The following is a 71839-nucleotide window of genomic DNA, read 5'->3' as shown; positions in this document are numbered from 1 at the left end:
TTAGATGATTCAGCAAATTGTTTCCCCGTTGGGCAAGGTGGAAGGATGCTTCCTCTGCCATCTGCCCAGTCGCCGGCCGTCCAAACCTGCTGTGAGCAGCCAGCAGGAAGCATGGCTGCCTTTGACCTCCGCTGGCCTTTCTCTGGCCTTCCGCTGCCCTTTGCACTTTCTGGTGAGGTCCTGGTGCAATCAGGCTGCAGGACAGCGATGTAACTGCCAGCATCTTCCACCTGGTCTAGTGGGAGGTGTCCCTGCCTACAGCAGAGGGATTGGAACTGGATGGTCTTTAAGGTCCCTTCCAACCCAAACCATTCTATGATTCTGTGTCATGTGAAACTGGAATTTGGTTCATATCAGTTCTATTCTTGCTAATTTTATTTTGTTAAGCACATTCATATAGAATATAAAAGTCCAAATCCCATTTTAAGATTAGATTTGACATCCTTGAACAGATCAAGGAGAAAAATAAATTGTTACCCTGAAGAAAGCTATGAAGAGAAATACCGGAGTGATAGCTTCTTTGCTTTTAAGTTGTGCTGATCAGAAATCAGAGGCTGAGTTTTGGATCAAACATCCGTAGCGGTTCCGCAATCAAACACTCTCAGCTTGTGAAGATGCAAGCGGCAGCTCCTCCAGCTTGCTCTAATGAACCGGCAGCTCTTTGTTGGTGCTGGCAGAGCAATTAGGCTCCCCGCTAGAAGAGCGGTGTTTGTTACGCAGTTGCATCCAAGTGATTGGGTTGTTTTACTCAAGCAGACCTTACTGATCCACAATTAAAATGGCATTTTCATCTCATGCTTAGCGGTTGAGAAAAAGCTTTTGAAGATCTTAGTTGCTCTGATGATGAGCTTGCTAGAGGAACGAAATCAAACAAGGGTCTTTTGTTGCAGCAGTTGGGTCGTGACTGAGACAGTTGGCTCTTTCATTATAGCAAACATGTAGGTGGCCTTTCTCATGTTTGGAGATCCAAGAGAGGAGCTGTGACTTTGCCAACACCTTTGAGGGGAGAGGAGTCGATCCTTCGCAGGAGCGGGGTCGCGGCAGCTGCGCTGTACACGCAGCACGCACCGACGGCAAGCCCTGTCCTCTCCCCTGCTTTGAAGTCACAGGCTCCGTCTTTCCGGCAGGATCAGATCCGAGCGGTGAGATCGCCCTTGGTTCGGGCAACTTAAAATCTATCTGTAATTTTTTTGCACCTGTTTGATGGTGGTATTTATAGCTCGTTTTAACACCTGCTTTCTCTTTGGGGTAATAGTTACCAGCAGCCTTCCTTTCTGGTCCCGGTTCAGCTCTGGGGGAATCGCTGGGTGTAATTTGGAGGATGAATGGGGTGAGATCAGGTCTTGAAACCTGAGTCAAGTTAATGATGAAACTTGAGTTTTGTTAATAATACATTGTAATTATTACTGCCAGGGGGGCAGATATCTCGTATTTCCCATCTTTTAGCTTGAGGATCCTAGTTACAGTGGTCTGCTCGCCTTCTCGGCCCTTCTGCCCCTTGCTCGGGGCTGTGAAAGGAAGATGTCCCGTCTTCTCCACCAGATTTCCCCTCGAGCTTTCCCGGGTAGAGCAGATGTCGGTGCGTTGCGCAAGCCGGGGCGCGGAGGGGCCGGGAGGAGGATACGCGATCAACAGATGAAGGAGCGGAGCGTTAATAATACAAGACACCTAATTGGACCTGCCCTTTCACCCAGCAGCGAGGACATATGTCAGCCCGCAGCGGGCGCCGGCCGGTGGCAACCTGCTCCCACCTCCTACGGGTCTTCGCGAGGGAAAAAAACTGCGTGACGAGCTGAGGTGCTTGCCTGCGGTAATTGCCAATAAAGCCTTAATCCTGACCTTCTGTAGACTGACTGCATCTATCGCTCACACCGCGGCGATGCCGGGCCAGGCTGGAGAGGTGACATAAATCATGGCGTGCGTTAGAGGTTGGTGAGTGGGAGGGAGGGAGGGAGGGAGGGAAGGAGGGGAGAAGACGCTGGTGAAAGTGACACCGCGCTGGGGCGGGAGGGGGAAAGGCTGCGGCAGGAAAAGCCACCTGCGGCAGGATGTAGGAAGATGTGAGATAGCACAGCCCTTCGTCACTTATCGCCCCATCTCTTCTTACCGCCTCCCGTGGCTCCCCTTGCAGCCTCCCGCCCCTGCTGTCCTCGGCTGTCCTGGCGCCCCCCACCTCCCTGGGCCCACCGTGGGGTGACCCAAGCCAGGGGGTGAAAGCGGTGGTGCCGTCACCGAGTGTCGACTGTCGTTTTGTGGGAATCGCCATTGTGGAAGTGCTGTACCCCCTGAATCACAGAATCACAGATTGGTAGGGGTTGGAAGGGACCTCTGGAGATCATCTAGTCCAACCCCCCCCTGCCAAAGCAGGGTCACCCAGAGCAGGTTGGACAGGAACACATCCAGGTAGATTTTGAATATCTCCAGAGAAGGAGACTCCACCACCTCTCTGGGCAGCCTGTTCCAGTGCTCTGGCACCCTCAAAGTAAAGAAGTTTTTCCTCATGTTGAGATGGACTTTCCTGTGTTCCAGTTTGTGTCCGTTGCCCCTTGTGCTGTCACTGGGCACCACTGAGAAGAGTCTGACCCCATCCTCTCAACACCCACCCTTTAGATATTGATAAGCATTGATGAGGTCCCATCTCAGTCTTCTCTTTTCCAGCTAAACAGACCCAGGTCTCTCAGCCTTCCTTCATCAGAGAGAAGGCTGATCCTTCATCCATTCCCTTGAGGTGCAGGCACCATCGAGTCCTGACTCCCACCCTACACATGCTTGTGGTGGCACAAGCTAGGGGGTGATTTACACTCAGGAAAATAACTTTGCAGCACTCACAGTTTAATTATTGGCCAATGGAGAAAGCCCATAGCAGGAACTTACCAAAAAGAAGAGCTACCGCCTCGTTTTGTTTTACTTCTGCTCATTATCTTGCCTGTGCCGTGACTGCGTGTGGTGTGTGACACCGAAAACAGAAAGTTTTCATACCCTTGAACCCCTCATGGGCTTTGCACTGGTCCAGCAGATGCTCATCACGGTTTGGGCAGCAGAGAAGGAGAAAGCGCGCGGGCAGCCCTGGAGCCCTCGGGGAAGGAGGGAGGTGGCATTGAACAGGGCTGGGTTGGATGTGGTGACGCAGCCCCGTGCCCTGCTCCAAGATGATCTGTGGCTGCCCCTTCCCACCCCATCTGCTGGTGGTGCCACTGCACACCCCCACAGCAACACCCCCCACCAGGGGATGGATCTGACTGAGAAGTTGCCATTTCTTTCCTCACATTATTTTCCAGTCAGCCCCTTTCTTTGTTCCAAACTGAATTTGTGCACCGTTAAAGCTGTGTCTTGTGGGGGCATTGAAAGCCCAAGGCCCATCTGGGTGCAGAGGGGCTGCGGTGCCACCTTGCCATAGCAGCCCCCCTGGGCCAGCGCAGCGGCGCTGCCGGTGCCCCCAGCCCCGTCGAGCTGGGGGGCAACTGCCAGGTTCTGCTGCCCAACCCAAGGAACAAAGCTTTGGGGAAAAGGCATCAGTCTATTCTACACGATTTTGGAAAATACCATGCAATAACAAATACTTTCTTAAATGTACAGTGAAGATATATTTTCATTTTTCTAATAAGCTTTCCAGCTGTTTTTTAAATTTCATCTTCTCCTTTGTACATTTTTCTTTAAATAGGAGAAGTCTTAAAAAGATAGGTAATATATAACTGTTACTTAAAATTTCTGCTCCAAATCTGAGTGGGGAGAAAGGCTGCAGTTCTGATCACTATGCTTTTAGCTTTGTAACTTAAGAGTGGTTTGGGGTATGTGGTCCTGTCTCCTATTAACTTTATGTAAATGTAATGCCAGAGTATGGCCTTCAGTATTTAAACCTACTAATAATTATTTTTATGTTCATATTTCCTCTAATGTAATAACATTTACTCTTCATTTCAGATGAAAATTAAATTGTCTGAAGAGTAATATCATCAGCTGATTTGTCTTGCATCACAATGTTTATCTATTCTAGTAAAGAAATCAGTGACAATTAAATTTACTGCTAAGGCATTGGATGAAAAGCCAAAACTATGATGCTGAACAAAGAATAGTTGTATCAATGGGAATTAATCACAGCATATCAAGAGCACACTCTCAATTTACAAGTGGATATAATGTTAAAAATACAATCTTATTAACTTAATAACTTTCTTTTTTTAAATTTTAAAATAAGAACAAAATAAAAATTTTAGTGTCAGAATAATCATTTTGATTGAATCTTGAGCCTGAAGTTGGCAATGTCTTACAGTGGGCTTTTTTTCCTTTTGTAAATGAGAGAAAAGGTCTGGTATAAACCTGTGCGTTTTTGTTTAACCCTGGCCCCAGAACAACTGATGTGAGGTATTTGGAGCCACACAGGAAGGCTGCATAATAATGAAACAAAACCCTCATGCAAGCATCAGCCAAAGGAGTCACAATATTAAATAGAAAAACCATAATTGCAGAAAAGACCATTTCCTTGCACAGCTGTCACGGAGCACAAGAAAGTTGGCATGCGTATTAGTAGTAATATTGTAGTAACATACTTTAAACAGTCGCAGACACTCTTAAGAGACTTCTTGGAACTGGGCTTGCCTTCCCTTTGCGTCACAGAATCACAGGATGATATGGGGTTGGAAGGAACCTCTGGAGATCATCTAGTCCAACCCCCCCGGCCAAAGCAGGTCCACCCAGAGCAGGTTGCACAGGAACGTGTCCAGGCGGGTTTTGAACATCTCCAGTGATGGAGACTCCACCACCTCTCTGGGCAGTCTATTCCAGTGCTCTGCCACCCTTAAAGTAAAGAAGTTCCTCCTCATGTTTGGATGGAAATTCCTATGTTCAAATTTGTGCCCATTACCTCTTGTCCTGTCACTGGGCACCACTGAAAAAAGACTGGCCCCATCCTCTTGCAACACTCAGGCCATGCAGAAGCACAAAGTCTCTCTGGAAAGTGAGGTTGATGAACATCTCTGAGCATCTTTGATGAGCGTAGCTGTGGCTCATCCCATTGCAATTAAACCTGTAAAAGTCTCAGGACTCCTGGCACAGTGAGATGGGGTGAGCAGTGGCCTCAGTGTGTGGCCAGCCTGGCACTGTGAGCATGGCTAGCAAGTGCTGGTGGTGCGAGCCCTCCTGTTCCTGGGTGTGAGGCAACCCCTGGGCTGCAGCTGAGGGGAGCAGGTAGATGGATGGTGTGTGGTGTTGGAGTGGGGACCTCTGCTCACTGCGGCGTGTGTGCCAGCCGACATACACAGGTACCACGCCAGCACTTTAAGGGCACGTTCATTTGCACAGCACAGGAAGGATATGGACCTGTTGGAATGGGTCCAGAAGAAGGCCACAAAGATGATCAGAGGGCTGGAGCACCTCTCCTGTAAAGACAGGCTGAGAGAGTTGGGGTTGTTCAGCCTGGAGAAGAGAAGGCTCCGGGGAGACCTCATAGCCCCTTCCAGTACCTAAAGGGGCTACAGGAGAGATGGGGAGGGACTCTTGGTCAGGGAGAGGAGCGATAGTATGAGGGGTAACAGTTGTAAACTGAAAGAGGGGAGATTTAGATTAGATTTCAGGAAGAAATTCTTTCCTGTGAGCGTGGTGAGACACTGGAACTGGTTGCCCAGAGAAGCTGTGGATGCCCCATCCCTGGAGGTGTTCAAGGCCAGGCTGGATGGGGCTTTGAGCAACCTGCTCTAGTGGGAGGTGTTGGAACTCGATGATCTTTGAGGTCCCTTCCAACCCAAACCATTCTGTGATTCTGTGATATGATTCTATGATTCATTAATTCCTTTAAGCACAGGTATTTGGGAATCAGAGGTTCAAATGTGCGGTTGGAAGCACTTCTCGATATTGCTCATATTAAGCACATGGTCGTTTATACTGGTGCCACTTTATTAGGCAGCATAGGAGTACCTTCAATGGGAGTATGTTATATTTACACCCTTCCTAAAAGCTCCTTTCTGCTGTTAAGCTGATGTAAACTACCCTCAGAGTAGACGGGACTTGCAGAACAGGCTGTAAAAGTGCAACTGCGTCTGGTCAGTCTTTTGGGCTCTGTGTCTGCTTCTGGTAGGGCACAGCCTTCTCTCGAGGGCAGAGCTGGCTCAGGCGGCAGAGCTGGCATAGGACGTGTCCCCTTTCCTTCAGCTCTCACAGTTCTCAGAGGAGTTTGCTGGTAAAGCTCTGATTTTGCTTCTGAATCTATTTCCTAGTCCAATCCGTATTAGGATGCCTTAATTGCAAACTCTCGTCTATTCGTTACGGGATGTCAGGGTGCAAAAGCCATGTGGAAGATCTACGTGGAAGATCTACCTGATCTTTTCACATTTAATCTTTCGCTAATCTCAGTGAAAAAAGGGACAATTTCCAAATCTGAATTTTCCCCCTTTGTGTTCTCAAGTTTCTCAAGTTATGTTTAGAAACAGGAAACTCTTTAAAGGTAAGATTGTGTTTTTAACAAGAAAAGTTGGTGTTACACCAGCTAAATATACCCACACAGTCATACTCAGTGGGTAGTCCTGGCTATTTTTAGGCTTTATTTTTGCCTCTCTTTATTTTTATTTTTTTTTTTTGGTGACACCTCCACTGTACCTTCAGCTGGTAGTGAGGCACGGCTTCCTGCGCCAGTATGAAACTTGCAATTACAGGAGGAGTCAACCTTGTCAGGTGTCATTTATCACCCGTTGCAGAGGGCTGGTTTCAGTGAAGGAAGAACAAAGCTTAATAAAAAGAGAGAGAGAGAGAGAGAGGGAGAGAAGAGAGGGAGAAGCGTTCTCTTAATAATTTGCCCTTTGCAACAACAGACCCTTATCTGATCACCCACGCTCATCTGGCTGCTGACGCTGTACTTGCTTCATTAGTATGAGCTATTTTTACACCTTTTGTGTCTTTTGAGGAACCGAGTGAGCCTGCTGGCTTGGAGTGATTCACCATCTCCAGGCGAACAGGGTGTCCTCAAAATCCTGCGAGGGGGGTAGGAAGAGAGAAGTAGGGGGGAAAGTTCAGTTGAATAAGCAAGTCGTTTAATTGTCATAGGGGGTCTCGGTGCTAAAACGTGGCGCTTTAGTCTTAAGGAAAATAGCCTGTCTGCTTTTGGTTTATGAGGCAGTTTTTCAGATTGTTAGGGGCTATCCCAAGGAACCTTTAGTAATTAATTAGTTTAAGTGTAGCTTAGCAAACATGAAGCCCTATGTGCTTGTGTGTTCACTCTATGTGTTCATTTTCCTGTCTGCAGAGGGGATGTTGGGAATTGGACTAAGGAATGTTTGGGAGTTGAAGTAGATGATCTTTGTGTAGTTTGGTCCCTTCCAACCCAAAACTACAGTTTTGAGTAGTTTGGTCCCTTCCAACCCAAACCATTCTGTGATGGTATGTTGGTGGTATTTCCTTTCATTTGTGGTTTACAAGAGCCACTGGTATATCACAAGCACCCGAGAGACTTTTGGACCAGATCTTTAGCTGATTTCACTTCCACTTTTGCCAATGGAAAAAAAAGCTAAATTTGGTGGAACAGGCCAAGCATGGTGCAGGAGAAGGAGAACCCTGGAGGTTTCTAGAGCTGAGCAGTGGTTGCTTTCTCTTTTGATAGACCATCAGCCCTGAAAATGTCCTCTTAGAGTCTGCTGGCAGAGCTCTCGCCTGGTGGCTGAAATTAAGATTTTTCCTGGCCCTATTTAGACTTTTCCTGAGTAGGAGCAATTTGTTGTCCCATTGTGTCACTTATTAAGTTCAGAATAATGGCTTGACATTGCAGGTTTCCTTGGAGTAGTTTCAAAAGTTGATGTGGTGTGGGATACATACATGAAACTTTAAGATGTTATTTGTACTAGGAGTGCCCTGCACCCTGCTCTGACCTTGTCTGATAGATAGTCATCATGAAACATGAGCACCATTTCCCAAGAAATGTTTTGGGTTTTATTGTTTTGTGCTTGTTGATTATCTGTAACTGCGCTGTCAGCTTGGCCTGTCCCTCAAATATCAACACAGCCCTGTGGAAGAACAGAGTTTTTATAAGCGGATTCAGGCATCTTGGTAGAATCATAGAATCATAGAATGGTTAGAGTTGGAAGGGACCTTAAAGATCATTAAGTTCCAACTCTCCTGCCATGGGCAGGGACACCTCCCACTAGACCAGGTTGCTCAAAGCCCCATCCAGCCTGGCCTTGAACACTTCAGGGATGGGGCAGAAGAAAGAATTTCTTTCTGGAATTCTTTACTGTGACGGTGGTGAGGCACCGGAACAGGTTGCCCAGAGAAGTTGTGGATGTCCTTGGTAGACCTTCATCTTTTTAGAGGTTTTTGCTCAAAAGAGTGATGTTCGTGTTAGTAAACACAGTTGGTTTGTGTTTTGTGGAAAGGAACCTGATTGCAAAGAGTGAAATTTCATGTATGCCTACAAAACACAGCAGAAAGCACGTGCATATTTTACTGAAATTTTTAAGAGCTGTTCTAATGCAATTGGGCATTATACATACTGACTTCCAATGCTTCATGCAATAAAAAGAAGGAAGTACTGTAAAATATGGCCAGAGTAATTTTAAAGAGGTTTTTTTTTCTTTTTTTTTTTTTTTTCTCCTGCTAGGCATCCTGAGGGTTGTCAAGAAAGCAGCATCCTTAAATGTGCAGTCTAATTAATGTATCTTACATTACTGCTGTAGTGGTCAGTCTTCAGGCAATGCTAAGTGACTGGATTTGCTACAGCAAAATGCCTGTATTGAGTCACTAGTCAAAACGAAACATTCTGGCTGCAGATGACTGTCTGTCGTGACATCTGTGTGATACATAGGATTTGGGGTTTAATAGCTGATTTCAGCTGAACTTTAGAAAATTATTCGTAATGGATCCAAATAAAACTGCCCAAAAGGCCCATTCTACTTTGGGTGCAAAAAATGAAGGAAAAAAAAAAAAAGGTAAAAACATGCTACTGATGTTTAGCAGGGGTCTGTTTTTGTTTTGACATGTGGTGACCACAGGGCTTAGTAAACAATGACAGGTTTTAAAAATAATCTTGTATAATAATTGGTGTGAGTGAAAAACAAACGCAAGCTCAGATACTATAAATGTCTTCCTATGTAATTCTTCCCGGGGTGCGGGCGTCTGTCAGAGGCAGTGCATTTGCTCATTCAAGAAAGCGTTTGAAAAGACGCTGATATTTTCATGTGAAATGCAAGTGGCTCCTTCTGACACGGTGTGAAAGGAGGCATATCTGTTCACAAAAGCTGCCGCCGTTGCATAATTAGGATTGCGTAACTTTTAAACTAAAAGCTCCTCACTTCCCAGAAAATTCAGCGATATTTTCGCTCCAAGATGAAAATGCTCGGCAAAGGCCTGATGTTTGACAAGTATTTCCATTTGGCAACAGAATAATAATTACTTTGTCTCTAAAAAGGATGCAATATTTACACAAATTTTCATTATTTTTTTTTTACCTGGGGAAAAAAAGCTGTATGGTATCTCAGCAGGGACTTACCAGCACAGCTCTGTTCTCCCCAGCTGCTGCCCAAGGCTGCAGTTCTTGTGTGAAAACGAAGAGGCATTTCAGACTTTGCGTGTCGTTTCAGTTAGGAAAATCGTTCTGTCCGACAGCGTTAGCAGTTTGAACTCTCCAGTGACGCTGTTCTTAACCTTCTTACTGTAGATGTTGTTTTATAAATCTAGAAATGGCTACTAACCACATCCACACGGGAATCTTGCTCTTTGTATGCACTTTATCTTTCACAAGTGCTGCTGAATTCATAGTTTAATTAATCTGTCCTTTATAAGGTGCGAAATTTCCCTTTCTGATTAACACTTTTTCTTTGTGTTGAATTGAGAAAAAGTCTTTAATCTCACTAATTTTCACCAGTTCTGGCAAACGCAAAACTTTCGTTGCAATCCCAATGGCATCATGTAGCATCCTTGATTAGCGTCTGAGCCTTTGTATTTCATTCATTTTAGGTATTTAGCCATTTGGGGGCTACATAATGCCTATTTGTTTACATGATAATTGTTTGGGCCAAGAGCAGGGCCAAAGCTGCATGTCTTTTCTACACTGCAGGCATGAAAAAATAGTGATCACATCTACAAATAGTGACCAGAAACTATTTCGTACTATCGGTTTGGCATGGTATCCTTATGTGCAATTGCTGTGGCTCAGAAGAAAGTGAGATAGAGTTGAATTTCTGCCAATGAAGAGAGCAGCCCAAGAATTAAGAGTTCATTTGTATTGGAGCACTGCTTTGGATACTACTTTTTTAGTTTGGAGAAGACTGAGGGGGGATCTGATCAATGCCTATAAATACTTAAAGGGTGGGTGGCAAGAGGATGGGGCCAGTCTTTTTTCAGTGGTGCCCAGTGACAGGACAAGAGGTAACAAGCACAACTGAACATAGGAAGTTCCACCTAAACATGAGGAGGAACTTCTTTCCTGTGAGTGTGGCAGAGCCCTGGAACAGGCTGCCCAGAGAGGTGGTGGAGTGTCCGTCTCTGAAGACATTCAAAACCCGCCTGGACACGATCCTGTGCAACCTGCTCAAGGTGGACCTGCTTTGGCATGGGGGTTGGACTAGATGATCTCCAGAGGTCCCTTCCAACCCCCTATCTTTCTGTGATTCTGTGATACTGTACATTGTTAATGTGTATTTCATAAATACTGTTTACCTACTACTTGAGAGAACCTCATTCTTCTTCAAGTTAGGACCAATGGGATTAGAATCATAGAATCATAGAATGTGTTGGGTTGGAAGGGATGTTTAAAGGTCATCAACTTCAGCCATCAAAATAGTATTTAAAGAGGACCTTAGTGGTGGGCATCTCTGACTGTTCTCTACATGGGAACTGCTCTCACTCTCCTAGGTCTCTGTGTACTATGACTCAAAAGAAAATGGTGGGGGGGAGCAAAACGACTGTGAAATTTTTGTTGCCTTCTGAAATTTAATAACACTGGAATTGCTGTCTGTCAGATCTGCCATTGCTCTGCCATCACATTTTAAGGTCCACGTGGGAAATGAATAGTACTTTACTCATCCGTTTTCGTATTTTAACTTGTTCCCCTAGGAAATAAGTAACAGCGTGAGAAGATTAGCGTTTTATATAGTTCTCTTGTTTACTTTCATATCTGAATGATCCCTATAGAGATAGATTCAGGATGTTCGCATCAGAAGATGGTCAGTCAGAACAGGTAGATTTTGTATTACCTGACATGCTTAAGCACCTCTGACAGACTCTTATGTGCACAGCAAGAGTTGGCAACCAGAAACAAAATATTTACCTGATCCGTTAAAAGCTGTAGGATCAGAGAGATCAATGAGCTGCTAATTGACTGACAAGATTGTTTGTCCTGTCGGCTGTTTTGGCATCTCTTTGATAGGAAGTTTTTATTCAATTCAAGGAGAAGAACTGTGATTTGTTTGCAAACTTTTACCTATAAAGGAAGTATTTAAGATTAATTTGGCTCCTGTGTAGCTTTTTCTCCCCCCCTTTTTTTTATAGTCATCCTGTGGAAATAAGTTTGTGTTCAGTTGGACTTTGGCAACGTGAAAGCTTTTTTTATACATTTTTTCCATCCGGTAGTAATGTGTACATTGTGTATGATGCTGAAACAGGAAATAGTGATGTACTTTAAGTGAGCAATCCTTCTATGGCTTCTTAAAATACACTCAACTTGAATTTAAGTTTTTTGGGGGGTGCTATTTTTCTATAGAAAGTGGCAATTTAAAATTATATTTGAGATACTTAAACCGAGCAAAACCTGAGTGTTTTGCTGCAGCTGTGCTCTAAGCTTTTCTGGTGCAACCCGGCATCTCTTAAAGAAAATCACCCATGTTTTCTTACTACCATGTAATTGAAAATTTATTATGGAGATTTATATATTACTAATTTATCTGTAGACATCTTAGAGGTGTTAGATTAGTTTATTTTCACCTTGTAAAAAATAACCTCAGATATTTAGGATGTAGGATGTAAGAGCCTAAACCTAAGTGATGTGTGATTCTGTTTGTTTTTATGAGGAATAAATCTGGAATTATGTCCTCGGATTTGCGGCTCATTGCCTCAGATTCATACCCATTGACATTTACATGAAATGTCTGAGACAGGTATAAGTTCTACAGTTAAGGTTAATGGTGTTAGAGTACAAGAGATTTGTTTGTTTATTTTTTTTCTTAGTTGGCTTCAGCATTCTTTTAAGCAGCCAGGTTCCAGTTATCTTCTTCAACATACTCAGATAATGGTCTCAGATAATAGTTTGAATTACCTGAATTAACAATATAAGGGTGAGTTTGGTAAAGCCTTAAAACGAATGAAATAATCAATACTTCTACAATTAACTAAAATGTGTGGTTATATACCTTCTCTCAACAGCTGACATCCTAGAGTAGTTCTCAAAATATGAGCCAGATTTAGTGCAAGCGCTGAAATAATAATCTCACAAATCAGGATGCCAGGATTTATACCACTTCTAGTTTTACACGCAAAGATTTTGTTCCTTGAAAACAGCAACTACCAGGGGCACAAACCCGCTGTCGTAAAAACCTGAGAGTGAAAGCCTGAGGTTGGTGTTTGGTCACAGTGAGCTTGGAGTCCACCCTTGATGCGTCTGTAATGGGATCCTCTCGGTCAGTCACCTCGGTTCCTGGCTTCTTGGGGAATCCATGGCAGCACAAGTGTTTACCCAGGATAGCAATGGAAAACAGATCCTGCCCTGTAGCTTCTCCTCGAGTAAGCTCAGTACAGTTTGATCATTTAATAGTAAATTCAATCATTTAACAGTCGATTCACAGCATACGATGTGTACTTCCTGAGCAGTATTTGGTTTGTTTTTTTTTTTGTATTGGCTAGTACTTTTAAATGACATTTAAAAAAACCCAAACCTTGTAATGATTAGTTTGGCAGCCCAAATTTAAAAAACATGTGTGTTATTCTAAATGTTTTGGGGTATTTTCAAAACTGTGATTCTCTGTCTGGTTCTGGAGAATGGCAATACGTTCAATAAAGCACTGAAATCCAGAGGCCAGGGAGAACATCTGCGGTGGAATTGAATGAAAAAAAATTAGAGTAGTATCTTCAAATGTGAAGAGGTAACAACAGCAATTACAACGTAGAAAGTGGTAGATTAAAATAAATACACCTAACCTGCTTTAAAAGGACTGCATTCTTGGAATCGTGTGTGTAAAAGGATGTCTTAAACTCCTGCCAAACTGCAGCAAAAGCACAGGCATCCTCGCATTCCCCAGTAATTCAAGACTTTTGCCAAGTGCCAGTGGTTGACATAGGAATTTACAGTCATTCCTAGAGGTGTTCAAATAGACAGGTAGAAGGCCAGCTTCAAAACCACAGTCAGATGAGACCCCCTAACCAGGGGCTGCTGGAAATGCCAGGAGAATCTCTCACATCGAGAACGGGAAGACTTTTTAAAAAACTGGGAAATTTAAGAAGTGTTTCTTCATGCTTATCTTTTCAGTAAGTACAGTTCAAAGACCTCAAGTGTGGTGTCAAGTAGTATAAATAAGCTTGCAGTTGGTTATCTTTTTTTTTTTTTTAATTTGTGTAAAATGTCAAAACTGTATACCCCAAGGACTGCATTCCTTTTGTTATGTTGGTACATAACATCTGCCGCCTGTGAATGAATAGCTAACCCCGCTCAGAAGGATGAACAAGTGCTTGTCTGTCTTCAGTTAAAATCCCCCAGTTGAGAGACGCACGCTGACTGCTGGTTGAGAGCTCTTCTTCAGACTTAGACGACCTATGGCTTTGCCTAGGTAAAAGAAGTGGTAAATCCATGTTTTATTAGGGTTCCCAGACTTATTTTTCACTGGGATGTCAACACCAAACAGCTTTTTGGGGAATATTGTTAGTGGGGCAGAGGGAGACGTGGAGTAATAGGACAGCAAGCCAAAGGTGTGCTTTCTTCCCGAAAGGCCAAGGCAATTTTCTTCTTGGTTGCAGGTGGGGAAGAGCTCAGAGGTGGCCTCTCTTTCTTGTAAAGCTGCTTGGCTGAGGGGCTTATCCCAGACATAAACTAGACTTGCCTAATAAGGGTCTTGGCAGAGGTCTGGGCGCGAGTGTAAGGACTTCATAGGAGCCACCGCAGCTTGTCTGTGCTAACGCTTGCCCTATAGAATATGAATTCTTCAGGGGCCAGTTTCTGTGGTTTTAGGTCGGCTTTGTGCTGGCAGAACTGGACAGAAAAGATTTAAAACAGGGCTGGATCTGACCCTTAGTCCTTACGCTAGAGTCAATATTTATTCTGTACGGTGCACTCAGGATTTAGCCTGGAAGACATAAGCTTCCAATTTGTTCACTTGCAAGAGCCGTAATATGAGCTACAAATTGAGAAGCAGTAAAAGTTGCATTTTGCCAAATTTTATTTTAAAGCTGTTGAGTGTAACCATTTTAACGGTCTGAAAAAAAAAAAAAAGAGGGAAAAAAAAAAAAAAAGGAAAGGAAGGAACGATCATGGAGCTCTGCAGTCAACCAGATATACATCCCCTGCATGCAGCTCACAAAGGCACCTTAGGAACAGGAGAGACAGGATAATGCTCCTTTCTAGAAAGTTTTAAAAGTCTTGATTTAGTAGGTGCATCTGACAGAAATACAGCTCCCAGTTTCCCCGTAATCTTCTCGTATTCAAAGTTTTCACAGAAGTAAAAAAGCCGGGGTTTGAAATGGGCAGATAGTGCAGCTAGTGTGGCTGGGGGAGCTGGCTGCTGGGCCACATTCCTACTGGGAAACCTGGCTTGGCCCCCGGCCAGGCAGGACTTTGCAGCTCCTGTCAAACGATGTGCTCAGCGCAACTCCCGTACGGCTTCTGATCCGCGTAGGTGGGCTCCTCTTAGTCACTCCGGCGGAGCCGAACCGTGCCAGAGGTATTAAAGAAAACGAGCGTTTTTATCATCCTCGGTTCCTTGGTTCGAAATGTGCTGTACTTGAAATAGGGGGAGTTTCTCTCTATTGAGTGGTGTATCTTTGATGAAGAGCAATGTTGAAAAGTATATTTACAGTGTTTTCTAAAGGGGAAACAATCAGACAGAAAAATGGAAGTCTGTTGTGGGTTTGAGCAAGGCTAGGGATGCGGGCAGGTGAGATAAAGGCTTGACTGGAAAAAAACCAGGCAGAACGCAAACTAGCTTTGCAGTGTCTTGGATTTCTCCAGTTAGGCCAGTCTCCCATTAGAGAGGAAAAAGAAAAAAAAAAAAAGAAACCAAAAGAAATAATATTAAAGCCATCTTTGACACAGGATGGATGGCAGCTCAAACCAAACCAGAAAAGATTGTGTTGCTTCTGGAAAAGGATTTATTTTCCCCAGGAGAGTGACTCTGACCAAACTTGAGCCATCAATAATCCCTGTAATTAGTCTATACCTGTTTCATAGTGTAGGTTGAAAAATTATATAGAACGGTCTGAAAATAGCAGGACCGCAGAATGGCTTGAACTCTGTAATGGAGGGCTCAGTCCAGAACAGACAATTGTTGGAAGTATATTAGCATCATCTCTTGCTCAAATAAAACCATTACTGTCACATGTCTGGGACTGGCAGATTTCTTCTCTGAAGGTGCTCTCACTAGAGGGAGTATGGGACAGAAAGGGTACTCCCATCTTCTAGAAACTTCTTTCCCACCATTTGCAAAATGGCCTAACGAGGAGAAAAGTATTTTTCTTTGAAGATGGCTAATAACTTAATGCTCTGTCAGTGAGGAACATTCCCTCTCATCCCTGTTTCTGCATCTCAAACCACACATTTTCCTTTACATCCATGCTCATATGCCGGCATCATTACTGACCTGAGATTCAGTTGAGCTCAGCTGCCGAAAATGGTTTGCCACTTACCTGGCATTTCCTCATAAGGCACCGCAGAACTGCTCCGTAGTAACCACTTCTGATATATTGTAAATTGCGCAGGAGGATTTCTTTTTCCATTTGTAACAACGCTTTTTATTTGAGGAAGCGGTTTAGGAAAATTAAAAAAAAAAGTTTTACTTGGATTACATTTTCTTTTTCTTTTAGAGAATCAGACGAAAATATTAAAATATTATATCCTTGTTTGACTATATTAAAAATATTAAACTATTTTTAAATAAATATAATAAATAATATTTTAAATATAAAATATTTTATTTAAATATAAAATATATATTTAAATAAATATAATAAATAATGTTTTAAAAATATTATATCCTTGTTTAACTAAAGCAACAGTCCATTTGCTATTGATGTCCTAACTACTGATGTGTTATTTGTACTATTAAGTAAATAATTGATAACAGGTGGCACAGCAGAGATCCTGCTTAGGTTCAGTCATGGCGCTTTGCTAGCATCCATTTGTTCTTTAAAAGTGTTATTAATTACCAAGAATTAAAAATTAGTTTCCATTTTTTGATGTTTCTGTTCTTTTATAGACCTTGCTATTTTATCATCTGTTGGTTTTATTCAATGGAGAGAGCATGAGTGCTCTAGCTGTTTTTCTGACAGTTTCTAATTGAGGGTCATTATAGTAGCTTATATCCCATACTCTGAAGCTAATACTCCAGCTTTTCCAAAGATCTGTTCTTTAGAGATGCTCCGAATGTTGTCCTAAATAAAAACCATACAGAAAAGCCGTAATTGTTGCTTTTGTTATCACAATTGAACAAACATCCTTTTTAATGAAACAAAAGCCAGAATCTGTTTTCAAGATAAGATTTGCTGAAAACTGGAAGGGAGGGCCCTCCTTTAACGGGAGAAATGCCCTTTAGGACAGGGAGATGATGTTCAGGCTCCCTTTTTTAGGGATGTTTCTCTGTGCTGGTCTTTTCTGCAATACAAAAGAGTAGCCTGCAGTCTGGTGATGGTCAGGCAGGTAGCAAATCAGGGCAGTCACAGAAGTCTTTTAACCCTGTATTTGGTCTATAGGTTTCTTCTTTGAGAAGGCAGCCATCTCTTCATGAGCGGTGTCCCACTGGTGTTAGCTGATTGGGAAACCTACTTGCGTTTCACTACATTTTCTTGTACCTGAGTGGTGACACCCTGACCAGGATTTCGTTCTGGTCCCTGAAATGTTTAATGAGAGGCTGGGAGCCTAAAAGTATTAGCTGGAGTGAGGCATTGAAAGGAGATTTGCCAATGGGATTCAGGGATAATCCAGGCTTAGCAAAGGCGTAGGAATGAAGAGGGACATTGGCAGCTCTCTTTTTACTGATTCAGGAAGGTGAGACTGCATTAGTTTAGACTTGCAGTTATTCAACTGCACACTAGAACATAAATACTTTAAAAAGAGTTTCGGGCGTTATTCTTCAAATGTGGTTGGTCAGACCTCTAAGACACAAAATGAAATTTTCCCAGTGGATGGATAAATGAAATTTTCAGTCCTTTAATGTAAAGAAAAGAAAACTCTCTTCAGTATCTACGCTTAATATCAAGAATCTTCATGACTGTATCTTTTTTTCCTACAGGAAATTTGAAGATAGTCATGCCTATTAGATGCCTAGAAGTTGCAGGTAATTGTTTTATATTCCCATTCCCTGTGTATTTTCCTGCACTTTGCTAATGTTTCTTCAAGCCAAATTCAGTTTTTCCATTGTAATAATGAAACGTATTCCAGTATCTCTAATATTTCTTTTATTTTTTTTAACCTTTTTCTTGCTATTGTAAAATTGTGACTACCTTTATAATTCTCACTATTTCATCCAGAAAATATCCTGTGTTTGGATAATATGGAAGCAGAAAGCCTACATTGTTCTTCAAATTGAAATGCTCTGCTTGTCTATAAAAGTCGTACCTCTGAGCTTTTCTTCTTTATTATAGAGCTGTGGAAACCTATTGCATTTAAGCATAAAAAGTGCATGCAGAGCTGGATGGAAGTGTTTCGACATTGAAATCTAAAATGCTAAAGTCACATAAACACAGTCATAGCACATTTCTCTAATACATGTTTTCCCTCTAGCAAGACACTCTCACTAAAATTTAATATAGTGATTGGAAGATGTGGAAAGGTACCAATAGCATTGTGTTCAGAAGGCTTATTTGATGTCTGTCTTTTGACTATTTAAAAGTAGTGTAAAAGGGTGATCAACACCTCCTTGTCAGATGATCTAAGGTAAGAGGTACCTCACTTTAGCCATCTTAAACTTTGGTATATACTCCAAGTGGTCATCTAGGATTTCCGCCTAGCCAACAGTGAGAAACGGGCATCTCCAGAGTGTAGAGCCATGTGCATAGACATCCTCTATGTCTGAAGCATCCATCATGGTATGGAAAGATTTCTCCTCAGGAAGTACTGATCACCCTCCTCTGCCTTTAGAGGAAGACCAGGTGACAAAAGTGCATGTCTGAACTGTAGGTGAGTAATACCGGATAAGGTAATTCCCACCCACGGTGTTAGGACTCTATTTTCGGCAGAGATTTGCTGAAAGAGCTTTGAAAGTGGGTATTGGACTTCCTGAGAATTGAGCCTTTAAACTGTCCCCAGAAAGCCTTCCAAAGCTACTATTCAATTTGGAAAGTGTAGATCCCTGTTTTCTCTTCCTAGGGCTTTTCTTGAGTAGCGATTATGCTTGTGTGCAATCTCTGAGCCAGTCTTTACTGTGTCTCCTGACAAAAGGAGATTTGTGAAATGCAGTTACCTTTACTCAAGTCCCTCAATATTTTTCATGAAAGGCTCAATGGAAGTGCATCAATGTTATTTCACATGACTTTATTAATTGTTGTGTGTGGTTTCTTTGTTTTTGCTTTTTCCTTACAGATACCTGTGTCACCATGGAAGAGATGAAGAGAACTTTGCTCTAGTAGATCACAAATATCCCTGGGTCATTCTGCATCTCAGTATTTAATAACAATGGAAAATGTCCAAATGCTATAAGAAGTCTTTGCAAATGTATAATAAACTGTTTAGGAAAGTTCCTGCCATGAACAGAACTGTATAATACTCACATTAGTGTACAGACACAAATCTAATGCCTATAGACTACTGCGTGGAAAGTTCCAAAGAGAAAGAAAAGTCTGTGAACTTGCAACATCCCTGGAAAAATGGGAGCAACAAAACTTTAAAAAGCACAGCTTTGGACACACTCCATGTGTCTGCACAGCTTTCAAGTGAACTAGCACTTAAGACCTTGTGTAACAAAATGGACTCTGGGGACACAGCTATAGGGCAAAAAGCTACCTCAAGGTCTGGAGAAACTGCTAAAGTACCAAGTAGATGGAGGCAAGAACATTCAGCTGTTATTAAGATGAGCACTTTTGGCAATCAAGAAGTACAGAGGCAACCACAAATAGATCACGAGCAAATTGGAAACACAGCATCAGCACAACTTTTTAGTTCTGGGAAACTGGTATCATCGAATGAAGCTGCACAGCAAGTCACGGAGAAGCAATATCCACAGCATCGTCCAAGTCCTTACTCATGTCAACATTCACTTTCTTTCCCACAGCATTCATTGCCACAAGGCTTCTTGCACAACATAAAGCCACATCAGAGCTTGGAAGGCCCTCCGTGGCAGTTTCCTAGCCACTTGCAATCAGTTGCCTCAGAGGACTTGTTTCCTTTCCATATGCATAGCCATAGTGCAGGTTTCTCCAGGAAGAAGATTTCAAGTTTGAACCCTGCATACAGCCAATATTCACAGAAGTCTTTAGAACAATCAGAAGATGCTCACAAAAAGGAGCACAAACCCAAAAAGCCTGGCAAGTACATTTGTCCTTACTGTAATCGGGCTTGTGCCAAACCTAGTGTACTTAAAAAGCATATTAGGTCTCATACTGGGGAGCGACCATACCCTTGTGTTCCTTGTGGTTTCTCCTTCAAGACAAAGAGCAACCTTTACAAGCACAGGAAGTCACATGCCCATGCAATTAAAGCAGGATTGGTACCTTTCACAGAGTCAGCGGTCTCTAAGTTGGACCTAGATGCCAGTTACATCGATGTGGAAGCTGAAATACATTCAGATGGCGAGCAGAGCACGGACACTGATGAGGAGACCCCGCTCCTAATGGAAGGGTCTGACAAACTGAGCCCCGTCCCACAGCTCCCCCTGGACATCGCAAGCAGGAGCAGTTTTCACTCCTCCATGGAAGAGTCCTTGGTGGGGCCAATGAAAGTGCCCATTTTGATTATCCCTAAAAGTGGAATTCAGTTACCCAGTGAGAGTTCACCATATATTGGCTCTGATATGTTGCAAACCCCATCCTTAAGTACCAAGTCTGATGACTCTCATACAGTTAAACAGCGACTTGCACTAAGACTGTCAGAGAAAAAAGGGCAAGATTCTGAGCAGTCGTTAAACCTCCTGAGCCCACACAGTAAAGGAAGCACTGACTCTGGTTATTTTTCCCGCTCAGAAAGTGCTGAGCAGCAAATTAGCCCACCAAATACTAACGCAAAGTCTTACGAAGAGATCATCTTTGGGAAGTTCTATAGGATTAATCAAAGGACAGCACTAACAGTAGCCACAGCAAATCAGGAACACAGTTTAATGGGTAGAAAGGGCAAAGCAGAGCCATTACCTCTTTTAAATAACAGATTAGATGTCAAGATGCTTGAGGAGCATATTTCTCAGCTAACTCCAAATACAGAAGAACTCATTGACTCCAGTAATTTGAGCACTATTAAATCTACACAAATTTATCCAGGCAGCAATACAGAATCTAGACAATCCCAGACAACCACTTCATCCATCAAAAGTGAATCCAACCTCTACCAAGTCAGTCAGCAGGGTGACGTGCCCATCCTTCTAGAGCCCCCAGTAGATTCCTCTCCTCTTATTAGAAGTAACTCCATGCCAACCTCTTCTGCAAACAGCCTAAGTATTCCCCCGTCTCTGAGAGGAAGCCATTCATTTGATGAGAAGATGACTGGCTCAGATGATGTATTTTATCCTGGGACAGTGGGAATATCCCACCAAAGGATGTTGAGAAGACAGGCTGCCTTTGAACTGCCCTCTGTGCAGGAGGGGCACTCAGATTCAGACTATCATGGAAGACCAGGGAAAAATATCATTATTGCTTCCAGCAGACAGACAGCAGGTGACAAAGGACCATCCTTAAAAGAGAAGAAAGGAGACAAGACCTTTTATGACTATGATGCCAGTGGAAAGCACTACAGAAAGTGGGAAGAATTTGAGGCTCAGAAGCAGAACTACAGGGACTCACCATCCTTATGTGGGATGAACAAGGGGGGAGAGTACTTTGTGGATCCACTCGGACAATCTCAGGCGGTGCCATCCATGCTTGGAACAACTTTTGAAAACAGAAAGCGCAGGAAAGAGGAGAGCGTTGGAGATGAGGAAGACAGTCCCATGCTTTGCAGCAGTACGACTGGCACCACTGGGGGAATTCAGCCTTTGGACTTTGATCCCAAAACCCAAATTCAGGAAGTGCCAAGGAGTGGATTTGCCCTTCAAGGCCTGGACAACGCTGCCCATTGCCATGCGGAGCGTTTTGAAATCTGCAGGCCTTACTTGCAGTCTGGAAGCCCGGCGGCTTCTCTGGAAGACTCCTCCTTAGCTGCAGAGCAAGAAAAGGCTGCAGAATCGCTGGCTAGAAAGCCTCCTGGAAATGTCATCTCTGTCATTCAGCACACAAATTCGTTGAGCAGGCCAAACTCATTTGAAAGGTCTGAATCTACAGAACATATTGCATGCCAGCAGGAAAAGATCTATTCACCATCTGAAACATGTGAGAGTGAGATTTGTGAGTCCCCAATGAGCCCAGACCGAGCTCCACAAACGGAAAATGCTGACACCAGTAAGCCGTCTCCATCCCAGCAGCCTCAGCCGTATCATATGCAGCCCAGGCTGGTTCGCCAGCACAACATACAGGTACCTGAAATTCGTGTCACGGAGGAGCCAGATAAGCCTGAGAAAGATAAAGAAGTGCAGAGTAAAGAGCAGGAGAGACCCACCGAAGAATTCCAGTGGCCCCAGAGAAGTGAAACCCTTTCTCAACTTCCAGCCGAAAAGCTACCACCGAAAAAGAAGCGTTTGAGACTGGCTGACATGGAGCACTCCTCTGGAGAATCCAGCTTTGAGTCCACAGGTACAAGCCTCTCCCGCAGCCCTAGCCAAGAAAGTAATTTGTCCCACAGTTCAAGTTTTTCAATGTCCTTTGAAAGAGAAGAGAATATGAAGTTCATCACACCTCCCAAACAAGATGAGTTTGGAAAACAGTCTGAGTTTTTAACAGTTCCGGCTGGTGCTTACTCACTTTCCGTCCCTGGGCATCACCATCAGAGGGAAATGAGACGCTGCTCATCTGAACAGATGCCCTGTCCTCATGCTGCTGAAATCCCAGAGATCCGAAGTAAGTCCTTTGATTATGGGAACCTGTCTCATGCCTCTTCAGCTGGGACACCTACCACGGCACTGTCTCCATCCCGAGAAAGGAAGAAATGCTTCTTGGTTCGCCAGGCTTCCTTCAGTGGTTTTCCAGAGATTTCTCAGACTGATCAGAGCTCAGAACAAAGCATAAAGCAGGAGCAGATGGAACATGCACAGGCTGGTCTTCGCTCCTCCCAGCTTGCTTGGCATCACTCCCCTTCCTCTGTACTTCAGCCTATTCAGGTAGATGACTCTGGAAAACAGGCTACTGGCTCTTGTGCTCAGCTTAGTAATAGCTCATCCCACCTTACCCAGCAACAGGCTCTTCTTGCAGACAGCCCGGAAATGTTACGGACTCCCTTGATCCAACAAGCACCTTATATTCCTAACAAACATCCATCGGAGCAGCAGCAGCTATTTGCACATCAGGAAAAAGTCCCATTTCCCCCCATTCATAGCACCTTGTTTCAGTTCCCACATCCAGCTGTCTGCATGGTTCACTTACCACCATCTCAGCAGCCTGTCTTGTGGCAGTCATGCACAGAGCCTCTGCACTTCCAGCATCATTTTGTACAACAGCTGCAGAAATCTTACGTCAAACAGCCTTTCCAAACAGACGTTCCTCCAAGTTATCACCTGGAACATGCGCCAGAGCTTATTGGAAAGAAACCAGCTGATTATGTGCACGCTAAAGAGCAAGCATACCAGCATTACTCAGGAACATCTGGGCAGTATTCAAAAACTACTCTTGCTAAGTACCAGTCAGACCAGAGCATTAAACCAACAGATACCTCCTCTGAGCAGCATCTTCAGACAGATTTTGACTCCCCAAGTGATGGATCTGTACAGTCTTTGCCAGGAACTGTCGTTCCTGTCAGGATTCAAACTCATGTGCCATCTTATGGTAGTGTCATGTACACAAGCATTTCCCAGATCCTCGGACAGAGCAACAGTCCTGCGATTGTAATTTGTAAAGTTGATGAAACTGTTTCTCAAAGAACATTGGCAACTAACGCAACCATGCAAGGAATTGGATTTAACATAGCTCAGATGTTGGGTCAGCATGGAGGGCTGGAAAAATATCCTCTGTGGAAGGTGCCGCAGACGCTACCACTCGGACTGGAGCCACCAATTCCCCTGTGCTTGCCTTCCAGTTCTGATATGGTTTCTACCTTGGGAGGAAGCAAACGAATGCTGTCACCTGCCAGCAGCTTGGAGCTCTTCATGGAGACCAAGCAGCAGAAACGAGTCAAAGAAGAAAAAATGTATGGGCAGATAGTTGAGGAGCTAAGTGCAGTTGAGTTAACTAACTCAGATATAAAGAAAGATTTTCCAAGAATGCAGAAGCCTCAACTAGTAAGGCAGAGCTGTGCTACTGAGCCAAAAGAAAGTCTGCCATCCGTGTCATCCTCTTCACCACTGTCGTCCTCATCATCTCAAGATTTCCCTCCTGTCAGTATGGCAACAGCTGATGCTTTCCCACAGAGCAGGGAGAAACTTTCCAGTTTTGATTCCACGTCACCAGGGCAGAAGTCCAGTGGCCCTTCTGAAGGAAGAGACTCGCCAGAGGAACTGGATGTGGATGAAACAGCCTCAGATATGAGCATGAGTCCACAGAGGTCTTCATTGCCACCAGGAGAAATTCAGCCAGAAGACCAACTGAAACATCAAAAATTGCCGCTTGGGATGTTAGTCCAGATGTCGTCCAACACCAGCGGGAAATTCACAGGCTCAACCATTCTCCTAACAGACGTCACAGATTTTCAGCAGATCCTTCAGTTCCCAAGTCTGCGCACTACTACTACTGTGAGCTGGTGTTTCTTAAACTATACAAAACCCAATTACATTCAGCAACCAACCCTCAAATCTTCTGTTTATGCTTCATGGTGTATAAGTTCATGTAATCCAAACCCATCTGGGCTTAGTACAAAGACCACTTTAGCACTTTTAAGGTCCAAGCAAAAAAACACCACGGAAATCTACACTCTGGCTGCTATGCATAGACCTGGAGCTGGTAAACTGACATCATCAAGTGCATGGAAGCAGTTTGCTCAGGTAAACAAGAGGTTTTAATACAATTAAAGTAGTATATCTTTATTTGAGAAAATATTAGTAAACTATGAAATGTAAGTTAGTAATTTTTAAAAAAACCAAAACATTCCCCTTTGGGAAATCAGACATTGAGATCTTCCCATGACAACTTTGAGTCTCAGTTTACCCTTCTGCAAGCTCTGCTACTTCTGCTGTCTCTGTCTCCATTTTCAAAATCAGATGTAAAAAGTGAGGCTTTTAAAGCCCCCCCGTCCTGTGTGCCACAGCCTGATACATTATCTCCTTTGATTTTGTCCTTTGTTTTTGCCATGTCCTGATGCAAAGAGTATCAGACACAAACATCCATGCACGTTAGTAAGTAAAGATTAAGTTAAAATTGAGTAAGGATCTTCAGATCCATTTAATGTCTTTTACATACTGACTCTTCCTCATGGACTAAGCATTAGATAATGGTGCCAGGGAAAATTCTGTAATGGCAATAAATTACCTTCTAAGGCTTTTCCATCTCTATTTGCCACGATTTTTTTCTGAGAAGAGATATGGTGATGTCTTTTCTGTTGAGACTCTTGTAAAAATTTGTCCATGGTGCCCCCTCTCTTATTCTTTTTCAAATTAAATGGGACAAATTAATTCATCATATAGAGTTGCACCAAAATGAGAGTTTGACTTTGACCTGGAATGTTAAAAGTACTTGAAATGAAGTGTGTGTTTATTGTGTTCTCCAGCAGTAACACCCTTCCTTGACTTTGTTCTACAGATGAAACACGAGCCATTCTTCTTGTTTGGCAGCAAGCTTGAAAAGAAAGTAGTGGGGAATATTATAAAAGAAAGAGTAAAAGGAGACATTCATGGAGATAAAGACATTACATCCAAACAAACTGAGCCGATACGAATTAAAATCTTTGAAGGAGGGTAAGAAAATGCAACTGGAAATTTCAAGCTCAGCCTATCATTTTAAAGAGATTTGAAAATGAATATGAATGAACTAGGTTGTGAACAGTCTCCTGTATTCCTGCTATGTCTCGTAGCTCCCAACCCCTTTCTTTTTTGTGTGTATGTCAGTCTTAAAACAAACTGCAGGGTATACCTGTATGCTTACTCTTGACACTACTTTGCTATTAGGACAATTATATTTTCTGTCTGTGTGAGAGCACTCACTCAAAATTGTTACTTTCATTCCTTAGGTCATAAAGAAATGGATAAACAGTTAACATTTTGATATTTTGGATACGATTTCTTAGTATTTAATGGCTCCCACGAGGATATCTTTCCATTTTTAGACTCTGTGTACCTCCACTCACTTGAACATGTTAGCTAGGCATGCTTACTCTTATTCTTGTAATTTTTTATTATTTACTGGAGTTGGATTTTGGGGATGGAATCTATGGTATCTAAGCCTAATCCATAGATCTGTCATGTGTAGTTGATAAAATAATGTTTAATTTTACCGTGGCCATGTATCACTCAAGTGGTAAGAGAAACAAGTAACAGAGGGGAAAAAGGAGACCTGAAAGCCCGTTAGCATTGGTTTGAGGTTTATAAGGCTTGTTATAAAAAGCAAATGAAATGGACACCTTTGCCCCTGCAGTACACTCTGAAATGGAAGGTATTGTTTTATTTCTTTTCCAGAATTCTGACACGATGCAATTAATTTGCCAGTTGTTAGTTGTGAATAGTCAGGTGGCTGAACAAGCTGTGTTTTTCAGTTTTACCAAACTCAAGTGGTCTCACAGCAACTGCTTCATTGGGGGAACTAAATAGGTCAGGATGGGAGATGTCAGAAATTGGTACATCCATTTCCTTCTCCTGTCAGTTCATACCCTTAAAAATCTCTGTTGTCCTCCATTAACATTACGTGTTTTGACTCCACTTGGATAGTCTCCATGAAATGAACATTGGCATTTCTCTGCAGTCTGCAACACTGAGGGAGTATAGCCTACATTTTGCCTGAAAGACTGGAAATATTATTTTGGAGATTGTCCTTAGTATCCTGGCCCAGACACCTTGATCCTGGCTATTCCCTGTAGTTGTACATTGTCCTAGTACCCAAGCCAGGAGGCTGGCTACACAAGAGTGACCCAAATTCAGGGGTGAGCCTAAGCTTACAAGAAATTTAAAGAGTTGCTGCTTCAACTCACACCCACTTTGAAGTATAAAATTTGCCTGCTTCCCACTATGTATCATTTCTGAATTTGGATCACCCAGCTGAAGACAGTCTGCACTGATGTAAGATATGTGATGAGAGGTCAGAAGAGTAAAAGTGTGTTAAAAAAAACAACTTAAAGGAGGATTCAGATCAGCGTGAACTGCAACAGATCACTCTATAAAATGCCTCTACCATCTAACACCTTGTTTAAGAAACTTTTTATACTACTTACACCATCTTAAGTTTCCCTGTACTCCAATAAGGTCTATGAAACTCTTTGTTTAAAGGCATATAATTCACATTTCACCTAGAAATGTCTCTTAGTAATACTTGGCTATGTTTAGATATTCTTTGAGTAGAGCAAAAAGTAAGAAACCTTAATATGCACATTAATTTCTGGAGGAGGGGGGACAAATAATCTTTGCAGTACTGGGAGTGGGACTTTCTCAACAGGAGCATATAACCTGCAAAGCTACAGGGAATGAGATGATGTAGTGTTAATGGGTCCATTCTTTCCATATAAATCATAGTTTTATTGTCCATTTTAAAGGAGTTATTTGTGGAAGGGTAGATTCATTGTTGTCATAAGCTTGGGTATTTTTAAAATGGATCTAGTATTATTTACAGATTGTAACCGTGTCTTTCATTGTTTTCTGTCCTGACTATGGAATTTGTCCTCTTTGGTTTTTTGTTTATGGCTTCTGAAAGCTAGTTTTTAACATGGGTGGGTTTCCGTCTTTCTCGCTCTTTGTAGAGCTGTTGTGTTGTACTCTGTTCTGCTCTGCTCTCACCAAGCTCGTCTTTGTATCGTCTCAGCACATGCAAGCTCAGGCTTCTTGATTGCTTTTCTTCCGTAAGTGCGAAGGCGGCAATTCAGCATCCATAGCTGAGGAAGATCTGTGGTTGTCGGAGCGTTCGGTTTGCAGGAGAGCCCTTCTGCTGGGTCGGGAAGTGCAGTTGCGCAGTTGCTTTGTGCCGGGGGAGTGGAGGGCTCGTATGGAAGGTGGGCAAAAAGCAAATAGCCTGGGCCAGGGATGAGTGAGAAGCTGAAGGAACAGAATGAACGGAGTTGAGGTGAAGGAACGGAATGAGGTGAAAAGTAGATGTCACAGCACATCACCACCTCGCTGCACCAAGGCCCGTCAAGAACAGTTTGTAAGCATCACAGCAGAGGGGGGTTTTGAAGGAAGAAGCTAACAACCATGTTATTACCTCTGGCAGGTGGCTTGATTTCAATGAAATTATCTGAATCATAAAATCTGCTTTCCATCATCTGTGACTGCAAAACCCTGGTGGGATATGAGGCAGTGTTCCTCAAAGAAAAGCAGCAATTTGAAGTCCAGTACTTGCTGCACTCGAGTTAGTTACTAATGGCATGAAGTGAGAAGAAAGGAGGGATGGGGCAAACATGCCTGCTCATCTGACATCTGGCTTAATGACATTATCAGCTGACAGTAAAAGTTCACCGTTTACTTATGTTTGCTCTTTTACATCTATCAGTAATAGATTCTAATTGAAAATCCTCAGTAAAATAACATTTTCGATAGAAATTGCAGGACTCTGAGGCTTGTTAATGCTTTTTAACTCTAGAGTTCCATTCAAATGAAGCTCAGAGCAGCAGTGACCGTAGTCCTTATATGAAAGTTATGTAGTGGGAAGGGGGAAATTACTGAAAGCTTTGAGAAAGGCGTGAGTTAATAGCAAGATCTAAAATTCCTGGAGGCTAGAAAGACAATCACCATAGACTCAGTCTTCTCGTGTTTCAGTTTTTGGACCAGGCCTTCCTTAAATGTCAAATTTTTCTGTACCATTTCTGTTACAGTCATTGTTATGGTGAAGCATACTTAGAGAGTCAAGGTCAGTTATGGCCAAGAACCATCCATATGAATGATGAAGAGACAAATCTTGTGCCCAGTGGGATCTGACAGGTGACAAAAATGGTTGGAATGAGGTCAGGCAGAGGAACAGTAGACAAAGGGCAACAGAAAGGCACGTTATAACACAGCATTTATCTTACAAGTATCAATCAGGGGTGATGTGGTAGACTCCATCCCAGCAAAATCAGACTGTGAGCAGAGATGAAAAAGGTGATAAAATGGCAGTCTTTCAAACAATACTGGACATTTTTTCTGTCTATGGAAGAAAGCCTGGAGGTAGTTGATGAAATAGCGGATAGAGATGACTGGGAGTCATTGGCATGTGTGTATGAAGGAGAACCTGGGAAGTGGGGCAGACAGAAGAGCAGAATCCCAGAAACGTTATGCAAAAAAACCTGCTAGAGAGGTGGCTAAATATTAAATGACATTAGACTATGCCAGTTTTGCCCATGGGACAATGAAGGAAAAGGGAGAGGGCCAACTTTATTGGAAAGGAGATGAAAAAAACAAAATTTAGGCATCCACGTTTGAAAGAGGAGCTGATGTGTTTAATAGATAATGAGATGGACATGAGAACAGGACAGTGGTTTGTGTGTTTCTAAGATATTAGTTTCAGTATTTGTATTGCCAGTGATATAGCTGAACATATGGAAGAAGTGTTCATCTAAGAAAAGCACACTTGAAACATGTTTCAGCTCTGCAACCCAAAAATTGCCACTTGCTTCTTGTAGAGTTATCATCACATTAACAGAATCTTTCACACAGTCCCTTATTTATTTGAAGCACTGACTGTCAGTACCAACGCTGTTTTGTGGGCTGTGCATCCGCAGGGTGACTGAAAGTTCTTTGTGCCATTTTAGGGAGCGGGCAATGGAGGACAGAGGGCAGAAAAAAATATTACTTCTCAGTTCTTGCAATTTCTGTATTTTACTTTGGGTGAATGAGGATGAAATTCTCCCTCTAGGGAATGCCCAGTACTCTTCAAACCTCAGAACAGCCTGAGCAGATCCCCTGGCCTTTTTTAGATTTCAGTATTAACAATTTATCATGATATTTAAGGTAATGTACAGCTTTACATAGATTTGCGTATCTTATTTATTATCTAAATACGCACAGTGGAATCAGCAAAAATAGCATGGAACGCTTATGCCTGTGCTAAGAAAAATTCCTTTACCAGCTTTCTGCTAAGTATGCAGATTGGAGGTTTCCCATTTTATTTCTAAAGCAGCATGTACCTGAGCGAACTCAACTTGGTGTCCCTTAGGGAGGGATCCATCTTCGGGAACTTCAGGCATCTGTGATGTAAATGAATACATCCTTGCTAGTCATCTGCATTCCCTTTATGCTTAATGGGGAGAAACAAGCATTTCCAGGATGTGATTTATCTGATCCCGAGGGATAAATACACTAAAATAGTTAAATGAACCATGCCGTGAAACGATGCTCTTTTCAGTGGTGGTAGATGCCTGCGTTGTACAAGACTACAGTTAGCTGAAGTAAATCCAACCTACAGACTTGTATTTGGAGTTGTGCTGTGTCTATAGGGTAAGGCGTTTATACTGTTCTCATACTGCAACCCTTCGTTCTCATATTGTTAAAACACATCAGGACCAGAGCATTCCCTCAAATGCAAATACTTGGCGAGTTCCAGATGGAAAATTCAGTACTTCCTATGGACTTCTGTGGCTTTGTTGTGCTGAGATGCATACAGGATCAGATGCATAGAGGTGATGTCTGTGCATGCATGTGACCTAGAGTCTGTATGGTTTAAACGCTTGCTCTCTTCCAACAGGTATAAATCAAATGAGGATTATGTCTATGTCAGAGGTCGTGGCCGAGGAAAGTACATTTGTGAAGAATGTGGAATTCGCTGCAAAAAGCCAAGCATGCTCAAAAAACATATCCGCACTCATACTGATGTCCGGCCTTATGTATGCAAGTTGTGCAATTTTGCCTTCAAAACTAAAGGTACTTGACCCTTTTTGCTGAACTCTTGCCACTTCCCAAACAAATCTTGAGCTATTTTGCTGTCTGGGGTCCAAGCACCCTTTGCAATCAAGGAGAGAATTTTGATGAGAATAAAATTATTGCGTTCATGTATAGAGGACTTCATGAGAGGGGTTTTTATCTTCTGTTTAATTGATCTAGGGATTTTGTGAGACTCTGAGACTCTTTGGATAGCTTCATTAAGAGCTATAGGCTCTTGGCTGGTCCATCTGTCTGCAGAGAAAATGTAGTAGCATAAGAATCACCCTTACAAATAATACTTTCTGCCAAAATTGTTACATGGTGCAAATTTTAATTGCAGCAACACTTAAATGCTACCAGGAGAGTACACTTGTTATGACATAATGTAGAAGCAGAGCATCAGCTGCTGAGGAAAACATGCCTTCACAGGCTTTACAGTGGGTCAGTTTCAAGTTTATAAATAATGTATGTCTCCCAGATGGGCCACTCCATCCACTGTGGCATTAATTATGAATAGAGATCTGATAGCTTGTGTTCACATGTATTTATCAGCACAGAAAAAAGCTTCCATTTGTCACCCTGAGGCCACAGATAATGATATTCTTTGGAATTCGGATTTGCATTGCAACTATCTCCTTAAAAGAAAAAACAAATCCTTTTCTTTGGTAGCATTTCTTTGTAGCACAGCCCAAATGAGCCTTACATTCTCAGTTTCTTAGCTCCCCTTTGGCAGACAAGGGAAATGGATTCTGGTCCCAGTGCGCTGAACTTACTTGAAGGGGGAGAGAGGAAGCTGAAGGCAATTTCTCCCAAGATCCCAGTGCAGCTTCATGGCTGTTTTGAGGATTGAGAATTGTAATAGTTTCCATGACTCCAGCACTTCTTCCTCTGCCAAAGATGGGAATAGCTGATGGATGGTAGTAGACCCATCAACCTAATTTAAGATGAGAACTTTCATGGGGGTGTAGAGACAAAGACAAGGAGCTGCTCGTTTGTAGTCCCAGTAGACAATCTGGTGAGCTGTTCTTGGATCATTGTTTACATTTGACATTGCTGGAGGAATGGGTCTTGAGGAGGGACTTGAAGGAGGATTGTGGTTTTGCAGCTGTGTTCAGAGAGGACATTCCAGGCAGAAGAGATGGCATGGAAAGAGATGTGAAATTGCTTGCTAAGGCTGGCATTTCTGGCAGAGAAGAAGGAACAGGGAGGAGGTGGTATGCTATTGCACAAGAAGGGCATGAGTCGGAAGAGTCTAAGTTAGCCTTCGAAGTATAAGAAGTGTTCAACTGGTGCATTACTGCTTATGAGCAGTTGTCAGCCTCATATCTGTTGTTGCTGTTTTGCTGAGTACAGTAGGGGACAGACCTTCAGAGGTACTTAGGTTTTCAGTGTACACCCCTAGCATTTAGCCATCCAGAGGCATCAGTGACCAGGTTAGGCTTGTCATGCAGTGCACAGGCACAATAAGAAAATTCCCTTTCTGAGAAGGGAATTATTTGAACTAGGTGGCCCCGAAAGTCAGAGGAGGAGCCTGGCTTGTGAGCTTCTAAGCACAGCTCCGCTATCCAACAGAGTGGTACAGTGTTCCTGCCTCCAGGTTGCATATACCACAGGCACCATCTGGAGATGCTGGTTGGACTCCCAAAAGCAGCGTAGGTACATTCACAGAGTGCTTTCCTTGAACTAAGAAGCACTGTGTCTTGGTAGTGGGTTGGGTTTGCTTGTGCCATGCTTTCCCTGTTGGGTGTTGCAAATGTGATTGAAGTGGTTAATGGATTAGAGTGATATTCTCATTTCTCCAGCTTGTGCTTTGTGCTCAAGATTCTTTGCCGTAAAATGTCTCTTGGGGCCAGCCTCAACCCAGTTTTCTTATCTGTGAAAAAAACAGACCAAGACAGGCACTCCAGAAAGTCAATAGTCTAGTGTTAGCTTGCTCCCTTGAGGGAATGGGAGATCTGATTTCAAATCCCTGCTGTGTCTGGTTCAGATCCGTACTCCAAAGCAGGGAGCTGAACTTGGATTTCCCACATCCCAGGTGAACGCTGCCAGTACATCTCCTTCCAGTTCAGAGATTGCAGCTAGATGGTAAACTTGCCTAGAGAAGTCTGCCATAAATGTCTTTTTTTGTGGGGTACTTTTGCTTCAGAATACTTGAAACACAATGAGCATTTGGAACCTACATGAGAAGTTCATGGGAGAGCCTTTAGCTTGAAAGTACCACTGGGAAAAGAGGAGTGTGAGCCCTGAACGGCTGGTGTGCACTGGACTTACTTTGATGTCCGAGCAGTCTGTACATGTCATGAACATCGAGCCCAGGGATAGATAACATCCAAAAGTGAGTTTTTTAGCTCACTGGGGTGCCTAAATGTCATGTGGAAAATTGGAGAGATGCCTATATACCTCTCAGGCCCTGAGTTTAATTTTTTTTGAAAAATTTTTTTTTTTTATTTGGAAGATATGAAAACCCACTCTCATTAAAACAGGCTCTGAGGGCAATGGGCTGGATGAGTCAGCCCTGTCTGTTGTGGTTTTTTTAAAACTAAAACCCCCATCTGCAGGATAATGGATTTAAGATACACCAAAACCTGACTTGCAGAGTGATCTTTGCTGTTGTCCGTTAATTAGATTAATCTCTGATCCATAGGAAATCTGACAAAACATATGAAGTCTAAAGCACACATGAAAAAATGCCTGGAGCTCGGAGTATCAATGACATCCGTAGATGATGCTGAAACTGAAGAAGCAGGTATGCCAGAATGATTTAATTTAGTTGGAATGGCCTCTGGAGTATGCAAATGACTCATTGCACTTTAGCACAGTGGCTGGCATGGGAAAATATATTAAGATATTTGGGGCATTTTTTAATTAAGAGGCATCTTTTTAATAAACAGGAAGTATAAAAAATAAATCCCTGCTTCAGCAGGGGAGTTGGACTAGATGATCTTTATGGTCCCTTCCAACTCTAAAAATTCAGTGAAATTCAGTGAAATTCAGTGAAATCCGATCCATTTGTCTGAGTTACATTTTTTATTAAGATACATGAGGAGGAGCTAGAAATAAAAGGGTGACCTGATGTCCTCTGTCTCATACAAAGTTCCCGATCTTTTCAATTTAGATGTGAGAGATGGCAACATTTAGCGAAACTGCAAGCTGGGGTGGGGTGAATTTGCTCTTACACTTCCTTTCAAGGATAGAACTTTAAGATATTACTATGAAAAATTGCGGTTTGAGGCTATGAAGAATGGCTTTATGCAGCCACCCCCCAGCTGAAGAGCATCCAGCGACGGGCAATGGGTGTGCTGGGTGGGGAACGAACGTGGCGGAAGGCGTAAGAGGTGGGATTTTGGCTCACTATTTTGACTTGCTGTGGCTGTTTCAGAAAACATGGAGGACATGCAGCAGGAGGCAGAGAAGAGCAGCAACATGGCAGGCCTGTCAGCAGAGCACCAGTTTTCTGACGCGGAGGAGTCGGACGGCGAGGATGGTGACGATAACGACGACGACGATGACGATGAGGATGATTTTGATGATACTCAGGGAGACTCGACACCAAAAACCAGATCAAGAAGCACCAGCCCGCAGCCCCCTCGGTTCTCCTCCCTGTCGGTGAACTCGGCTGGGGCATCGCAGGGGGCTTCCCCCGAGGGCTCCCTTTCCGTGGGACACTCCTCCCTCATCAGTTACTTGGTCACCTTACCTAGCATTCAGGTTACTCAGCTTATAACACCAAGCGACTCCTGTGAAGACTCACAGATGACAGAATATCAGAGGTTTTTCCAGAGTAAGAGTACCGATTCAGAGCCCGATAAAGACCGGTTGGACATACCTAGTTGCATGGATGAGGATTACGCGCTTTCGTTAGACCCCAGTTCGTCTCCAAGGGACCTCTCACCTTCCAGTCGACAGTCGTCACCCAGCTACGATTCTTCACCCTATAGAGATAACTCACCAAAGAGGTATTTAATGCCAAAAGGGGATTTGTCACCCAGAAGGCATCTGTCACCCCGAAGAGATATTTCACCCATGAGGCACCTTTCCCCACGGAAGGAGGCTGTGCTGAGGAGAGAGTTATCGCCAAGACGGGACGTGTCACCAAGACGTCACCTATCACCCAGGAGACCAATGTCACCAGGGAAGGACGCGTCTGTTCGAAGAGATTTGTCTCCCAGGCGAGAGAGGAGATATATGGCCTCCGTTAGAGCGGCGTCTCCCCGGAGGGGCTTATACCATAATCCAGCGTTGTCCATGGGTCAATATTTACAGTCTGAATCTATTCCAGTGGGGCATTCAGTAAGTATGAAAGAATATTTTCACTCCTGTTGTCAAAAAATAGTGTTCTTACCTAGTCTGTGCATAGGATTTTAAAAAACTTTACAGATTTGTAGAAGAAGGCGGCGTAAGCTTTGAGCCTTGGTGGGAAGTCCTGGAACGAGTACAAGACATTTGGAATAGACAGGGACCAAGATGGGATGTTGATTCAGTTAGATGCAGGAGAGTCACCCTAAGGGTCAAATCTTCACTTGGTACAAACCCGAGTAGCTCCATTAACTTCAATGAAATTAGACTGCCTTACATTAACTGCCCCCGTCTTTATTATATTTATTTTATATATATATTATATTATTTTAAAATGTCCCAGGAAGCTTACGTGGTGTGGGGGGCTTGTTTCTGCACTGTAAAACCTTTTACATTCCAGACTGTCAGATGGGATCGAGCCCAGATTAGGGCTTAAGGCCCTTATACTGCAGTACGATGCCCATCACTGAAGTATGGTTTAATGGAATAAAAACGCTAAAATAAATGGAACCTCTCAGAAAAGCAGGGTGCCCATCGAAATCAGGACCTGTGGCTGGAGTTTAAAGGATGTTATCGTGTGACAGGAGCAGGCAGCTGTCTCCCCCGCGGAAAGCGCCATCGCGACTGGCTGTTTCAGCAGGGATGCAACCATTTGGGGGAAATGGAAATATGCAAAACGTGCACAGCTGCTGGCTGTGCTGTTCCCTTTCAGTAAATGAGCTCTCAGAAACTGCCGACTTGGCACTTTTGACAGGCTCTAGCATTCACAAAGCACTCCCTTCACAAATAAATTTGCTCTTTAGAGTTAAGGAACTTTTTTATTTTATTTATTACTTTTATTAATTTATTTTGTGTGCTTCCCTTGCCATGTTTGATGTTGCTGCTGCCCTCTCACTGCCTGCCTTGTCAGCCCATATGTATGGGTTCAACTGGGAGTCAACAGGCTCCCACTGCCTCAGGGCTCCCGCATCCCTGCCCTCCTCCCGGCAGGCCTCTCCTCCCCACTTCCTCATCGCCATTCTTCTCGGCTCTTTGTGTAGTCTTTGGGATGCTTCTCTGTAGAGGGGAAGAATTGAACCCTGAGCTCATAAAATCAGCATTTCCAGAGCTCTGGGGTGACTTTCTCTGTGGAGCCAGGCTGATGTGCTACCTGCGCCTGGGAATGGAGTGAGGGATGCAGCTGGGCAAAGGCGGCTGAAGCAGGGATGCACTGAACACAGCCGAGATGCCGCCAGCCTGGCAGATCCAAAAGTGGCTTCCCAGCTTTTCAGGGGGATAAGGGAAAGCTGCAATGTGAGTGGCCATGCATGCAGGAGGGAGCAACGCAGGTAATTCTCCCACGTCTTAGACATGGCCCCATGCCCTGGTGAGTTGTTGGGGGGAGCAGCGGAGAGGGGTGGCTGACTAAGTTGGCCTTTGAGGAAGGGCATGGTGAAACTCTGCTGCACTCTGATAGGGGCCATTGCTGTGTAGCTGAGAGAGGATCCAAATCTGGCCAACAGTTCTACTGACAAAGTAAGGAAGCACAAGGAGAGCAACCAGTTTAACAGTCGTGGTATCTTAGTATCAAATGGAAGGCATTATATGAGACCCTAACAGCTGACATTGTGCAAGGACCCCCAGTCCCTAATGTCCCGCATGAGACACTTCCACTGGCATCCTGTAGTAGAGATTTTGGATGCGTGATGATGCTGGCAAAAGGGTATGTAACAGTCACCCTTGGCCATCTGACAGTTCTTGCTGTAATGCTTGCCTTGTGTGTTATGCACACCTTCGAGCAAGGCGTTTAGCACATTATGAGGGCTCTTTTAGCACCCTTAGCTCCTTCTTCTGGAAAGTCCACCGTGCCAGATGGGCTTTTAGCACTTACCTTATTTTTGAGGTAGGATCAGGCATGTGGCAGTGAAAAACCCAGGCAAATTTAAATGAGGAAATGACAAGTGAGGATGATTGCACATCTCAAAAAATGACTGCAAGGAAGGAAAGATGGATTCCCCACCTCTTGATGCCTTTCAGGAAGACATACTTTAGCCAAACAGTAGCTGGGTTTAGGTGAAACACAAGTTATTTTACTCAGTGTGTGGGAAGACAAATAACACCTGAACTTGCTATAAATGAAAGCTGTCAGAGAAGAAAAAGGAATAAAGGCTGTTTTTCACTTTCAGAGAAGTGAAATCCAGCAAATCAGAACATGATTAGCAACTGCATCAGTGATGCAGATGCCAGTTTACAATCCTGCTTCCTCTTTCCGAGCTGCATTGCGTTCCCAGTCCTTGCAGGAATAAGTGTGGTTTTGTGCTTCTGCTGCCTGCATTTCCCAGAAGAGGCCAGTTTTCTTTCTCCTCCACTGAAATTGGTGTATTGGCTCTAGTCTCTTTGGCCAGTGCTGGTCTAGTTCCCCTTCCTGTTGTGCTTCCCCTTGAATGTTCATGCACTTTGGTGGTCCTGTGCAAAGAGCTTGTAAAGTGCTCTGGCATTGGAAGCACCACACAGAAAGCAATTGAAACTATTTCTTTAGGAAGTGGAAAAGAGCATGGGGAAAGTAACTGTTTTTGTAGATTGCACAAAAATACAGAAAAACATACCTTTTTTTTCTTTGGAAGTTAATAACAGGATGCACCTTTGCCAAAGGATACTCTCTCCAAAGTAGCCTAAGGTTTTGGTTGATGCTGGTGCACATTTGGCTTTGGCAAGTTAAATGACCATCTTTAAAGGCAGATGCACATTGCTCTCTAAATGCATTTGGGATCTTCTCTCCAGTGAATACCAGAGGTCTCTGTCCTTTCTGAGGAGGCTGGTGCCGTTATTGAAGGGCTCTGATTCTTCTCCCCAGTTGTTTTATACCAGTCCTGAGAGAAGAGGAGAGGTGGGAAGGCTGCTTTTGTGCCCCCTCAGTGCATCTCTGTTAGCGTTTTAGTTTGGATCAGGCATATGTCTCTGTTGTCACATTTATTGTGCTTTGACTCAAATTGCAGAGCGGTCTTGGAGTATGTGACCTGGATTGTTTTCAGATGAAATTAAGCCAGAAAATGTGCACTGGGAGTGCAGCAGGTGCACTTAAACTGTGAGTGGGCATCCGAGTGAGCAAGAAGAGACCACATAGTCCAAAGCAACCTTCCCCTACAACCCCACAACCTCACTTACATTGTGAACGTGGGATCCAGGACCAACATTTTCACTCTGTTCCTGGCTGTCCCCACTTCTACTGCACCCTGCTACCTCCTAGGGTGGCCCAAAGCTTTTCCCTCTTCTTCCAGTCCCAGGGCTAGTGAGACCGTGAATATGTCTTGCTGTGTGCAGTACAAACTTGACCCTAACAACTGTTTTAGCTTGTAGGAGGTAGTGGATTTTGCTTGTGTTGCTGTTTTGTTGCACCTCTCATTCATTTTGAAGTCTAAGCCTGTCTTGATATATCCAGAAGGGCCGAAGGGAGTTAGGCACCTCTATACTCACTTGAAAGTCGATAGGACTTAAGTTCCTTTGATCGTCCCAGATGTATGATATTAAAACCCTTCCCAAGTGCTCAGTACTTTATCATCCTGAGTGAAATGCATTCCTGTACAGAAAGCCAGCATAAAACTTCCGAAGTCCAGGTAAACTGTAAATCGGTCTACTGGTGTATGTGGGCTGCTGTGGTGCATTCTCAGCGGGACTCCAAGTCGAAACTGAAGTCCACACGGATTTATTTTATTACTTTATTAAGCATCATGTCTTTTAGAAAGCACATCAGTAATAAGCTCTGTTATTGAATTTCACGATAGAGCTCAACATTTTCTGTTTTTTAACTTTAAAAAGCCTCAAGTACATTATGATACAGTAATCAAAGAGCTTGTTTCCCACCCGCCATCTTTTTGCAATCTGCGGTCTGAGGCTGGCAGGATGTCTGTGAAGGGTGCTTGGCTTTGAAATGCGATCTTCCTTTTAATCCCCCCCAGCCCATTTTGGGTGATGTTCCAGACCCAGGGTAAACCCTATCTCATCCCTGAGACATTCTGGGGGACCTGTGAAGCTGAATATGGCTTTGCTCAGGGGTGCGGTGTGGCAGTCTAGCTTTATGACCAGGTCATAGAGTTTTGTGAGAAACTCCTTCAGAATATTATTGCTTGGGAAATATCACCTGGAGCTGGAGAGAAATATGCTAAACTGCAACAAATGAGAATTAATAGGAAATTAACTGGATTCCCAGCACCTGAAAAGGAGAGGAGCTCATCTCACTGCACTGGCAGGAACCCATTCTGACTGCACTGCAAAGATATACTGTGACTTTTCTGCACAGTGCTCAGTGATGCGATACAATACTTGCCCTGTCAACAGAGTAAAGTATTTGGGTTTTCGTGATGTTTGTTAAAAGAACACAGCTCCTCTAATATTCAGTCTTTCCCCGTGAGTATGCATACGTGTGTCTGCCTGTAGGTATGAAACTGCTAGATATTGGTAAAGGGAATAAAAGCAGGGAAAGAGGTATGAGCAGTTTTTAATGCCTGGAACCACTTATGTTGGCTGTTTCCAAACTTATCTGCCAGAGCTAGAGGAAGATAATCCGATATGCGCTCACCCAGGCTTGGAAGGCATCCAGTGGACATGCAAACACTGTCACTGTCTATGTAAAAATGATGCACATGAGACATATATTGGATGATAGTACTGATCTGGAAGCGTGTAGCAGTTTCTATCATGTTAGCCACCTCTATCCGACAAGGACAGACTGCTGCTCTATTCCCTTTGGAAAGGGAATATACCCCTGTGGCAGGGTACAACATGAAACCCATGTCTTTTCAATTAGAGATTTGTGTGTGACTAGGTTTGTTCTTCGATGAGTTTTACTCGTTTGTTTTTTTTTGGTTGCTTTTGCTCTATTTCCCTTAGCCCAAGTTCACATCAGATGCAACAGTGATAAATGTCATGGCTTAGGAAACAGCCAAGAGGACAGTATGACTGAGAAACGGGTTGACAGACCAAAGATGGAAAAAAAAAGGGGGCAAGCAGCTGTGCAGAGGTGAGGTTAGCGATAGGAAGGACTGACAGGATAGGTGAACTGTGTCTTGTGGCTTGGCAACTGCAATTTATTCTGTAATTTTTTCCCCATTCAGTGGTATAACGTGCTGTCACTGTGCTTTCGTATGACAGTTTCTCTTTTATGAGACTCGTGTCTCACTTTCTGAATAGGAAAATTCCCAACATAGATAAGTCGCTGAATAATAACATCTCTTAAGTTTGAGTCTGATTATTATGGGTCACCCTTCCTGTCTTGATGTTGATTTATATCGAACAGGACAAAGCATCTGAGCACAGTGAGATTGAGCCCCCTGGGTAGCACAGAAACTGAATCTTTAATTGCCCCCTAAACCGGTTCTCTGGGATGGGATCAAGAGGTTGCTTAATGCCTTGAGAGCTAGGATTTCCCAGCAGTGAAGTGCTGCCGCTTTAATGCATTGGCATTTCGCAGCGCAGTCCTCGGGCTGCCACACCAAGGCTGTGGTAGCACTACAGCTCTGGGGCAATTGATAGGTGTTTGGTCAATTTGCAGAGCCGAGATGAGCGTTTTCGTTCATTTAATTTCCTGTGGGAGTCCCCGAGAGTTGTGTGGCCAGATCCCACACACAATTATGAAAACGTCATCCTGTGCTTCTGTCGTCGTTATTCCTCTGGTCAGCAATAAATGATACTTAATCATCAGATGGAAAACAAATTTTGAAAGTTAAGAATGAAAAAAAGAGAAACCCAAAAGCCCAGGGCATATTTAATACTGAGTGGAGATGGAGCTATTCATTCTTCCAAGGCAGGAACTAATGGGAAGGCACTGAAAATGTCAATATTGTGAGATTGGTTTTTATTAGCCGTTACAAAATCCCTCATTCTTCTCAATCCCATTATGAGTGGGTGAGTCTCCCTATGACAGAATCATCACTTTCACTCACAGCTAATGCCTGTGCTTTTGTTATTATTTATTGTTTACACTTCAGATAGGCCAAAGTGGTGCTCCATTGTCTTAGTGACTATAAAAACTTGGGTCTTCATTGCACAGAGGCACTTGAACTTCCATGGAAATACCCATCCCCTTTCATCAAGGGTTGGGTAAAGCTCATGGTGGAGGGTAGGAGGAGCAAGTGCCTTCTCTGGGGCTCCAGAGCAGGAGCTTTCAGGAAAGTCTTGATACCCAGCGTGGACTGCCAATACCAGCACAGTTGGCACAATTTGCCAGAAGAGAGGGCAAGATGGATCTCCTGGCCAAATTTCTCCTGGGGAATGAAACTCTACCCCAAATTCTCTCCGCAGTTTCAGTTGAATATAATACTCTTCACTTCCTGACCTAAATTGCTGCATTGTGTTGCTGAACACTCTCAGCTGGCTGCTGCCTTTCACCTCAGAGGCATGAGCCCTGTAGGGCTGAGCTAAGCAAAACCTCCAATGTTGTTTGGATAAGCAATTAGTGGAGTTTTCCAAATGCTTTGGGATCCATCTGCATGAAAGGTGCTGCGCGGAACGGGAGGTTGTGTTAGACAGGAAAGCAGATAGGTGGCTTGGCAGACGGTCAAGAATTTTGCTAGTAGCAGCGCTGACATTTCTTTTGTGTTTTTTTCTGGTTACAGAGAAGGGGGTTGTCTCAGGGGCCTTACTTCAACGTATATGGAGAAAAAGGAGGTATGGAGCACCGTGGGTCTAGCCCGTTCCCCGAAGGTCCGAGCGACTACGTCTTCAGTCATCTTCCACTACACTCCCAGCAGCAGATCCGAGCGCCCATCCCCATGATGCCTATCGGGGGTATCCAGATGGTCCATTCAGTACCGGTGGCCCTTTCAGGTTTACATCCTCCGTCCACTCTGGCCCTGCAGAGGGAGGGCTCTGAGGAGAAGCAAAGAGGGACTGCGGAAATCCTTACGAAAGAATCGTATAGTATTTCTAAGCACCACGAGAAACGTACCTCTCCGCACAGCTTGCACCCCGCCGCTCCCCCCAGCGCCCCCTCCTCTCCGCTGCTGCTGCTGGCGCAGAGCACGTCGGAGGAGAGCGTCGTAGCTACCGAGAGGGAGCAGGAGGAGAACATACAGACTTGTACAAAAGCCATAGCCTCTCTGCGAATCGCCACAGAAGAAGCCGTTCTGCATGGGGCGGAGCAGCTGCAGAGGCCATCTGAGCCTCACCAGAAACCCTTAGAAAGTGCACATTTTAGCATTAAACACTTTAGTGGATCTGAGCCGGGCCAGACCTGTGCCTCAGCCACCCATCCTGACTTGCACGGTGGTGAACAGGACAGTTTTGGTACATCACAGACTGCGTTAGCCCATCCCACCTTTTACAGCAAGAGCTTTGTGGACGTCCGGCAGTTGGGCTTCCACAGCAGGAGCGAGCCCCCATCAAGCACACAGGAAAGAAAAGATCCGTCATCCGAGAAGAGCAAGCCACATTGATCTGAGATGCATGGAGACTTTCACCCATACATTTACCCCACCTTTTTTTTTTTTTTTTTTTTTTTTTCTAGAGATAGAAGTATTCAACTTTACAGCATGCCTGTTCTAAGTTACAGTAGTTTGCTATTATATATACTTTTGTTATATCAAAAGAATTAGATAAAATAACAAGTCATCTTGAGCCTGACCAAAACTAAATTTGAAATTCTTATTGGGTCTGGTACTTTTAAATTGTACAGATGTTTGTGCCTTTTCTTTACTTTGCTTATATTCTTATAAGCATTTTTTTAGCAGTAATTTGTACATATTTTAGAATTTGTGTATCTGCTTTGTAATAAATGTAATTTCTTTCCTTTTTTGGACACTTGGATCTAAATGATGTAAAGCAAAACAGCATCAATATATGTGAGGTTGCACTAAAACATATTTTTATATGATTAAAACTGAACAGCTTTTATGTACAGCTCTGATTCTGTAATACTAATATTTATTTACTTTGTTTCATAAATTGTAAATTTTTTTCTTAATGTTGTGGATTGCTTTTCTATGTGAAGCATGGGATTTACTGTTGCGTAATTAGAACAAAATGTATATTGTAAAACAAGATATTTAAACTAGAGTATCTTATCTTATTCTGCACTTATGCATTAGTTAAAAAGAAAAGATAAAGGATGTATCAGTCAGTTCTTAACTCTTGTAATTTTTTTTTTGTCTCTTGTTTGCCGGATTGACTATAACTTAAGTGCTGATTGTGATTTTAAACTGATAGTACCGTAAAGCATTAAAGTAAAACAATGTGCTATTGTGAGTTTTTTCAAAGCTTTATAAAACAGTTATAAATATATTAAAAGTATTTGGTCTTATGTGAACATGTTGATCTATAAACTCCTTTAAAAAGATGGGAAAACATTCCACCCCATGTAAATATGCGCAGGTGCATCACTGGTGCCGTCTGTGTCACTCAGTGGGACAGGCCAGGTTTGCTGTGCCGCTGGGCACGGAGCCAGGGCACCGCTGGCCACCAGCAGGCAGAGTCCGGCCACCAGCAGCAGGGTGGCCAGGCCCCTACGGCCGCACGGGGCTGGGCGAGGAGCCGGCCCGCTGGCTCGCCCCACCGAGCCCCGGCAGTCCCCTGCTGGTGAGGGTTGACCATGGGGCATAGGTGTCATGCAGGGGTGCCCTGGAGTGTCAGAGAGGTGTTTGGAGCAGGTTAAAAAAGGTGTTTCCTCGCACTTGAACACCACGACTGGTCACTCCCTGCTGCGGTACCCTGGTCAGCTTCAGGGGAGGATGATGGAGGAACTTCAGGGTCAGCTTCAGGGGAGGACCGTGGCCATGTGGGGAGGCAGAGAGCACCACCACCTCAGCCTCTTCAAGGAGCAGGATTCATGGGTGAGAAAGTCACAGTCCTCCAGAGCAGGGTCTCCATCTGGATGAGGCTTGCTCCAGAGGAAAGTCAGGAGGAGCCCGGGCTTGTGTTTGAACACGTGTGGTGGGTTGCCACTGCCACCAGCAGCATGCGTGTGTGCACGCATGTGCTCACACACACACACAGACGAAAGAAACCAACGACCTGGATTATATTTTGTGCTATTTAGTGGATTATAAATCTGTGAAACCAAGTTTGTATATTGACTTACAATACATTTAAGGAGTGTTCTTTAAAAAGAAATAAATATACAGTTACATGCACGAGGTGTCTACTTTTCATGTGTTCTTTGAATTTTCCAAGTTTACTGGCGTTCCAGTATATTGTCAGAAACTTTTATTCCCAAGCGCTGCTTTCCCGCACAAGGAGTGCCCTTAAGAATGTGAGTGGCAGTGAAAAATGGGGATTTTATTTTGACCCCCTCAGATATTATCAAACCAAACCAGTTTATTCCTCCAGTATCACCATGTGGGGGCAGAACCACAGCTGGTATGTTGTCGTTGCCGTTTCAACACGATGGCGTGTGACTCGGGTAATACCATAATGGACGGTGACCGCTTCTAACCATTAAAGGTTGGTTTCTCGTATCCATTGCAGCGTTCCTGCAGTTTATTCCAGATCATTTTGGTAACCTTGCCAAGATAAGCGCCTGCCAGAAAACTGGCTCATCTCAGACTGGCGAGAGGAGAAGCAGTATGTGTAGTTGGAGGTGAGCAGCTTGTTGGATCATGCTTCCATAAAAAAAGGAGAAGTCAATTATACATTTTAAATAAACAAGCCTTGTCTGATAAAAGCCTCGCTTTTCTCCTCCTTGGCTGCATGGCTGTATTGAGAACAAAATGCTCTGCACAATGATCAGCTAATTAGGTAATCACAGATATTTTATTAAAAGGGAACCAGGCAACCCCCAATGGTAAATGCTCCATTAACATTGTCTTTATAAGCAACCACCTTACTGTGGGAGTTACCTCTGGCTTGTTTGATTATTTTAATTAATTTGCAGCTGCAATTTACCATCCACCTTTTCAGCCTTGGGGCATTTTTTTTTATTTTTATAATCATTGAGCAAGTATCACTGAAATTACATGTGATATTTTTGGGTTACAATGGAGCAACTCTAAAGAGGTTTCAGCTACTTATAATCTTAATTGTATTTTCTTAATGAGTTAATGTTTATACAGTACTTTGGAAAAAACACCTTCGAACAAGGCCTAGGCTTCAATGATGACCACTTTTCATGCTTTGGAAGGGGCCTGGAGGAGGAAGGCAAACACGACCGACAAAGTCTGAGCGATTTTTGGAACCAACATAGCGGGTAGAGCAAATCAGGACCAGGGGACGGATAATTTCGTGAGCATTTTGCCTGCTCTCTCCCCAGTGCAGCCCGCTCCGAGCCCTCAGTGGTGAGGAAGGTGTGGGGCTTGCCTTTGTGCCCCCCCCACCCCGGGCTCGGGCTCGGGGCTGCGGGGAAAGCAGCTACACGGCTCCCGGCCGGGGCTGTCGGTCTCTGGGCAAGGCTTGGTGGCACCTGTACGTGCTGACAGCCCCTCTGAAGGTGGTGGGGAGGGAGTTCCTCCAAAATAACCTGGTGCAGTGGGGGCATGTAGACCTAATGGGACTATGAAGAGTAACTCGGCGGTCTCTGAGGTAAAAGTTACGTGCTTTTAAAAGGGATGAAAAGGAGAGATTTTACAGGGCACTCGAGAAAACTGCAGAACCGAGTGAGGATTTTTATATGCAGTATGCCATAGAATTTCTAAGTCAGGAATATAATTACCTATTATATTGTTCAAGGAGGTTATAATTTTCTATGAAGATCCATATGTCTTTTCTGTAAAGCACAAGGGAAATACAGATGCTCTGGCAAGCTCTCTTTATTCCCCTCTCGCAGAGTACTGTCACCAGAGTCACTTCAGGATTCATTTGCGTCAGCAAAACAGAGAGCATATTGGTCTCATATATCTGCCTGCACAATCCTCTTACGAAGCTTTAGATTCCGACTCAGGGTAGTTACTCCATCGCATGTTAAATACCTCGATGTGGACTTCCCCGCTGCAGCACACATTGCCAGCAGTGGGTAAGAATTAGCACCAATAAAGGACATCATTAGCTATAACAGGCCCAAATGGAGTCAAGCGACTCAAGTACAAAAATTTCCATCCAGGAATACTGCAGCCAGCTCCCACTTAACCCCAGCGGCACCTAGACTTACAAGGTGCCTCCTTGTTTGGGGCTGTTTCCTGCTTTTGGGCATGAGCTCAACTTCTCTCCACAAAACTGCTTCGTGCCTCTTCCTCTCCCAAACTGACCTGGACACCAGAAACTACATATTTCTCAGCCTAAATCCTCCAATGGACCTGCCCTACCAAGCAGGTCTTTGAAAACACCTGACATATGATGAAATGGGGCTCCCTGTTGAATTATACTTCTGGCAAGCGCTTTCACCACCTCTACAGATTAGCCTAATGACTTGGTCCCCCTCCCTGGGTATCTAAAAAGAACCCCAAATCTGTGTTGAAACTGGCTAAATCAACATCTCCAGTCTCCTAGGAGAATGCCATAAGTACCCCACGAGGAGCAGAAGAGCCTTTTCTTTCCTGCTGAAGTTCTGCTACTATGAAGCAAATAATTCATGACTCATTGGATCACCAAGCTTGTAGCCTATTGTCCCCAAGAAGAAAAACTGTTTGGATGTGGCCTGCTCAGCAGGGAGAGAGCTAGTTGGAAGACCAGTGGGTAGAGTGGTGTGACAAAGACTTTGAAGGACAGGGACTGAGCTCAAGCAGTTCTCGGCCTGCAGCTTTCTGGACAGCTTGGAGAGCATGGTTTCAAACATGCTCCCTACGTAGCATCCAGCTCCTTTCTGAGGTGATTGACTTGTCCATGTCCAATGGAGGTGGGGGGCAGGTGACAGATGTACAGTTCTGGGCTTCAGAGTGAGGATCAACCCCCAAAAGTTAGGTGCTGCAATGCCTGAATCTTTTATTGGGTTTTGCCCTAAATAGATCAGGGAGAACAAGCCTTATTGATTTATTCCATTGCACAGTGGAACAAGTCAATGAGAGTTATCCTTTTAAGTCATTTAGCCACCCCTGAAAATCCCAATCAATATTTGCTAAAGAATGTCCTTAAAGTAAATCCAGGATATTCAATGCAAAACCTGCACAGCACATCATGTATTTTAGTCTAGCCACTATTTTGGAGGGTTTTTTTTCCATTAAATTGCCTGCATGAAAAAATCAGCAGTCTGTGTACTAATTGAGTTTATTACAGTGGCGATGTCCCTGTGCCCTTTTCTCATACACAGATTACGTACATTACACACAGCCCCTGAACATATGCTTACTGTAGGCTCAATTTAAGACGAAAGTGCTGGATGGTTTGACTCGTTCTGCAAATATTCTTGGGGGCTTTGCATATGCTACATCCGTCACGTGTGTTTGCGCTATCTTTAATACGCCTGCTTTCAACTGGATTCCAAACCACGGATGGCACCGGCAACACAGGAAACAGCTTTCGCTGTGAAACACTTGGCTTTTGCCCCATGTGATGCCTACATGAGGCATAATAAGCTGATTTGTTTTGTGTACTTAAGTCTTTTCCAAATGATTGTGCTTGGTGAGGAGAACTCTTTTTAAGAGTTTCTTTAATTTGTGCATATAGAGGTGCCCTGTGCATATGGTTCATATGCATAGGGGTTTATTAAGCATGTGGTTGAATTTAAGCAAAAGAAAAATTGCCTCTATCTTTTTTATACAAGATAATCTTGAGCTGGACCACTGTGGAGGCAGAGCTGGACTTAACCTTGGGAGCAGACCCCTGCAAGGACCATGAGCCACTGGAATCCCCATAAAGGATGAACTGGCGTTCAGGGGCTGCTGTCTCTCCATGCTAGCAAATGGCTGCACGTGGTGCCTCGGTGTCACTTTTCCTGCAGCTTTAAGAAGTGGGGATGGCCTCCTATGGTGCTGTGCCTTGCTGGATGTTGTAAAATCATCTCCTACAGGCAAGCTCCTCAGCCAACGCACGTCAAACCAGCTCCAGTGGTACCAGTGCACCTCTACTGTAGAGCAGCCGAGGGACTCGGGGAGCCTGACACCTCCGAGGTCCGTTCAAGCATACAAATAGCCTGCAAGATCTCGGCTGCTTGCAGGCTGGGCTGCAGGCTGGTAGGAGCAGTGGTAGAAGAAAACAACAGGTTTTTTTTGAAAACCAGTAAAAATTTCTGCTCTAGTGAGTTTCCCTGCTTCTCTGGATTGTATGAATATTCATTCTGTAGCTGACACGACAAGGGGAGCTTGATCAGCAGCAGGCTTAATCAAAAACAAAAACAATATTACCACATAAACTGCCTTTTCACATTCTTTCCTGATGAGTGACACCTCCTAACTGACAGGGGTATTGCTAAGCAAAGCAGCCAGGATGAATATGCATGGCGACACGGTCCCATGAACACCCAGCAAGGTGGAGAAAGCCAGTGGAGGCAGATCCGGCTCTGTACTGGAGAACAGCATTTCCTTTCTCTCTCCCCTGCCAGAATATAAGAAGAGGCTGACACCATGCCATAGAAACTAATGGAGTTTCCACATTCATTTTAACAGCAGGAGATGCAGTCTCTGAAGGCTTGTTTCCACGAGGTGATGAGAAATCTTGCTGCTAAAGTTGCAGGGATGTCAGAGTACTTGGCATTTTGCCGTTTTAACTTCTTGCCTTCCCATCTGCTCCTAGAGAAGTGAAGGTCTTTGCCTGGTTCAGCCACACTCTGCCAGGGCAGGGGGAACGTGGGGGTGCAGCTCCAGGCCATGGAAGGAGCAGCTCCCTGAATGTCCTCGGTGCTGGTGTAAATTCCTGGAATCCTCTGGGCATATTAGTGTTGGCCCTCTGTAAACAGTGCTATTGTGCAATCTGCAAGGCAAATGGTTTTGGGGAAGGACCATTGTGCTTAGTCTTCCTAAGTAGATCTATATTCATCATCTCCAAAGGGTTATTGCAAAAGGGTGACTATATCAAAAGCCAGGTTTTCTGAAGAGCTGGACTCTTTGACTGAGGCACTTAGATGAAGTGGTCAGTTTTCAAAAGTGCTGAGCACTTGCTCTCAGCAGAAACTGCTGGATTCTGGGCACATATGAAAATCTGGCCCTTAAAAACTTCTTAATGACTAACTTAATGACGTCTGGCACTTCACTTCCATTTGTTATTTCTCACAATCTTTCTTCCCTCCACAACATCCATATTTAGCCAGAAAGATAGAAGGAAAAAAACCCAAATGAATGAAACAACGAGCAAACATTCATGGCTGAAATAGCCTGTTCCTTTTTACTGCCAGGAAAAATGCAAATGATAAAGCAGAGGCTTTGACCAGTTTTGTGACAAAGTTTTTCCTCTCCTTTTCATATTTCTAAATGACATTTTAACTCATGGGACTGGTACACAGAGAGACATCTTGGACTCATCTTAAATCTTTCAGAAGTTTTCTTTGGACACTCAGTAGAGAGGGGGGGCTTTAACTTTGAAAAAAACAAAAGAAAGAAGGCAAAGGCATGGTGTGCTGCAGGGAGCAGCCTTTCTCTGGCAGAAGATGAGCTAAATAGTCTAATAGTTTTTTCCATCTGTATTTCCTCTGGTCCTACTGCGAGCAGAAGGGATTCAGATCCAGCTGATCTCTCAGGGTGGGGGGTGAAAGGGGCTGGGTGATAGTGTAAGCTCAGCCCTGCTGCCTGCTCCATCAATTAATACAGGCAGCGGGAAGAAGCCGAGGGCAATAACACCCCTGTGGTGCTGCCCCTGCTCTGCGGGATCCCGTGAAACGTTTTTGCTGGCTCTCTGCAGAGCTGGATCCCTGCCAGGCTGCAAGAGCAAAGGATCAGCCACCGTCTAGAGCATTGCCCTGTGCTAACCCGCTGGATTTCCATGCAGAAATCCAAGTGAGAGTTAACGCTGCTTTTAAGCAGCCTAAACTTTGGCTGGGCTCGCTCTCCAGATGCCACTGCCAGTGCCAGGAAAGCCACTGGTGGGGCAGCGCTGGCCAAGGGGCTCAGCCCGGCAGGGGGGCTGGTGGGGGGCTCCGGGGTGGCCGTTCCTTGGGGACACGTCGCTCCAGGCTGCTCTGGATGGTCAGTGCCCCGTGAGCTCCCGGAAAGTACTTGGAAATTCTGTATGCTGGAGCTCACAAAGTTTCCTGGCTCCTGCAGTCTGATTTTCCAGGAAAGGGGACAAGCTAAATGCTCCAACGGTTTGGTTTGCTGTTTTTCTTAAAATTAAGGTATTCAAGATAACGCCAACAGTGTCAAACGTTACCCCTCCCCGCGGGAGTATGAGACAGGAGCCAAAAACCTATTGTCACAATGTGCATTACCTGAGAACTTCATTAAATGAAAAAAAAGGGCAGTGAAGAAAAGAAAAGAATAGAAAAAGAAAGTTGGAGAAAGTCTCTGACTGTTCTAAATAGGTAAGATAGATTCTCCCCCTCTCCCCCCACCGTCTCCCCCCTTGGCCTGTTAGTTTTAGAAACATCAGCAGTGACGACGATTTAGTCATCTGTATTCTGCAGGCTTTAATGAGATGCCAGCTCCTGATTTTATACACAAGTTTCTTGATAGACTGCCTGTTTCAGCAGAAATTACTGTTGTCAGCTCGGTGTTCGGGGTGTTAAAATCATCAATGTCACAATGTTCTAAATAGGTGATGCAAAATGTGACATCCAAAGAGAAGAACTCTGAGGGTGTAACATTTTTCAAAAAATTTACCATCATTCAAATGCTACAGGATCTGCAGTGAAATGAAGGCTGGGGTTGGGGGGGGAAGAGGAAACCTTTCTGTATTATAACGAATAAAATGCTACAATGGAGTTTGAAGGTGCAAATCAGGCTATAACAAAACATGAGTGTGCATGCTTTCAACACCAAAATGACTTACTGGCTGCTAATTAAATCTCTACTGCAAATGGGATTTCATTTTTATTTTTTGATGGAAAAAGTGGTTTTATTACATTCACTTGGCTGACAGCCAGGAATACAGCTCAATGCGAATCAAGCAAAGTTAAAGGCCTTCTGCAGCAACATATGGCTTGTTTGGGAAGTATGAGTCATAAATGGAACCAGATGCAAAAGAAAAAAAAAAAGTTATAAGAAGGTAGCAACTGTCCTCAGGCAGATGCCGATATTGTTATTTCTGATGTTTCCACCTCGTTGTGAAAAATTTACACGTGCATATTAGTGAGCAGGTTTTTTTCCAGCAAGAACTGTGTGTTTCAAAGCCCTTTGGAGGCCTAGGTCCCTTCAGTCTGCTCATACAGCTAGTTCACACCTTACACAAGCTATTTTCTTCTTGTGACTTATTAAAACATGATTCCTAGGGCTGCTTGTTTCTCTCCTGGTTTCAGGGTGTTTCTTAACACACACACACACACACACACGCAGAGGGTTGGCCATTAGTTTGTTCTCCATGTCCTGTGTAAATACAGGCTGGTAGAAGAATGTCCTTGCCTAGGAAGAAACCCTATGGATGCTTTATAACCGCACCCTGCGCATATCTGCGAGGAGGGAGTGCATGTGCCTGTGCGCACACAAACCAAGTGCCAAGAAAATGACAACTGACACGGGGAAGGGAACCATCAGGGACCATCTTCTGCCAAGAGATTCAACTGCCTGTAGCGAGGCAAAGGGTAAACAGGGGAGGACCGGAGCTGGTGAACCTCAGGGAGGTGGGGGCAGACTGGGGGGCATTTCGGCACCATTAGCGGGGGCTGCCAGCTCTTTGCCTGCATGCTGCTGGTGGTGTTGCGTGTCAAGGGCTCTCTGCAACCCCATGAAGAGCTACGTGCCTGTGCACCCATTGCTGTGTTGTGTACCCACAGCACAGGCACGCTTTTAGCAGAGGCCCATAAGTTTTTAAAGTTTGGCTCTTAAGCCCTAGGTATCCTTTTCTATTTGCCAGAGCCTTGTGTCCGTGCTTCACCTTGTTTTTCCTATTGTTTCTCTCTCCTAACTCCTCCAGCCCTTCACTCTCTGTTTACCATGTAGGATGTCAAGAACTTGTCAGAGTTCAGGTCAGCAAAATCCTCTTCTTACCCACATAAAATCCCCTCTTACTAAGGTGAGACAGATCCTCTGGGGCTCTCTGCTGGCCAAAGCCTAGCTAGCCCTGGTCTTAAATGAAATGGTAAGTCTGAAGCACTCAAGTCCTGTAGAGGAAAATGGTCCCGTATCCTTGAACAGTGTCACAATCCAGCCAGTGCAAGCAGTGCAGGCACAAGCAGCAGTTGATAGGGTAGGATATACATCAATCTCCTTCTCCCAGTGGTGTACACCAGATGATAAGCAAACAGTGAACACCCCACTGGAACATGGTGGCCTGCTGTACAGGTCCTCCCAGCCCTGGCTATCCCTGCAGACCACCGCCAAGGCTCCCTCGGTGTGGGGCTGTTTGCACTGTCCAGGGCTGTCATGTGCCTCAGCCTTGCCATATCTCCTTGGAGGTGGGGCAAGCTCCTTGGAGAACTTGTGAGGCATCTGCTTTGTGCTGTGCCCTCTTCCAGCAGGAGGTATAAGAGCTGCCCAGAGCCTTGTTCTTGTCCTCCATCTGGAAAACTCTGTGCCTAAACCACAGCTTGAACCACCGCCCTTTTCTTGGCAGGCTTCTTTTATGCTTAGAAAAAAGGCTATTGTGTCAACCGCGTGGTTATCTGATCCCACCCCGTCTCACCTTGTTTGATCCGCAAAGCTGAGCAAGTCACCTGCTTCTCTCACTGGAAGTGCATTTGAAGTCAGTGTAGGTGGCTACAGCCGGCCCAAAACGCCCAGCCATGGTCCCATCAGCTCCAGTGTCTCTCACTGGAGTTTAAGCCCCTTCCCAGCTTCAAGCTACTCCGACATACGAGCAAGCTGGCTCAGCCAAGGAGGGGGAACCGGCTCAGCTCGTAACTCAGAAGCAATGCTTACTCCCTCCTTATCTTAGTGAAAAGTCAAACTCCAGGCAAACATTACCTCCCAGGGTTTGCATTACAGCATATGTGCAATCCTTTGCACTTTAGGAATTCAGATTGCATATCTTGAGTTGGAAATGTTTATTTCCTTCTTTTGCACCTGGTTTCTGCTGGCGTCTGGGATCCTAATGATAGAGGAGAGTTGACTGTCAGTAATTTTGAAAGTGATACCAGGGACAGAAGCTAAGGAGAGAGTTGCTATTAAGGCTGTTGATTTCTATCCACAGAAATCCTCTGGGAAGTCAGAGGGAAGCTCAGGAGACCTGTCACTTGGTAGGGAACCCAGAGCTCAACTAGATAACGAGACAGGTTGTGTTAGCTGAATGGATAAAAATCTATACCTGCGCTAAAAACAACCCTATAACACAAAAAGCTACTTAAAAGCAGCTAGGTTTTGCAATTCTTGCTCATGCTGATGACATCAATGGGATTACTTAAGTGAGCGGGTGTTTATTAACATGAATAAGGGCTGTGCTATGTAGCATTAAATGCACCCCAGTTGGGCTGGGGGTTGGGGAGTTCATGTTCATGACTAATGCTTGGTGCTTGCTAAGAAGAGCTGGGAGTGCCAGAAGAGGAGCTTCCAGCTCCTGGAGGGGGAAAGGCTTTAATTTCTGTGCATTAATTGTACTTGCCTTGCTCCTTGGGAAGGAAAAACTGAGCTCCCTCCAAAGGCTTCCTACCTCAGGAAGAGCTGTGGGAGGTTTTGTGTGCAAATGCTCTGTAAGAAGAAAAGACCGAGAGGATGGAAAAACTGTATGTCTGTACCAAACCCCCACAGAGAGAAATTTCGGGGTGTGTGGGGGGGTTGGTCCTACAAAGCTGGAGGTATGTTCTTAACTTTACACACCCGGAGAGGCCCCATTGACTAAACATATTTAAAATCATTGTATGGTCTGTGCCTTGACTTGTAAGCTCTTGCAGTCACAGCTTTTGTCTGCCTCTTTGGCCAAGATTTTGTTTCAGACAGTGCATCCTTCCAAGCACAACACTTGTGGCAGTGTAATGGGTAACCCTATTTCTATAGCACAGGAAACCCAGCAGTTCTTTCCACGCTCCCGGGTTAGATAACCCTCTGCGGTATGCTGGAGGCCAAATTTCCCCGCAGAGCGATCTTCCTGACCCCTGGGGAGACCTGAGCCTCTCCCTGTCACACGGGGAGGGCTTGTGCAGCCCTCCAGAGCACCTCATCTTTGCTGGTGTAGGCCCTACAACAAAGTTAACGTGATATAATTCAACAGAGGATTTGGCTTTTAATTTTGCATGATTTTGACTAGCAGCTGGATGAAAAAAGCTGCCCGGAGCTGAATTTTGCTTTCACTTTCTGAGGTTTCCAGGTGGGTACTAAAGGTATTAATGGCAACCAAAACCAGCTCTGTACTTTTGTGGCCCAAATATATCTGTCCTTAGATTATACATAGCTTCAACAAACCATACACAGCTGCATTTAAAACTCTATTTGTTTCCACCTCACCAAATAGAACATTGCGATGACGGTTGCTATCATAACCCTCAGTGCTGCAAACTCACAGTCTCACAACAAGCTTAAGTTTTTTTAGCATTTTCCTGTTGTCTCCGTGCTACAGTTTTTCATGGTTGTCCTTCATCACCAGCCTACTGACAGTTTACTGACAGGTGACAATAAGCTACAAGGGGAAAATGCAAGCTTTGAGGTGTTTGTTCCCATCAGCACAGAAATCTGGTGGCTGTTCAGGGAGGCCTGGGGGAGACAGAGCTCCAGGCTACAAACGCCTAAGCCAAAGGAAGGCTCTGAAAAAGGGCAAAGCTCAGTTTCCCAAGAGTCGGGGATGGGATACTGGTCTTTTTAAAGTGCAAGCTGATAACCAAAACAGAGGGAGATAATAATAAAAAAATCAGCAAAAAAAAGAACAAACCTAAACCAACCCCCAAAAACTAGGAAGGATCTCTTCTTGTACCAGGTTCTGTTTTTTCTAATAATACATTATTCTGTTTTCTATTCTATCTTATGATTTCCCATTCCGATATTAGTCCCTCACAAGAACAATGAAATCACAGAAGGTCTATGTGGAGACCAAATTCAAAAATTCAAACTTTCAAAGATATGTTCTAACAAAGGGCTATACGTGAGAGGCTGGCTGCTACTGAGAGTGGGGGCAGGTAAAATACTTGACACCAACTTCTAATTTGGAGTAATTGCCTTTTGGAAGCTTTGGGTTTATTGATCATTCTTGATAGTCAGAGATGTCAACAAGTAAACATCCAAGTCTTTGTTTAGAATATTTCATTTAAGATTCTAACTCACAAGGGGAAGAATTCAGATTTCAAGTACAAAATGAGACACATGGAATAGGAGTAAACTAAAAAATGCTGTCTTTATTTTCCTGTATTCTGAGTGAGAAGATGCATTAATTTAGAACCAGTGTCATGGGTAAAAAGTATAAGTCATTGGTCTCTTATTAAGTGCTTCTTGATACCATGGGAGGATAGGTTGCTTCCACGGTACTGAACATTTATTTTCCTAGATCCGTCTCTGCATTGTACTTGTGGCATATTAATATCCAGTGCACTCGAGTGAGCCAAGTGAGGTATATTAGACAGGACATACAAGAGAATAAGTACTGTAATATTTTGTTATGCTGGAGGCAGCTGCTGTCTATGGCAGACGTGATGATTTGGGGCATTTGTCTAAGCACAGTTTATGGGCTATGGATCTTGTACAGTTGTCTGATATGGAAAAATCCATTTTATCAAAAGGCTGATCTTTGTGTTGCTTCTACCTTTCGCCCTCTGACTCGGACTAACGTTCCTGGGAGGACCTGGCACAGGGCTCACAATGATAATTAGCAATTGCAATGCACTCATTCTGAGCAATAAGCTCTCTCCTGTCAAGTCAAACTGGTTCAACACTGCATAACTTAGTTTGGCAATGCAGTCACCTGGCAAAAGGTACTGTCGTCATCAGAGAGGGTGAATCAGAAACTGATCTGACAGAGGACGGAGAATGTACCCTCTTGAATCATTTTAAACCTCAATCAACTCATACAGCTGAGGAACAGCCTGCAGCAGGAAATCCTTAGGACAGGGAAATCCCAGCACTGTTGAATGCACATGAATTACCAAGGATGCCCAAGGGAATGGATGAGCCAAGGGGCTAGGGTAAAAAGCTGTTCAGTGCAGATATTTGTCCTTGGAATTCAATTAAAGCTAAAAAAACAAACAAAACAAAAAAAAAAAAGACAAACAAAACCCCAGAAAAATTATGTGCATGTACCTACTCATTTTTGCACATTTGGTTACATACTGCATTTGTGTTCTTGAAGAGTTAATACATAAACTAGGTTTATTTGTCTCCTAAAACTCTGGGAAAGTGAAACTCTGGGAACGCTGTCTGGACCTCAGGACCAGGTAGTTTTCCTGTAGGTCTCACTCCTCAGGAAACAGTACTAAGTGGAGGATCTACTCCTTAAGAATTTGTTTACTGACCCCCAAGACACGTCTGGACTCTTGCTCACCCCAAAGGGCTCAAGACACCCAAGACGTGGTGTTGCAGCTGACTCTGTTGTGTGGCTGACAAAGCGGCTTAACCAGATATTGGAACAGCAGCTCCAGACGAGGTGAGACTGATGCGCACGCTAGATATACTCAGCTTAAAACCAATCTCCTCTGGGGAGTGAGACCCTTGCCATCCCAGGAAACCCTCTTCCAAGGGGCTAGGTCTCATCTAACCCTTGCAGCCTTCAGAGAGAGCGAGGGCATGCACGCACGAGCGCAGGAGAGAGAGCACACTTTCATTTTAGCATGGATTTGCAGGATAAACAGACTCTGGAAGACTGTTAGGTATTGAACTAGATTTTGCCTTTCAGAGCAAAGGCAGTGAGAAGAGAGTGAGAGGAGGTGACAGGGGTACGTGCAATGCACCGACGAGTCCCTACTGGAGCCCAGCAGAAGCAGAAGGAGCCCTTGGTCGGACGGCAGCCTGTCATTGCAAGCTTGGCAAGGGCAGCTTTCTGCTGAATAAACACAAGGGAAAGGAGGATGTAAAACTGGGCTGTGATATTTTTGAAGACTTTTGAAAAGCGCTACATTTGCTTGGTAAACCCGTGAAAATTGGCCATGATACAGAAAGCTGAGGTGAGTGGATCGATACGGTGCAGTGAGATTAAAAAAAAAAAGGTCATGAAAGGACTTCCATAGGGTTGAGGCTGCTTGCAACAGAGCATCCCAAAAGCTTAGTGAAGGCCTGTCAGGCACATGAGGGAACTATACCCCAAAACAATGGGCAAAGAAAGAAGATGTGAGACACTCTAAAATGAGAATGAGAATCTGAGGAGTGAAATGCACTAACAGCTGGAAATTGCACAGGAATATGGGTGCTGGCTCACGCATGACAAGACTGTAGTGAGAAGGGTCATGCAGAGCAATGCTGGAGAATAAGGGACCCAAAATAAGCTTTGCATTAGCCTCAGGTGCAGAATGTGGCGTGGATCTGTGCAATTGTTCAGATCCGGGGAAATAATGGAAATTTGGAAAAATAGACTTCTGAAGTTTGAACAATAATCTCTGGATAGCTCGGACAGTGGATTTCTTTTCTGTTGAGTCATGTCATAAAAGCCAGAAGAGAGGACTTTTACGTGAAGAGATCAAGCAAATAGTTAGTAGGCAAATGGTTTGCTGTGGTAAAGTGGCCCTGCCTCAGAAAGCAGAAGACATAATAAATTTTATATTGTGGAAAAAGAAAAAAGTGGAAAAGGAAAAAAGCAGCCATTGGCTGAGTCTAGTTTTGAAGTCCAGGTTTACAGATTAATTCTATATTTTACCTATCAGGGGTCTCACAGGTTACGGATTCTTACCTGATCGACACAAACATTTTACGTAGTTTATAAAAGGGAACTATGACAACCCCAAAAGAAAAAGTGATCCAGCAGATTTCATAAATAACCATTTATAAGAAAGCTACAAAGAGTTGAAAATGTCTCCCTTCAAAATAGGAAGTGGCCTAACATCACCCTGTCCTTCCCTTCCTCTTCCCTCAGCATCCTGATTAAAATACCCCCAACAACAGCAAACTTGATGCAGTCACTTAGTGATTTCCCTTCACATAAAGAACTGCATAACACGCAGGCAGGGTAAAGAGCGTTGGCACAGGAGAGGTGATGTTTGAGTTACAGAAAAGGATCAGTGTAAGACAAGAGCAGCCCTTGTATAGCCATATCTCATGGGATTATCCATGGATCATGGTTTTGCTTTGTTTTGTTTTGGTTTTGATGTGTGTAAGTATTTGCTTGAGGCAGAAGTAGGCAATCAATATTTGCTGTCAGCAGCCAACTACTTTACAAAATGGTTGGAAGTTTCTCCGGGAAGGAGCCAAGAGACTCTGAGAGCAATAAAATTCTTGACCAGATCTGATAAAGCCATCTACAGAGATGGTTTTGAACCTACAGTTATTCAGTGAGTTTATGAGGGATTGGGACTCCACCCAGCCCAGCATCCTACAGGATGGGGGGAAGAGTTCATTGGGGCTTGGCTGTCTTCACAGTGAAAACATACCCCAGTTCTTCTCCTGGGCTACAGGGCTCATCTGATTGTTTCCTCCCCATTAAGGGAAACAGATCTTTGCACCTTCTTTGTAAATAGAACAGTCAATACCCAAGAAACACTTGACTTGTGCCAGCCAGCTATCTGAATGGAAGCACTATGCATGGCCCAAACTACCGACCGCTGAGGCCAATGCAGGGCCTTGGGAGGGCAGCAGGCAGGTTGACTTGCTGAAGCCTGCTTAATGATTGTGCTACTCAAAGTGAGGCATTTCCTTGAGTGCACTCCCCTGAGGTCCCTTCCCTAGGAGGAAAAGATTTTCCCCAGCCACATAAATACCCCCTGAAATTAAAGTACGTGGTGTTCCCAGATCAACAGTGCAGCCTACTGGCCATTTCACTCTTAAGAGCTTGTTGGGTCTACAGAAAAATTCAGTCTTCAGCAGGAACCAGCTCAGATCCTCGCAGACATGCTTGGATTATATGCGTGTCTTTACCAGCAGAGTCATAATACCCACCAAGGGTGGCTTAAATACATCTGACTTGTTGTGGCAGATCCCATATATCTTCATGGAGAATTTGCAGTTACTATAGCAAAATAAGTCATTTAAGCTGCCTTAGTTATATCTTGGAATTTCCTTTGATTTATTCATGGTTGGAGGATTTGCAATTCAGAGTTTTGGCAGCTTGTCAACAGTTGCGTTGTTGAAGGGAGAGATGCATTCCACAACCTTTAAATAGGCTGGGATAGTCTTGTCGGATGTGTTTCTAACATCTGACCAAATTCCTTATGCCTATAGTTAACTTAACAAAAATTGCCTGCAATTATTTCCACTTTCTAGTCTCTACTCTTCCTTCAATATTTTTCTTACAGCTTGGATTTAAAAAAAACATTATTCATCTTGTAATTGATATGAATACAGGAGTATATGTGACAGATTGTAGAAAAAATAATTCTTATTATACATCCAATAAAACTAATTGCTCTCTGAAATAATAAATTGTTTTCCCTTGTTGCATCTTAGGCTCAGCACACCTTCTTTAGCTAAAATATTGTCTTTCTCGTAGTCCATTGATAGCGCATTTATCAAACACTTGCATAACCTTAAAAATTAATGTAAAACACAATGTAATTTTCAATGGAAATTATTGCATTCCTGAAATTTGGCTCAGGTTAAATATAACTGTTTATACTGACCAGAAAACATACATCAAAAATGTTTCAGCAGTGCTTATATTCATAACTCTCGCCCCCTCCATTAATCTAGGATTTCATTATGTTGCTTATCATTAATTGTTATGTAAATCAGAAAATAAATATTCTTTGGTTCCTTTGCTTGCTTCTTGAAATATAATTTAAGCTTGATATATATTTAGAAGAAAAAAAAAGAACCTAACAACAGTATTTTGAGAGATTCTAGCTTTGTGTTAGGGAATTATGAAGAAACTTGGTTAAGGCAGCATCCTAAATCTCTTAAAACACCCCTTGCAAAAGCATGTTTTTCCAAACTAGGAGGGCCCTGACCCAGCCAAACACTTAACTCCATATTTAACTTTAAGCACCTGCTTAAGCGTCTTGCTGAGCCAACTTCTCGCTCAGCTGAAAGGCGCAGGATGGAGCCAAGGGAGCAGCAGGCATCATTTTTTGAGTCAAGAAGGTTTAACGCACCGTGGTGGTGGCGGAGGAGGAGGAGAAACGTGGGAGGAATCTGAACTGATTTCAACTTCTCAGCCTCACAGAAATGAGGAACGAAGTCTGAAGTTGAGCCGCTCCTTTCCCCTCCTAATGAAGCGAAGGAGAGAGCAGCCGGTTGCTCAAGCGTTCACCTCGCTCTGCCTGCCGAGAGCTCTACTCCCCCCTTGGCCACCCCCATCTTCTCTCCTCCTGCATCAGGCACAGACGTAGGCGGTCCAGTTTATTTATTCATAATATATTTTCTTTCCAATACTTTATCCGTTTATTAAAGGATATTTGTTTTTTTTTTTTTTCCCCCGTGCAGACACACAGGAATTGAAATAGGGAGGCAACCTTTGGCCTTGAAAATGTATGGAGGCAAAATAGGCAGTTGCTATCATTGGAAATCACCCTGTAATTACAACCTGAGACACTTGTTATGATTGGGCTCTGGCTTGCAGGAGCTAGCATAACCCCCCAGGCTGAAAGATAAAGGTCTGCTGACGTTAAATGGGGGTTGCAAATTAATGTAATGAATGACTTTTAATAATAACCTTTTGGAGGTGGCTCAGTGTTGTTAGAAGTAAGTCCTGATGAAGATGTGCTGTACGGGCCTGAAGAACCGGGGCAGGCACCGTCAGGGAAAGTAAGTGGGAGTGGGGGTGCCCTCGGTTTTTCAGAAAATCCCCATATTCTGTGTGTGGCTGTTGCCAGTCCCTTCACTACTCATAACTTCAAGAAAGTCAGAACTTCCCAACTTTATCTCCAGAGATCTGAACAGAACAACTTTAACCTGTGTGGTGTTGTTAGGTCAGGCCTTATTAAGACATATTTCTGAATCCAGAGTGTGATCCTATCTCATCTCTTCAACAATCAGGGGTAAAGCCATGATGGTCATCAGCTGTGACTCTGTTTCAGGGCCAGATGTAGGAGCCATATCTCCTTTAAGGCTCTTCTTTAGAAGGGGTGTCTTCCTTGAACCCCAAAAGGCCGCAAAGGTAAAACGATGACAGAAGCCAAAGCAAACAGTAACAGAAAGCAGTAAAGAGGGAAGACCGTGGAAAGGCAGAAAATAGTCTCTTCTGGGTGTGCTCAGGGCCAATTTTAATTATTTGGCACTTGGCTTAAATTTAAATATACCCGAGGCAGTCCGCACAAGAAGTGGCTGGATGCCTTCCTCTGTGTTTGTGGCTGCAGTAATGGGGGAAGGAAAAGTATAGCCCAGACTGAAGTAGTGGATGGAAAAACCCTCAGACATCCTCGTTGCACTGATTAGTATCTTGAGTCATTGCCTTTGAGGGAGGTGAGAGTTTCCTCAGTACAGTGGAGTTAGATGAGCAACTTTAGTGAGGTTAGACACCAGAGGCGTTGCGCAGTACCATGGAGTTCCCGGGGGGGACGCAGGGGAAAAGAAAAGATATCTTCTCACTGCTGAGAGACGAAGTCTAACTGAGGATCATCAGCGTTAAAACAGTAGGATTTGAGAGCTACTGAAGCTACTCTACCTAGGGCAGCTGGAAGTGGCAGCTAGTGATGGGAAGAGCTGCTCCCCAGCAGATCTGCCTCTAGACCCTTTCCCTCCCCTCGGCCTCGGGGTCTGTCACTGCAGAGAGGTTCCTGTCCTGCCTGTCGGAGGCTCGTCCCCACACCAGCTGCCAGGCGGCCGGTGGCGGTGGCATGGTGGCGGCGAAGCCTCTGCGAGGGCTGGCCAAGGCACGGGCAGTAACGCTAATGCGATGTGAAACCTCCCCCAGACAGCCAGGCGGGCGGAGGGGAGCGAGGACAGGGGCAAACGAAAAAGGGAAAGAAATCGGGCTGCCTCTTCATCTCCTTTCAACATACATTTGTTACACAACGTGTGTGTTTCTGCTGCTTTATATAGCACGCGTTAAGTTTTCCTGCCTCCTGCCTGCACCCGTGGGGACACGGCATTGAGGCGAAGCGTGCATCTGCTGTGCTTCAGGAGTCAAACTCGGCCGAGGAAAGGGGAAGGTCTGACCTTCATGAACCTCATGACTGCTGATCACTTTCCTGCGGCTAGTGTAAAAACCCCCAAATCTGGCTGTTCCAGTTTGGAAGCAGCTTGTGCCGGGGTTGGGTCTCAGGGGGCTTTGTGAGTTTCGACACCAGAGACGTGGCGGGGTGCTCTGAGTAACTCAATCAGAGCTAAGAAAGCAAAGCTGTCACCTTTGTAGTTAAACCTGCTGAGCACCTTCAGCTAGCAACTGGGCAAACAGGTTGTCACCACCTTCACGTGGCCAAGATGGAGGGCTGACCTCTAACTTAAAGCGTCATTCGTAAGGCTGCCTCACTGGAAATCTGTTATCTTTTTAAAATATTCAACAAAAGCAATGGTGAAGGAATGAATCGGAGAACTCACTTTGCACCCAGTGCCCTGGCAGTACTGAGGTTGGGTTTTGCTTTTTCATCTTTTTTTTTTTAATTCTGTCCCAAGAATTTATAGCTCTCAATATTTTTTTTTTTTTCTAATAGTTTGGAGTGAGTTCAGGAGCTTGAGTCTCTTCATTACCACCTTTTCCTTCTTGAATGTGCCAGACTGGTTTTTGCACAAAAGCCATGTTAATAGACTGAGAGCTGTTGTAGTGATAATAAAACAAAATGAGTTGCAGCTAGCGCCCTGCTGCAGAGGAGCAGGGAATTTCACTGAACTTCACTGAATTTTTAGAGTTGGAAGGGACCATAAAGATCATCTAGTCCAACTCCCCTGCCGAAGCAGGATTGCCCAGAGCATGTCAGAGCATGTTACTCAGGACTGCATCCAGGCGGGTCTTGAAAATCTCCAAAGAAGGGGACTCCACAACCTCCCTGGGCAGCCTGTTCCAGGGCTCTGTCACCCTCACTGTGAAGAAGTGATCCAGTCACCAATTCTGTCTAACCCAAACCAAAAGAACCCTCGAGAGTCCTGCTCCTGCCAGCGACAGAGCTCGAGTCACAGAATCACAGAATCATATGGGGTTGGAAGGGGCCTCTGGAGATCATCTAGTCTAACCCCCAGAACTGGCAGCAGATGTCCTGGTGGTAACAGGTCTGGATGAAGCTCGTTTTTGTCAGTGTTAGGTTGATGGTTGGACCAGATGATCTGAAGGTCTCCTCCAACCTAGGCAATTCTGTGATTCTATGAAGCTGCAAAGCAGCTTAGTCAAAGGGCCCTAGCCAAAGAGCTGAGATCCAATTTTAGTTTTGGATCTTTTGGGAGCACAGTGAAGTGTTTGAATTCAGGGTTCTTGGTGGCTATAAAGTACAAAGCAGCAATAAATTTTTTGACAACAAGAGGGGAAGTTGATCCTGGGATAGCAAGCATGGAGTCACCTCAAACTTCCAGTAAAAACACCTCTAAGCTGTTTTAGCTTTTCTTTGGTGAAGTGAACATTTCTCTGGCCCCTTTAATGCATTTATCGCCCCTACTACCTTTCAAGATAATAGCTATGAATGCCTCCTTTGTTACAAGACGCACACTGCCCTGTGTGCGTGGGAGGTGGGTGTTACGATAGGCATCATACGGCAGTATTCTGGTATTTTAATAAATGAGCTTCTGCTGGAGGTGACATTACTTGAGTGTAAAACCAGGCATATCTGTCTCCTTCGTAAGATACAGGGTATTTTGTGGGGGTGTGAAGTAATTTTCTTTGAATAATTGAATTAAGTAATTACGAGTTATATAAATGTATAAGGCTCCAATTGCCCATAGTATCTGTGTACCATTCACAGAATTGAATGCAATATTTTCTTCTGATTACATGAACACTCTATTCTGGATATGCCAAACAACCTTCCTTTCTCCTTTTTTACAGTTCCCTGAGAACTACTTCTGTAACACCCATGAGATGTGAAGAACAACCAGAGACCTCCTACAGGGAACAATCTGCCACCAAAAGAGCTGTGCATTTAACTGATTTTTTTTTTGGCTCAGATGCCAACTCACGCCCTCATTCTGAGACAAAAAAAAACTTCAAAAAAAATGTTAAAAATTTGGTTTCTTGGTGAGGCAAAATCTCAGAACGTCTAATGTGTTGAAAAGATTTGATTTGGGTCCTTGAAGACCAAAGAAATAAATGCTAGATTCACAAAAGCTGCTGTGGGAGGATATATCACCCAGCAGCCTGGAGCATGCATCAAGCCTTAGGAGAACTAGTTCAGTTTCCATCTCTGAAGAAATTTGAGAGCATGTGCCACGTAGGACGATGTCCTTACTAACCACCTGCAAGCTGGTTGTGCCTATGCTAGGCTTAGAGCATTGATCCTTGGTCTCTCCTGATGAGACTTCCACGCCATCACAACGTTCACTGCAACATGCTCTAGCAGCCAAACATCCACTTCCCAGACGTGTGAATCATTTGCACATTTTTCTTCTGCTTCAGAGCCTGTTAAAAGTATTTTATTCTGAGTAGACTGGTTTCAAATGGAGCATCTGAGGAGATCCAGCAAAGTTTGGAGTTACCGAACAGGGATCTGTAGGGCATTCATCTTCAGCGTGGAAGAGCTCGATTCATATCTGTCTCTAAAGGATGCACCAGAGCTTTGAGTGGGCACAAAGTGCTCTGCAGCACAGTCTCTGAGGCTCTGGGCGCCCGTGTGCTCCTTGCAAACCCTCCTCTCGCAAGTGCTGAGACCAAGAGTGCCAACGATAACCGGGTGGCTGGAGCACTCACCTGGGAAGCGCAGGGACACAATGGTGTGTGCAGGGCTTAAGCATGACCTTCAGCACAGGAAGGACATGGACATGTTGGAATGGGGCCAGAGGAGGTCCACAAAAATGATCTGAGGGCTGGAGCACCTCTCCTATGAGGACAGGCTGAGAGAGCTGGGGTTGTTCAGCCTGGAGAAGAGAAGGCTCCGGGGAGACCTTATAGCCCCTTCCAGTACCTAAAGGGGCTACAGGAGAGATGGGGAGGGAGTCTTTATCAGGGCATGTAGTGATAAGACGAGGGGTAATGGTTTTAAACTGAAAGAGGGGATATTTAAGTTAGATATTAGGAAAAAATTCTTTACTGTGAGTGTGGTGAGACACTGGAACAGGTTGTCCAGAGAAGAACACTCATCCCTGGAGGTGTTCCATTCCTGTGGCTTTGAGCAACCTGGTCTAGTGGGAGGTGTCCAGGGGGGTTGGAACTCGATGATCTCTAAGGTCCTTTCCAACCTGAACCGTTCTATGATTCTATGACATTCTTGTACTATCCAAGGTTTCAATCACCAGCATAACTTTGAGGTATAAATTTGACAAGACAGAGAAGCTGGACAGAACAGTCCATGGTGATGGACATTATGTGTCTGAGGTGGGAGCTGGGGGTGCCACTACACCTTTTTCATTCCTGTTGTTTCTTCCACAGGCTTACTACAGGATCGTATCTGGATTAAGCAAAGCTGGCTGCTTTTGTTTGAGGGTTCTTCAGATGAACTCTGGGAAACAAAAAAAAACCAGTCTTCAGATTTTTTGAGAAAGATGAAAAATTACTTGGCATTAGCGCATTGATGGTGTCTCTTCCTGTCTCCTGCTCCTCAGATGTGTGGAACAAACAGTAAGCTTGAAATACAAGTTTACAATACCAAGCTATATATCAATTAATATTTACTGCTCTGACTGTAGATATAGTAAAGATTTAGCTTTAACTACTCCATTTTGTTTCATCCTCAGGTTCTCTTTTTGACATTCTTTTCATTTTGCTGTTCTTTGTCTATAAGCAATGAATTTTTCCAAGATCCTCTGGCAACTTCCAAGATGTAAAGTTTTGCTTTGGGCTTCAGTGATCCCACTTGTGACAAGGTTTAGATTTTTATTTCAGTTGCACCTCTGAGTCACAAACTGTGTTTCTTCCTTCTTTTCTTCCCCTTTTTTTTAAAAAAAAAAAAAAGTTAATGGAGCTGTTTCAGGCTCTCCTAGGAAGCTTATATTCATTGGTTTTGTTTATGATTTTGAAGTAAGAACGTTCTGATTTGCAATGCTGTTTGCTCGTGGCTTTGTCTTTTGGCAAGATATTTTAAAATCATAACGTCCCTGGTGCTGACTGTCCAAGAACAGTGCAATTTCATCCCTTCAGGTGGCTCTGCTGAAACCAAATGTCACTCAGCTGCCTTATAAAGTTGGTGAAATGTGGAATAAACCAGTCAGTAGCCTGGGGAAGTACCCCTTTCTGGGTGGCTTTGTGTTCCTTGGCAATTTTATATGCCTGTATACATTATCCTTGTAAGTGTGATCTGATGTGTAGGTGGTCCCTATTTCTGACACATTGCATTTATCTGCATCTCTGGAGCAGCTTAAAAAGTCAAGCCTTTTTTACAGTCAGAATATTACCATGAATATGATGTATTCTGGGGACTGCATTCTGCATCTCGAGCATGCAGTTAATCAGAGCTGCAACTCCAGCTGGCCGTATTTTGCCAGTGAAATAAAACTGAGCTATATAGGGAGAACACGTGAAGGCGTGCAGTAAATTTTTATGAACCCGAGGATGGAATGACCACATTGCTCAAGCCTCACCAGCAGAGAGCTATGAAGGGCTTAACCAAAGAAGCGGCAATTAAAACTTTATAGTGTTTCACATTGTCATGTGTTTGCTTGTGCCCTATGTGTAATTTTTAGCTCTTGTTTACACCTGCGCTGGTGTAACTAACTGAGGGCAGCACATGTTGCCCAAGAGGCACAATTTCATTTAAGTTTGTTCCCAGGTCTTCCTTGAAGTTTCTCGGAATTTTTTCACACTGTTTTGAAACACGGGGCGGTAACGCAGCCTGGGGGGAGCTGTGTGGTAGCACTGCTTGCTTCCTTTCGTGTTGCACAGTGGGCTCCCTTGTGCCAAGTGGTGACAGTGCCATGGTCTATAGCATCTCACAGGGACTCTTTTCCTCCAGAAAGCATAATTCTGTAGATACCATGGAATCTGAAATGTACTAGTGGTGTTTATCACTGTATAACAAGCAATGAAATACAGGCATTTATAATGGCCACAGAGTATATTCACTAGACATCTCCTTGAACCAGAATTAGGGTGAAACATACTCCTGAGCTTTGTGCCTGACTCTAGCCTTGGCTTCAGGCCACTTCCTGGTGTTTCTTATGTTTTCTTTTTCTGCTTCTGGTAGAAGTGACCTCTCTGGTTCTCTTTGTGCCCTGGCAAGGGCCTTGGAGGATTGCGCCAGGTAGAAGGGAGAAGGTGACAGCTCAGTACAGCAGGAAGGAAGAGGGAAGGAAAATCATCTCAGTAAGGACAAGAGATAAGAAAGTAGGGCAAGACAGAGTTAAATAGCTGGAACTGCAGGATCAGATTAAAAAAATCCAGTAGAGGGTCCTGGGACATCTTTTTTCTTGAACCTCCAGCTGACAAAACCTGAATGACTCAGTCCCTTTCACATGATGAGAAAAACTTCCACTTTGAAAAGTCAGACCTCTGCCATTAATTCTAAATACCCTCTTCCCTGTTTCTGGCCTTAACATGTTCACCAATGTAACCCTGGAGTCCTGCAAGATGTTACCTCAGAGATAAGCCTGTCCCCAGGGAATCATAGAAAACAGGGATGGAAAGCACCTCAAGAGATAACCTAACCCCTGTTGTTCCTCCAGGCAGAGGAAGGCAGATTACATACATGGGCTTGTGGGGGGTGTGTATGGGCAGGGCTTATTTGCTGGAAAGCTGTTAAGTAGCATGTTGGGAGAACGGTGAGGTAATGGGAATAGTGTTGCATGCATATGGTATTGGAAACTGCCAGGGAGAAACCAGGTGCTTTGTGGTGACAATGGAGAGGCAATAATACAAGGCAATGACTGTGCTCTAAGTTTGCTCATCCAAATGATTCAGGGCCAGATGGATGTCCTCGCTTGACTGAGATGACCTTCGTTACACATCTGTATCTGCCGTGGGGTAGGAGTAAGGACTAGGAGGGCTGCAGCAGGGCTGTAGCAGTGCACATGCTGTCCTGTTAGTGCAATCACAGCATTGAGCAATGCTGCCCTCCCCAATGACAGCACTGATGGATCCAGCCTAGTTGCTTTATAGGGTCATTAATTTGATGTAATCAGTTTTGTAGTTGAGCAAGGTAAGAAGAAAATTGACCTCTTCAAGAAGTCTGACTATTTCAGACATCTAAAGTGTTGTGATACTGAGGAGTTGGAAGTATTTTCAGACAGAGGCTTCCAAGTTCCTGCTCTGTGAATTGTAAAAATTCAAAGATGTCCAAGTACTGTTTCTTGGCATATGTAAATGGAGAGTAACGGGGGAATGAGGAGGACTAATGGGAAATCTGAGACTTAACTTGGTAAGGTATAGGGTTAGAGTGTATAATATCTGGCTGCTGAAAGTCAATGTTGGAAAGTCAAGAAGGAAAGTCACCAAGGATGTTGAAGAGCTCACCACTTGGTTGGAATGGAAAAGTTACAAGGGAACCCCTCAAAGAAGAGCTTCAACATTTATCCTGTTAAAAATCTGTCAGGTGATTAAATTAAAAACCAAACATTTCTGCAAAACACGGGCAAAAGAGATTGTAAGACACAGAACAGCAGCATTGTTTGCCATCGGACGGTGGTGGGGGTGGTGAAACTTAGTCCTTCCATGCCACCTAGTGTAGGAAGCTATGCAGCTCTCTGGCTCCTGAGAGCAAAACTGGGACCTGAGCATCCTGAGAGACTGGACTCTGCAAGCAAGGGTGATTGAGCAGGAAATTAAGTGGAGTCTGAAGCCTGCCATTGAATGAACTTTCTCACCAGTGCAGATAAAAATCTGCTGCTGGCACCATGGCAGTAGGTGATGCTTGTTTCTGGCTGTGCTTGCAATGCTGCACACTGAGAAATTTTTAAAGAAAACTATGTGGTCTATGTTTTTATATATTTTAACTGAAAAAGAATAAAGTTACCCAATCTGCAGCTGTCAACACACTGAGTAAAAAAAAAGATAACATGGGATGTTTGTGTTATAACACTTGGTAACACGGCTTGAAAGACTTCTTTTCTGGGAATTAAAACTGGACCTTAGCTAAATGGATATAGTGTTTGTTTGGTTGTTTTTTTTTGACAGGATAGGAGAAATTTCTGTTTTGTGGCTGATTTGAGTGAGGAGAAAAAATAAGCTATGGTTCCATTAGTAATTGCTCCAAAACACCAATGGATTAAAAGGGCCCAAAGTTGTGGTGTGTTGTTTAATTGCTAAACATACCTATGCTTCAGCTGAGTGGTTAGGAATAATTTTCTCGAGGGACAGTTAGTGCTGTAACTGGCTAAATCAAGGACTCTTAACCTTACTTTGAACATTTAGTGCTAGTTTCTCTGACGCAGAAGAGCAGGTTAGGTGGGAGAGAATTCTGATAGCCCTTTGTACTCTGGGAAAATCTATACCATCTCATCAGACTTACTCAAAACTGCTTCTTAACAAATTGCAATATCAGTCCAGGATATTACCAGTCCCAGAATAACAAGATAGCTATATATATTTCACCCAGAACAACCACGGACAAGGGCACCTGCACTCTGTCAGATTGTCCTATGCATAAGACATAAACTGTGTTTATAAGCAACTTTTGAGACTAGCACCACACAAGTCATAATTGCTAACCTTGGTATATAAAGAATAAATGATCTCGGCAAAATTTTAAAAAAAAAGACAGTTAACTACAATAATATGCTGGAGAACCTGCATCAAACATAGGAAGAGGTAATTCATGTTTAGTTTCTGACTTAATAAATATATCTTTTTTTTTTCCCCTCTGCTTTCTAAATTTTCTTCTGCCACTTTGTTTATTCCCTCTAGAAATGTGCTGTTGAGTTGCCCAGCCACTGTCCTGCTGGGGCTGATAAACAGCGTTGCCTCCGAACAGAAACACTCCGTGCTTGGCTTAAAAGCAGATCTGTGCCCTTCCTTCTCCCTGCCTGCTGATAGATGCCCTCACCTGTACACAGGCTTCCGTGCTCCCACACGCCTTTATCGTGGTACAAGTAAGGTTTTACGTGATGTGTAAACAAGGAAATCCCTAGAAGCAAAAGAGCACTTCAAAAGTTTGGCTTGCAGGATGGCAAAATGATGACATGTAACTACAGCACTAATAAAGGCCGCATGTCTGCGTTGTGTGTTGAGAAATGGGTGAAGCATAGCACAGGGGAGGAAGAGATGGAATGTCATCATATGCTTTCCATTTGTACCCATATGAAAAAAAAAAAAGAAAAGTGTTTCTACTCTTTCCAAGGCAATGTGATGTATGTGTCTGGTTCCATTATTAAAAAGAGATTAAAATGATTTAAAATATGTTTCAGTATTTAAAAAAAAAAAAAAAGAAAGTGGATGTTGGCCATTTTTTAGTCATCAGCCAAACTCTTGGCCCTCCGGTTTTTTCCTTCTCTTGGAACTCCCATGTATCTCTAGTTTACAGAACCCCCAAAGATGACTGATGTTTAAATATTTAAATTCCTTCTTTTTTGACATTTTTCTAGTCTAATTATTGATCCCACAATGTTTAGTATCCAGGAAGCAATCCCAAGTTCCTGAAATGAACACCACCTTCCAAACGCCAGGCTTTTAAAAGATGAGTCATTGACTGGCACTGGAGCATTTTTTGGCACTTAGCTTAAAAGTAAGAGGTTTTGAGGAGAATTTCTGCTTGTGAGAAAGTAAAAAAAAAATTAGAAAAAAATTAAAAAGTGCTTGGCATGCAGCCTCTCAACTTTCATAGAAGAGTGTAATAAAATCACCATGTCCTGGGTGAAAGCAGGAGCACTCTTGTATTTGGTGTTTAACTCCTTCTTGTACAGTCTGTAATTTCCCAAAGTTCATCTTGTATTTCTGTAAGACCAGAAAAACACGATTGGAACAAAATACCCCAAAGGGCAGTAGTTCTCCCTCTTTGGGAAGGTGTCTTTTCCCTGCTGGAGCTGTTGGGTTCTGCCAGGACTTTGGTTTGCCCAGTGGCCTGTGGGGTCCAGGGTCTCTGTGTCCTGCTCCTTTTTCCTCACTCCTTCAGGATTGTTGTTCCTGAAACAAATACCAGATTGCTGGAAGATATTTCATAACTGATTCACTTGGGACTTGCCCTGCCTCTTTGTCCCCTTAGGCAAGACCTGGAGCAAGGAAAGAGAGGGTAGGCATCTGACCGTGTCAGCTAAAGTGCTTTTAACATCTGTCTCTAGATCAAAATCTTTTCCTTATTGTTTTCACCATCTTCCTCCTGAAAACTCTAGTCCAGTTTCAGGAAGCTCTGCTGGTTCAATTCAGCAAATATTAATATGAAATAGAGAGGGAGCAGAAGAGGCAGGAGTTGGCATTGCGTACCTTCCTGAACTGAACAATCCCAACAAAAATGAGTGCGCTACCAGCGCGGTGCATGCTATCTATTGACCCTTGGAGAGGGAAGACCTACTGGTCATATGGGTAGAGTACCCAGAGCAGAGAGGGCAGCGCTGCAAATTCCCGGGTGTCTCGCCAGGCTCCGTAGTGCCTGCCAAGAGAAGGTTCACGCTGCCCGACTCTCATTTCCACCTCACTACGCAGGAGTAAATTGGGAGTAATTCTGGTGAATCAAGAGAACTGAGGTTGATAATCCCGGTGGTTTTTAACATTCTTACACTTTTCATCATGCTACTCTAAACTTGCAATTCCCATCTTCAGCTCATCATCCTTTGTCTCTCCACAGTTGTCTGCAGTGGCTGAGCATTATTTGGGTTGTTTCAGCCTTTGTAATTGAATCTATAAAGCCTGTGTTGCAGTGTTTGTGGAAGATGATGGCGATCATCTTACAATTTCTGTTCTAGGTGTCTCCTTGACAAACTGCAAGCAGATGAGGACTGGGACTGTGTATGTGCTTGGACACTTGGACACGTGAAACCATGTAGCAGCAGGCAGGTTGGTAGAGTCCCCCTAGACTCAGGCAACATTTTTGAAGCAGAAAGTATAACCAGCCAAACTGGAATGGCCAGGGGTTATCAGTAGCATCTCTCATCGTATCAACATGACTCTCCCGTCAGTAGCTCCGAAACTGTCACAGTAACACCTGGGATGAAGTTTTCCATGCCACGTGCTGTCCTGTGAATCTGAAGGAATTTTTTTATCAAATAAGTTGAGAGATTCCTGCAATATGAGAAATAAAACCTATTTTGCCTATGTTAAAAAATAATCGTCTCCTTTGAATTGCTTTGGTGCTTTTTTTTTTTTTTCTCTGAAACAGCAAGCTGAGATTTGGTAGAAGGTTGGGATGTCTCCTTTCCCAATGCCAAGTTAAACCCCCAGGAAAATCA

General features: G+C 43.9%; 1 protein-coding gene across 1 annotated transcript; it reads left to right on the top strand.

Moving 5' to 3' along the window:
• Positions 1-18902: 18902 nt before the first annotated feature.
• On the top strand, positions 18903-43695 carry HIVEP2 (HIVEP zinc finger 2). Its single transcript, XM_074168076.1, has 6 exons — positions 18903-24317; positions 25072-25226; positions 30130-30305; positions 32950-33051; positions 33685-34595; positions 41192-43695. The coding sequence occupies exons 1-6, from the start codon at positions 18903-18905 to the stop codon at positions 42008-42010; spliced, it is 7578 nt and encodes a 2525-aa protein (XP_074024177.1). The 3' UTR covers positions 42011-43695.
• The last annotated feature ends 28144 nt before the right edge of the window (positions 43696-71839 follow it).

The sequence above is a fragment of the Numenius arquata genome, chromosome 2 (genome assembly GCF_964106895.1).
Source record: "Numenius arquata chromosome 2, bNumArq3.hap1.1, whole genome shotgun sequence".
NCBI classification, from domain to species: domain Eukaryota; kingdom Metazoa; phylum Chordata; class Aves; order Charadriiformes; family Scolopacidae; genus Numenius; species Numenius arquata.
The sequence above is the reverse complement of the archived record's forward strand: the minus strand, read 5'-3'. Positions and strand labels throughout refer to the sequence as shown.

Coding starts and splice junctions, on each gene's coding strand:
- HIVEP2 (XM_074168076.1), top strand. CDS start 18,903: ATGCCTATAGACTACTGCGTGGAAAGTTCCAAAGAGAAAGAAAAGTCT. Junction 33,052..33,684: donor TGCTGAAACTGAAGAAGCAG/GTATGCCAGAAT, acceptor TGGCTGTTTCAG/AAAACATGGAGGACATGCAG. Junction 34,596..41,191: donor CTATTCCAGTGGGGCATTCA/GTAAGTATGAAA, acceptor TTCTGGTTACAG/AGAAGGGGGTTGTCTCAGGG.